Raw genomic sequence first — 72,089 nt, 5'->3', positions numbered from 1 at the left:
CAATAATACACTAGCAACCCCTAACACTGCCCAGATACAGCCTGACCTTTTCCAGAGGCCAAGGGCCAATGGGAACTCTTCCTGCAAATTTAACTCTGAGGGGAGACTAGAAACCCCGTTGCCGCAATCCCATGAGGCAAGGGGGGGTTAAAACTGTTTTGTCCCCTTTTCCTTGCATGGGATAGCAGATTTGACACAATAAAAACACTAATTCCTTTGGTTGGAAAATATTTGGCCGCGGCCTTTATTATTGGCTTTAATAAATAAATATTAAAAGTTAAACTTCAGAACACGTAAAAACAGCTCAGCCACTATGGCTCAAGCTGTATAATCAAAATAAAGGGGAATCTCCCAAAACACAGTTGGTAAACCACCTGTCACCCACACCCTAAAACTGCAGCCCTTTCAATGCAAGTGCTGAGACCAGTATGTCGAAACCTATTTCCGTCAAATGAACTCCATCCGTCTATACAAACCTGGAATCCTACCTTCTAACTCTGTGTGCCTATAGGAAGATCCCCCTAGAGAACCTTAAAAACTTCTGTACTGCCCGGTTAACCCTCTTTCTCACTTTTTCTAAGGGGCGTAATAACTCCGAATTTAACCACCTCAACCTAGGGATCATTTCTGAAAAAAACAGAATCGTCCCTGGGAATGAAAAATTAAACCTTAATAGGTCATCATCCCTGATTGTGAATATTAAATCAAGGGTCTTCACTTTCCCCAAGTCGTTACATGCATGATTAAAATATCGGGAGCAGGCCACTTTAAATATAAAATACGTAACTCACTAAATAAATCTGACCAAACCATTCCACGCTTTCCATGCCACATTACTTTAAAATCTTTTTGGTCTAAACCCAAGTTCTTATGCCCTGTACACACTATCGGACATTGATCGGACATTCCGACAACAAAATCGATCAGATTTTTTCCGATGGATTTTGGGCCAAACTTGTCTTGCATACCTCAAGTTTGCACACGGCCGCACAAAGTTGTCGGAAAATCTGATCGTTCTGAACGCAGTGACGTAAAACACGTACGTCGGGACTAAAAACGGGGCAGTAGCCAATAGCTTTCGTCTCTTAATTTATTCTGAGCATGCGTGGAACTTTGTGCATCGGATTTGTGTACACATGATCGGAATTTAAATGATAGGATTTTGTTGTTGGAAAATTTTATATCCTGCTCTCAAACTTTGTGTGTCGGAAATTCCGAAGGAAAAAGTCCGATGGAGCCCACACACGATCGGAATTTCCGACAACACAATCCGATCGCACTTTTTCCATCCGAAAATCCGACCGTGTGTACAGGGCATTAGAGTATACTCTCTCATCCGCTCTCTTGCTGGCCCAATGTATGAATGAATGCCCGAACTTCCAGACTATTTTCTGAGGACCTGAAAGTATTTAAACGAAAGAGTTAGGATGCACATATAACAAGAAACTATCCGATTTCCATCTACCTAAACTCTTGATCAACCCTTCACTGAGACCTAGTCTAGCTGCTTCCATGGTTGCTCCTATTCTAAAGGTATGGGATGTCATATGGGCATTGTCCAGACCTAAAATATGTTTACACTTTTTGAACACCTGTAAAAATTGAAATTTGCTCAAAGGAGAGCTGTCACTGTGTATACAAAACTGCCCTTTAACCGCTGGTCTATGCCTAACGTAATCCTTAAACAATGCCACTGGGCAAAGCAGTGAATTGCTACAAACATGCAAAACTAACCAAGCTCCCTTTGGTCTTGGGTGTGGGCTTGTCTCGGGTGTGGGCTCAATTACTGAGCGGGCCAGTAAACTGGTCGATAAATATCTTCGCCCTCATGTTATCACATTGCCCTCTTATATAAAGGATACTACTGATCTGCTTAAAAGTCTTGACGGTCTTATTATTCCATCAGATTGCCTCCTTGTCGCTATTGACATTGAGGCTCTATACTCCTCTATTCCACACAATCTTGGCTTGGAGACTATTTCCAAGTTCCTAGATGAGTGCGCTCCCAAGTTTTCTGGCATGAACCATTTCATATTGCAGCTTCTATCACATATCCTTACGAGAAATTTATTTTCTTTTGACGAGTCCGACTTCCTCCAGGTACAAGGGGTTGCCATGGGCACATGTTGCGCCCCCTCTTATGCCAATTTGTACCTGGGGGGGTGGGAATGAGAGCTTTTTTCTAACGACGATCACACCAACCTTCTCTCCCATATTCTCTTATGGCGTCGATTTATAGACGATGTCTTTATGATTTGGGGTGGGTCTTCCACTTTGCATAAACGCTTTATGCAAATGCTTGCTGAGAATAAATACAACTTGAAATTTACAATGGATTTTCATGAGAGCAGGATCTCCTTTCTGGACATTACCATCTCCATTGAAGCTGATGGCACCATTACTACATCACTTTACCACAAACCTTACTCGGGCAATACTATATTGCATGCCTCTAGTGCACATCCTGATGCACGTGTTCGCAGCATCCCCTTTAACCAATACTTACGCCTCAGGAGGAACTGCTCTAATGATATCAAATTCAAACAGGAGGCTGATTTGTTGTATAAACACCTATTGACCAGGGGATATACAAAAACCTGTTTAAAGAAGGCTTACAAAAAAGCGTGCAGTCGTTCCAGACATGATATCCTTTTCTCAGAACCTAAACGCAGCAGTTCGGAAGTATTGAGATTTATTACCACCTTTTCCAATCAGCACCAGTTGATACGTTCTGTTCTCAACAAACATTGGCACATTCTATTGGCCGATCCAACACTTTCTAAGTACTTGGGACCACATCCTCAGATAACATACAGACATCCGAGATCTATTAAGGACTTTCTTGTACATAGCCACTACCACAAATCTCGGGATACACAACAAGAACCACCTGGCTTATTCCGCTGTGGTAGTTGTGATTTTTGCCACCTTTTGCTGGAGGGATCTTCCTTTACCTTGCCCAATGGTCAATTACATAATTTAAAGCACCATGTTACATGTCTAACTAAAGGGGTCATTTATATAATTTTGTGCCGATGTGGAGCATTCTACATCGGTAAAATTATTAGACCTTTATGGAAAAGAGTGAAAGATCATGTCTACTATGCCACCAATGGCATACTGAACAAGGCCATTGGATACCATGTGGCATTTAGGCATAACTACGATCCACATACGTTAAAAGTTGCCATTCTGGATCGTATTTATGACGACCCCAGAGGCGGCAACTTTGATCAAAGGGTACTCCAAAGGGAGACCCAATGGGTATATAATTTACATGCTACTTCATACCCTGGTCAACAGGAGTTGAGAACCACTGGAGTAGCTGATGATCCATGGGAAGGTTTGCCATCCATTTCAAAGAAAGTTCCTTTACGATTCTGGATACATTTGGAGTTTTGTCGCCATCCAGTTGGGAGGTCCTTCCTTTTAATTGCCTGCTGGTGATACAAGCTATATTGACTCATTGAACGTATGTTCCTATGAGTTCAATCCCTCTGGTAAGCCTTCACTTTTTCTATGTGGAGGGTCCATCACACCTAATTCTTTGCATGTGTTATCCACGTGGTGATTAAGGAATTATATACCCTTTGGACTAACAACAGTCCTTTGTATTTGAAGAGACACCTGAAGAGTACCAGAGACTTAATTTTTTAATTTTTTGTATATTGTGGATTGACATAGACTTTTCTTTTTCATATTTTTATACAAGTTATATCATAAGCTTCTAAAAATCTATAGCGCTACACTTGTCTGTGCACTTATTTTTGACAAAATCCTTATTTGTTGTGTGAGCTGCTGTTTTGTTGGGTAAGCGCAGGGTTAAACTTTTTTCTCCTTCGCGGTGATATCTCACATGCATGGTGCAATTACTGTTTACATTTGACGCCAGACCGACGCTTGCGTTCGCCTTTGCGTGAGAGCAGGGGGGGACAGGGGTGCTTTTTTTTTTTTTTCTTTATTATTTTTTTGCTTTTTTATCTTATTTTTAAACTGTTCCTTTCATTTTTATTTTTTTAATCATTTTTATTTTTATCTCAGGGAATGTAAATATCCCCTATGATAGCAATAGGTAGTGACAGGTACTCTTTTTTGAAAAAACTGGGGTCTATTAGACCCTAGATCTCTCCTCTGCCCTCAAAGCATCTGACCACACCAAGATCGGTGTCTATATTGAGAGGGCAGGGACAGTTACCCCTTAGCACCACATCCCTAACTATTGAATATAGAGGTAAAGGGAATGGGGTAAAATTGCCCCAGGGACTTTAAAGGTGCTTGCAATATCAGGTGGACACAGGTAAATTAATGTATGCAACATCTAAACTACATAAAATAATCTTTTATTCAAAAATTTATTTTTTATACAAAAATACAAAAAAGGTTAAAAACAACCAATCTCTCAATCTCTATAATTAAATTGTAACAGAGAAGTTGACAAAAACCACTCAGTGAATACCACTCGACATGTTTCGCTCAATTCTTGAGCTTCATCAGGAGTTTTGGTACATATTGGGTATACTGGAGATAAGAGAAACAAATACAAATCAGGTGATAGGGAAACACATACAATAACATATGCTTCTAAAATTAGAAAGCACAAAAGAATACTTGTTGCATATCTAAAGGAATGATCCAATCATTAAATTTAAACAAATGTCTATAATAAAATTTAATTTACCAAAAATAAATGACTTAATTGCAGTAGTCCTGTTATATATGTGCCCACGTAGTGAACAAATTATCACTATTGGGCCAATGCAGTAAGGAGTTAGATCATCAATAAGACTCAACTTACCAAGCCAATCGAGAATTGAAGAGGGGTAATATACAAATTGTAGATATGAAAAACCCAGTGGTTCACATTCAAGAATAACTGGATAAGTCTCAACCGCCTAGGACCTCCCGAACGTTATGGCCAACAGAGGGGCTATATGTGAAAAATGATAACCAAAGGCTAAATATTGAATGGACAATGTTTTTGATATATTGCATCAAAAATAGAGAATGAAGCACATTGGGATAACTATCATAAAGGGTTTAAAATCAAATTTACCTTGTGTTGAATCAAAAGTATATTATTGGAGGCTAATAAAGCCTTATAACAAAATTCAAACAGAGCACAGCTGCTCCAGAGTCTCCAATTGGTGACACTCCAGCAGATAGCCCTTAGATTTCAAAACGAAAGGTCCATGATCAAACAGCCCCAATGTGCTGGAACAAAGATAAACAATGTGTGTAAAGCAGGGTAAATAAGCATCCATCACCACCAGTAAAAATGACTGAAGCGGTGAATAGACTTGATTACCTTGACTTGAGTGATGAAGTGGATGCACAAGGAAGGGGAGAATGGCATAAAACCTCCCCCTGGAACCGCAGAGCCAATGTCAGAGGGTAGCAGCTAGCAAGCCGCACTATATAGTCCCCTCCATCCCGGCGGCGTCTGACGTCACCGCCGGGATGTGGACGTATAGTGAGGCATTCCCATAGGTGCACGTGATCATCTGCGAACGGTGGTGTGACGTTACCTGCGTCCTATCTTCCACCATTGCGCAGACGCATTGGATCCTGGCACGCATAGCGCGGACGGAACCACCGCGCATGTGCCGAAACATGCAAAATTCAACACAGGCGAGTGTCGCTCCAACTCGGAAGTCCTAACGGACATCTTGGTCAAGGGAAAAGTCTGCAAGGATATCCCTTAACCCACCTTGGATACCGTAAGGGGCTGGTCTTGCCCAAAACAATCAATTAAGTGAGCATCTTCTTATTTTGGGGATATGAAAATAAAAAAGAACATTTGTTTACAGTAGATTGGTGATGAGGAAAAATAAGGAACTGGTGATCCAAGACCAGTTCGCCAGTGCATGACATACATCAAAATGGGAATCAACGCCTCTAGGGCCCCTAAGGGCAAGTGTTTGATTACTCACTAAGCCCGTAGGTGCCCCTAGCGTCTGTGTGGGCCAAGAGGGGAAGGGAAAACCCGGCAGGAGAGACAGTTTTTTGGGCAAGACCAGTCCCTTACGGTATCCAAGGTGGGTTAAGGGATATCCTTGCAGACTTTTCCCTTGACCACTCGCCTGTGTTGAATTTTGCATGTTTCGGCGCATGCGCGGTGGTTCCGTCCGCGCTATGCGTGCCAGGATCCAATGCGCCTGCGCAATGGTGGAAGATAGGACGCAGGTAACGTCACACCACCGTTCGCCGATGATCACGTGCACTTATGGGAATGCCTCACCATACGTCCACATCCTGGCGGTGACGTCAGACGCCGCCGGGATGGAGGGGACTATATAGTGCGGCTTGCTAGCTGCTACCCTCTGACATTGGCTCTGCGGTTCCAGGGGGAGGTTTTATGCCATTCTCCCCTTCCTTGTGCATCCACTTCATCACTCAGGTAATCAAGTCTATTCACCGCTTCAGTCATTTTTACTGGTGGTGATGGATGCTTATTTACCCTGCTTTACACACATTGTTTATCTTTGTTCCAGCACATTGGGGCTGTTTGATCATGGACCTTTCGTTTTGAAATCTAAGGGCTATCTGCTGGAGTGTCACCAATTGGAGACTCTGGAGCAGCTGTGCTCTGTTTGAATTTTGTTATAAGGCTTTATTAGCCTCCAATAATATACTTTTGATTCAACACAAGGTAAATTTGATTTTAAACCCTTTATGATAGTTATCCCAATGGGCTTCATTCTCTACTTTTGATGCAATATATCAAAAACATTGTCCATTCAATATTTAGCCTTTGGTTATCATTTTTCACATATAGCCCCTCTGTTGGCCATAACGTTCGGGAGGTCCTAGGCGGTTGAGACTTATCCAGTTATTCTTGAATGTGAACCACTGGGTTTTTCATATCTACAATTTGTATATTACCCCTCTTCAATTCTCGATTGGCTTGGTAAGTTGAGTCTTATTGATGATCTAACTCCTTACTGCATTGGCCCAATAGTGATAATTTGTTCACTACGTGGGCACATATACTGTATAACAGGACTACTGCAATTAAGTCATTTATTTTTGGTAAATTAAATTTTATTATAGACATTTGTTTAAATTTAATGATTGGATCGTTCCTTTAGATATGCAACAAGTATTCTTTTGTGCTTTCTAATTTTAGAAGCATATGTTATTGTATGTGTTTCCCTATCACCTGATTTGTATTTGTTTCTCTTATCTCCAGTATGCCCAATATGTACCAAAACTCCTGATATAGCTCAAGAATTGAGCGAAACATGTCAAGTGGTATTCACTGAGTGGTTTTTGTCAACTTCTCTGTTACAATTAAATATAGAGATTGAGAGATTGGTTGTTTTTAACCTTTTTTGTATTTTTCTATAAAAAATAAATTTTTGAATAAAAGATTATTTTATGTAGTTTAGATGTTGCATACATTAATTTACCTGTGTCCACCTGATATTGCAAGCACCTTTAAAGTCCCTGGGGCAATTTTACCCCATTCCCTTTACCTCTATAACCAAGATCGGTGTGATAAAATGCTTTCCCAATTTCCCAATGGCGCTGTTTACATCCGGCGAAATCTAAGTCCTGAAATGCTCGTAGCTTCCGGTTTCTTAGGCCATAGAGATGTTTGGAGCCACTCTGGTCTCTGATCAGCTCTATGGTTAGCTGGCTGAATCACCGGCTGCATTCTCAGGTTCCCTGTTGGGACAGGAGAGCCAGAGAAAAACATGGAAGACGGTGGGGGGGGGATTCCCTCCCACTGCTTGTAAAAGCAGTCTAGAGGCTAATTAGCTTCTAGGATTGCTTTTACATGAAAGCCGACCGCTGGCTGAAAAGAATGATACCAAGATGATACCTAAAACTGCAGGCATCATTCTGGTATAACCACTCAAAGTCCAGCAACATACCAGTACGTTGCTGGTCCTTGTTGGGCATATATTGTAAACTTTTTTTTCATGCAGCCTGTGGGCAGAACGAAAAAAAGAGGTTGATCGGTGGGTATGCCCACCATTAGAATACCTCCCTTCATCCACCCACTTCTAATGATGGGCATACATGCACTGTATATATATGCCGAAGCATGGGGGCATCCTCCCGCAAAAGTTAGGAGCAAATCGCTCCTCTGCCCTCTGCTGCCCCCACGCTTCGGCATATATGCTGAAGTATGTAACTGTGGTGGTGAAATCACCTCCGACAGCGCTGGAGTCACGGCTTTATATATCGTGGGAGCAAACGCTGTTGCTGTCAAGATACATAAATCCGCGCTGCAACTGAATGGCGTACCTGCTAAGCAAATGATGGTTAACAATAAAACAAAGTAACATTACAGTATAACAGTAAGACTTACCATACCTGCAAAGCAAATACAAAAAAAACATAGTAAAAAATAAAACATTTAACGCAACCTGTGCCTAAAATATATATATGCCGAAGCATGGGGGCATCCTCCCACAAAAGGCAGGAGCAAATCGCTCCTCCACCCACTTCTGCCCCCACGCTTCGGCATATATGCTGAAGTATGTAACTGTGGTGGTGAAATCACCTCCGACAGCGCTGGAGTCACGGCTTTATGTATCGTGGGAGCAAACGCTGTTGCTGTCAAGATACATAAATCCACGCTGCAACTGAATGGCGTACCTGCTAAGCAAATGATGGTTAACAATAAAACAAAGTAACATTACAGTATAACAGTAAGACTTACCATACCTGCAAAGCAAATACAAAAAAAACATAGTAAAAAATAAAACATTTAACGCAACCTGTGCCTAAAATATATATATGCCGAAGCATGGGGGCATCCTCCCACAAAAGGCAGGAGTAAATCGCTCCTCCACCCACTTCTGCCCCCACGCTTCGGCATATATGCTGAAGTATGTAACTGTGGTGGTGAAATCACCTCCGACAGCGCTGGAGTCACGGCTTTATGTATCGTGGGAGCAAACGCTGTTGCTGTCAAGATAAATAAATCCGCTCTGCAGCTGAATTGCGTACCTGAAAACAAAAAAGTGGTTACCAACAAAACACCGTAAACAGTAAAGTATAAAAAAATTGCATATCTGAAAAGCAAACATGGTAAAACATAATAACAATAAAACATTGCAGAATAGAATACAGGAAAAAAGAGCAGAACAATAGAGAGAGAATAGAGAGAGAGAGAACAATAAAACGACAACTATTTTTGGTTTTTTTATTTTATATTTTTTTGTGTTTTTATTTTTTTAATTTTTTATTTTTTTTTTTACACTTTTTTTTAGTAACTTTAACTTTTGTAACTGGTACCAGGTTTGGGTCTCTCAAAATCCGATGGCATGTTGGGAGACCCTGTGAAAGTGTGTCCTAGTCTGTGCAATGCTGTACCCTACGCTAAAACTCAACTAGTGTATGGTAACGTCCAAAACATTCACCAATGCATAGACCAGGATTGTCAGGACAGGAGGCACAATAATACCGGGTGTCGCGCCTAAATCCACGCTTGCTACAGACACGACATCTTCTTTGGGGGACTCGTTGGGTAGGGGTACTCAAGAGGACATAAGGAAAATGCCTCTCATGCAGCCGGCTTACTGCATTTGGTTGGGGAAGGTGAGGTGGAGCACCGTCTGGAAACAGAAGGGCTCTGACGATCTCTTCCTGGAATTTAAGGAAGGATCCAGTCCGTCCTGAAGCTCTGTATAGCACATGAGCGTTCAGCAAAGCCAATTGAAATAAATAAACAGACACTTTTTTGTACCAGCGTCTGGCCTTACGGGCAACTAGGTACGGAACCAACAACTGGTCGTGGAGGTCCACCCCTCCCATATTTTGGTTATATTCGTGGACACAGAGGGGTTTCTCCATAACACCAGTCGCCGTAGTAATTTGGACCGTCGTGTCTGCATGAAGGGAGGTGAGAACGAAAACATTCTTATTATCCCTCCACTTCATAGGGAGCAAGTTATTACACTGCAAGCAGGCTCTCTCCCCCAGCCTAAGACGGGAATCTACAAGCCGCTGGGGAAAGCCCCGGCGATTAGGTCGCACGGTGCCACATGCTCCAATCTGTTGATCAAAAAGGTGACTAAAAAGTGGCACGCTCGTGTAATAATTGTCCACGTACAAGTGGTACCCCTTTCCGAATAAGGGTGACATCAAGTCCCACACTATCTTGCCAGCGCTTCCTATGTAGTCAGGGCAGTTTGTCGGCTCTACGTGACTATCTTTGCCCTCATAAACCATAAATCTACATGTATAGCCTGTGGCCCTGTCACAGAGCTTATACATCTTGACCCCGTATCTGGCACGCTTGCTGGGAAGGTACTGTTTGAATGACAAGCGGCCAGAAAATTTAATCAGGGACTCATCAACGCAGACAACTTGATGGGGAGTAAACAAGTCTGCAAAACGCTGGTTGAAGTGGTTTACGAAGTAGTTTACGAGGGCCCGAATTTTTTAGATCTGATTATATCCAGGGTCTCCACGAGGACAACAGAGTTCATTCTCGTTGAAGTGCATGAACCGCAAAATCTGCTCGTATCGTGCCCTGGCCATGGAAGCAGAGAACACGGGCATATGGTGAATTGGGTCAGTGGACCAATATGACCGCAACTCACTCTTTTTGGTTATGCCCATGAGGAGGGAAAGGCCCAGAAAGATCTTAAATTCGGAGACCGTAATTGGTCTCCAATCTCTGGCAAGGGAGGACTGGGGAATAGTGGCGATGTGTTGACCAGCGTATAAATTGCTTTGGTCAATAGATCTATAGAGATCTTCGGTGAAAAACAGCGAATAAAAATCCAGTGGCGTAAAATCAACTGTTTCCACCTGAATTCTGGGTTGGCCAGGGAATGGGGGAAGTACGGGTGCTGCAGAAGTGGTGGGTTCCCAATTCGGATTGGCGAATGCAGCAGGAAGGGCACTATGGGCACGCCGGGCTTGTGTTCGTCTTCTTGGTGGCAACGGGACACTACTAGTGCTTGCCACCTCGCCAGCTTGAACTGCACTTATGGGACTCGCCACGTCACCACGTGATACTGAAGTGCTGGATGTACGACCAGGGTGTACTAGGCCGCTGATGCTTGCCAGTTCACCAGAAGGAATAGCGGCGCTAGTACTGCTCTGCTCCATACGAGGGACCTGCGGTTCTTGCACTTCAAGGACAGAAGAAGAAGATTGGGGTCTGGTACACCCTGACCTTAGCAGGGACCACAACTCCGTCGTCAGAGCTATCTGTCATGGAGCCGCTGTCCTCTACAGGTTCGTATTCTGAGCCTGAACCTGACAGATGAGTGACTTCCTCTTCACTATCTGTCATGCTCAGAAACGTGTAGGCCTCTTCACTAGTGTACCTTCGATTTGCCATTTTGCGCTCTAAATTTAGGGGTACACTAGTGAGACTCACAGGCAAAAAAGCTCCTGACTGTTAGCGACTGATTCAAAGCGCTACCAAAAAATTGTTAGCAATCGCAGGGATCAGGCCTGACTCTGCGAACGCTGCGGTTATGTGTGCTTAGTGTTTTATAAGTGTCAGTGATCGATCGATACTTCACTTGGGTGGGCTGGGCAGGGCTGGGCCGAGGGGCAAAACGCAGGTGCTAGCAGGTATTTGGGCTGATCCCGCTAACACTGTGTTTATGGGAACCCTAAACTGCTGGGGATGCTAGTATAGATCTGATCGGATCAGATATTGATCCATTCAGATACTATAGCACTAAGGGAGGTGTATGCTGCGTGCGTGGGTGTTAGTGGTACTGGCGCTAACCTGACGCTGCCCGGGGCGACACAGACTTTATCTGACCCTAAAAATGTAACTTATATCACCGCCGGGCAATTAGGGAGTTAAACCTTTATAAAGTAATAAACGGCGGGTGCCCTAAAACTATAATAAACTATAAAAAACAAACTAACTAACCAACGTCACCCGTAACACTTATACGGTGATCGCTGGTGAAAGGGTTAACTAGGGGGCAATCAGGGGGTTAAAACCTTTAGTAGGTAGTATATGGGGGTCCCTGTCGCTATAAAACACTGACGGCGAACCTATATACTTACCTCCCTAACTAGCGTCACCCGTGTCACTAATACAACGATCAGAAAAATGATCGCTTAGTGACACTGGCGACGGGGGGTGATCAAGGGGTTAACCTTTATTGGGAGGGGTTAGGGGGGTACCCTGGACCTAAAGGGGGGTACCCCAGACCTAAAGGGGGCTAACCCTAACTGCCCTAACACTTATAACTGTCACAAACTGACACCAATGCAAAAAAAAAACTGCTATTGGTGTCAGTGTGACAGGGGGTACAGAGGGGTTATCAGGGGGTGATCGGGGGGTGACTGGGGGGTGAAAAGTGTGCCTGGCGTGTTCTACTGGAAGTGTAGTGTTGGTGCACTTACTTGATGTCTTCTCTCCTCGGCGCCGGAGCGAAAAAGACCGGCTCGAGGAGAGATGACATCACTTCCTCTGCCTCTGTTTACATTACAGAGGCAGAGGAAGATTCTCATTGGCTGGGAGCAATCGTGAGGGGGGGGGACCACGAATGGATGGCCTCCCCCTCACGTCTGATCGCTGCCAGACAGAAGCCGACCGCCTCGGGCACCGGGGGTGGGTCCGATTGGACTCCCCGCCCACGGGAGGCAGATCACGTACAGGTACGTGATTCTGCCTGCCCGTGCCATTCTGCCGACGTACATCATCGTGAGGCGGTCGGCAAGTGGTTAACGCTCCCTCCCACCCCCCCCCAGAATGACAATGGTGCTGTCTGCTGTGCATCCTCTGCTCCTTATTACAGAGTTGTGTCTCACTAATACGGGAGGTCACCAGGTGATAACAGAAGGGAACAAATCCTCAAAAAAGGAGAAAAAATGCAACCACATCTAAAGATTGGTAAGCTGCAATATATTACATTTTTGGTTTGGGGTTTAACCACTTCAGGCCCGGAAGATTTTCCCCCCTTCATGACCAGGCCTTTTTTTGCATTACAGCACTGCTTTACTTTAACTGACAATTGCACGGTCATGCGACGCTATACCCAAATAAAATTCATGTCCTTTTTTCTCACAAATAGAGCTTTCCTATGGTGCTATTTGATCACGTCTGTGTTTTTTAAATTTTTGCACTATATACAAAAAAAGGCCGACAATTTTGGAAAAAAAACAATATTTTTTTTCTTTCTGCTATAAATCTTATCCAATAAAAAAAAAATTAAAAATCTAATTCTTCATCAAAATTAAGCCAATATGTATACTGATACATATTTTTGTTTAAAAAATTCCAATACATGTATATTGATGACACTGGCAGGGAAGGGGTTAACATCAGGGGCTTTCAAAGGGTTAAATGTATGCCTAAGTTGTACTTACTAACTGTGGGGTAGGGGCTTTGACTGGGGGAATGTAAAGCTCTGTGTTGCTGCTTAGCAGCAACACAGGATCAGCACATTCCCCTCTCACAGAGCCTTGTAAAGAAGGCACACCGCCGCTCTGCATTTATCCCTGAACGATCGCGTCCGCCGGACCTGCTGATTGGGTCCCGCTGTGTCCAATCACAGTGGGAGTAGGTCGCCGGCGGAGCATACACCCCAGACCTGGAAGTGTCAGATCATGTACTAGGTATGTGATCTGGCACAGAGCGGCCGCCCTGCTGCAGTATATCTGTGTGGGGCGGTCGCTGATCGGTTACTACCGCTGCAATGCTACTGACAGCCTGTATCTTGTATGCCAGTTTTTATTTTGTCTACAGTCACACTTTTCTAAATCCTCCCGATAACAGAACAAATCTCTGCTTTTAAATTCCCTTCTATCTAATGTTCAAGTTGATGGAGAAATGCCCCCCTACCCCTCCTTATATACTATATGAAAATCCATCATTATAATACACACCTGCTTCTTCTGATCTTCTCCTCTTCATCACATGACTCATTCTTTCTCTTCATCAGATTTCCTCTCCTTTACTCTCTGTTTTGCAGAACTCTGCACTGCCCTTTTTCTTTTCATCACAGGACTCTCACATTCAGTCTCTTCATCAGATTTCCTCTCCGTTGTGCAGAGCTCTGCGCTGCCCTTCTCCTCTTCATCACAGGACTCTCACATTCTTTCTCTTCATCAGATTTCCTCTCCTTTCCTCTCTGTTGTGCAGAGCTCTGCGCTGCCCTTCTCCTCTTCATCACAGGACTCTCACATTCTTTCTCTTCATCAGATTTCCTCTCCTTTCCTCTCTGTTGTGCAGAGCTCTGCGCTGCCCTTCTCCTCTTCATCACAGGACTCTCACATTCTTTCTCTTCATCAGATTTCCTCTCCTTTCCTCTCTGTTGTGCAGAGCTCTGCGCTGCCCTTCTCCTCTTCATCACAGGACTCTCACATTCTTTCTCTTCATCAGATTTCCTCTCCTTTCCTCTCTGTTGTGCAGAGCTCTGCGCTGCCCTTCTCCTCTTCATCACAGGACTCTCACATTCTTTCTCTTCATCAGATTTCCTCTCCTTTCCTCTCTGTTGTGCAGAGCTCTGCGCTGCCCTTCTCCTCTTCATCACAGGACTCTCACATTCTTTCTCTTCATCAGATTTCCTCTCCTTTCCTCTCTGTTGTGCAGAGCTCTGCGCTGCCCTTCTCCTCTTCATCACAGGACTCTCACATTCTTTCTCTTCATCAGATTTCCTCTTCTTTCCTTTCTGTTCTGCAGAGCTCTGTCCTGTCTCTGTAGCGTTGTCATATCTGCTCTGCTTCCTCAGAGTTGCACCAGTCTCCTCTACATAGCTCTGTACTGTCTCTCTGGTGCTATCCAATTATTCCTCTCTGCTCCGCTTTCTGGGATTCATCTTTGATATGTCAGTTGTTAGACAGGAGATGTTCCCAACTACGCAGGCATATTTCTTCCTAGGTAGTCCCAGGAAGAGTGGAGTAAGCCTGTACTTACCTCCTTCTAGAAGAGCTGACGCGTTTCACACTATCAAACAGTGCTCAATCATAGCTGATTAAGCACTGTTTGATAGTGTGAAACACGTCAGCTCTTCTGTCTGTTCTGCTGTGGCATGTATTTTTGATTTTTCTTGACAAATAAAGGCTAAATTTTGGAGTGCGGCTGTCCAGAATTTTTCTCAATTTCATTGCTACATGCATTGCCAGCACCTGTGGCCTTCAAACTAGAAGTTCATTCCTATTTGATCTGTCTGGAGCAGTGATATCCTTTTCACCTATGTTACCCCGGCAACCTGTTAACCAATGAAATGGCTGCATTTCTTCAGGTGCAAGGAATGCTGGGATTTATAGCATATTGGAGAATGGCCAGTATCAGGTTTCCTTCTTGTATAGGTCAGGAAGTAATAAATGTCTTCTCATGAGGTTTCACAGAATATTTGATTTATTTTGATACCAGAGCCTGAATTCATGACTGCATAAAGGTCTGTCATAGTCTGTTGCATTGTATAATCGTACTCTAATGCCGCGTACACACGATCGGACATGCTGACAACAAAATCCTGGATTTATTGCCGACGGCTGTTGGCACAAACTTGTCTTGCATACACTCAGTCGCACAAATGTTGTCAGCACAGTGGCGCAGTGGGTAGCACTCTCACCTAGCAGTAAGAAGGGTCGCTGGTTCGAATCCCGACCACGACACTACCTGCCTGGAGTTTGCATGTTCTCCCTGTGTCTGCGTGGGTTTCCTCCGGGTACTCCGGTTTCCTCCCACACTCCAAAGACATGCTGGTAGGTTAATTGGATCCTGTCTAAATCGGCACTAGTATAGGTATGAATGTGAGTTAGGGACCTTAGATTGTAAGCTCCTTGAGGGTATAGGGACTGATGTGAATGTATAATATATATATGTAAAGCGCTGCGTAAATTGACGGCGCTATATAAGTACCTGAAATAAATAAAATAAATAAATAAAATTCCGAACGTCAAGAACATGGTGACGTACAACACGTACGATGAGCTGAGAAAAATGAAGTTCAATAGCCAGTGCGGCTCTTCTGCTTGATTCCGAGCATGCGTTGAATTTTGTGCGTCGGAATTGTGTACACACGATCGGAATTTCCGATGGATTTTGTTGTCGGAAAATTTGAGAACCAGCTCTCTAATTTTTGTTGTCGGAAATTCTGACAACAAATGTCTGATGGAGCCTACACACGGTCGGAATTTCCGACAACAAGCTCACATCGAACATTTGTTGTTGGAAATTCTGACCGTGTGTACGTGGCATAAGGCTCCATGCACACTGGACACTAAAATAATGTTATAAAAACACCAGTAGCTTTGCAGTGAGCCTTTCAACTTCTTTAATGTTTTTGCAATAGCGTTTATTAGCGATTTTTAGCGTTTTTCCGCGTTAGCGTTATTTTTTATTTTATTTTTTCAATGGATCAAAAACTTTAAAAAAAAACGCTGGTGAGCCATGTTTTTGAGCGTTTATCTACGTTTTTCAGTGTTTATGAGCGTTTGGCATTTTTTGTGGTCAGAAAAATGACTCCTGAACGAGATTTTATGGCGTTCAGAAAACAGCCAATAAACTCCACTGCTGATAAACATCCAAAACCGTCCATGTGTGCATGGACACATAGGATAACAAACTCTAAAAAACGGCCGTTTATGAGCTCCAGTGTGCATGGAGCCTTTATGTTGTATGAGTACATGGCTTCAACATAACCCTAAAAACTAAAACTAAACAAAAAAAAAATAGTTTTTTTTTAGTTACATTTTATACCTCTGATACATACACTTGTAAAACTGAGATATATAAAATTTCTGAAATTAAATATTTAGGAGACTGTAAGGTGCAATTATGTACGATAATATTGAGTGAATGCATCAAGAGTTGCTTTTATAACTTTTATTTTATTCATAGTATGAGGCACTGTGGCACTTGTAGTCTGTTTTGCCTACCTATACAATGGTTGTCAAAGTGACCATCGCCCATAGTCACAACCACGCTGACCGGCAGCGGAGGGATAATGGCATTCTGAGGGTGGGATCACCCGATGCAGGACACCAGAACTCCAAGTCACGTGATCCTGGACAGCTGTTCTTTTACCCCAACTGTGGACAGAAGGCTTCAATCATCAATGGGGGGCATACCACCCTTACGACCTCAGTATATACCTGAGTGGAGACTGGATCTGGAGCACTGTATGTATATGGAGGCTGCATCTATAGCCGTGTGTGTGTAGCATTACAGTATTAGACAAGTTCATCTCTTGGGGAAAATATTATTATTATTTTTTTCCCTAAGGAACCTGGAAAGCATTGCACCCATGATCAGTGGATCGGGGGGGGGGGGGGGGGGGCAATGCCAGACTCCTGCAGACAACCCATGCAGCTTTCAGCCCGTACTTCCAAACTGGCGGACTGTTTACAAGCTGCAAAGCTTGTGAATAAACTACGAGGCCACTTATCAGGGACCCCACAGTCAATTCAGAACTACAAGCCGTCAGCTACAATGGATGATGGTAGTTGTAGTTTGTGCATTTTTTCATTTTTTTTCTTATCTTTTTTTTTTTGTCATAAACAGACAAAAGTAAAATAGATATACTTACCTAAATTTCTGTATTTCTTTCGCAACACTCCATCACACATTCCCAGGGCTTTCTTCATGCGTCTTGAGGGGATCCTGATTTCCTTTATTTGGGCTGGGAAGCCAACCAGAGTGGCAAAACGGATCCTATACCTTCCCCTTTCGGGAGGAGGATTGGTGCTCCCTAACTTCCTACTGTACTAATGGGCGGCAGTCCTGGTTACGGTGTGCTGGTGGTTCTCCCAGCCCAAACAAAACCCAGCCGTTACACTGGAGGCAGCCATTCTGGGGTCCTATGCGGCTCTGAGCAATCTGGTGTTCAGGGGGTTAAAGCTCACCGTTCCCTGACCACCCCCATGAGGACCACAATAATGGACCCGTACGCACGGTCGGATTTTCCGATGGAAAATGTGTGATAGGACCTTGTTGTCAGAAATTCCGACCGTGTGTGGGCTCCATCACACATTTTCCATCGGATTTTCCGACACACAAAGTTTGAGAGCAGGATATAAAATTTTCCAACAACAAAATCCGTTGTCGGAAATTCCGATCGTGTGTACACAAATCCGACGGACAAAGTGCCACACATGCTCAGAATAAATAAAGAGATGAAAGCTATTGGCCACTGCCCCGTTTATAGTCCCGAGATCTATAAATCTGACTGTTACTGGCCACCACAATTATTTTTCTTGATTTCTTTTAGTGTTTCTTAAAGCCAGAAAGTTGCCATTTGAAATGCCTTTAGTTTTTGGCCATGTCTGTAATCTGCTTTTTTTCTACAACAATAAACAACTGAAGGAACATCCCCAGGGACTGGTGATTCCATAATTTTTGCCAGGGGTTGTATATACTGCACATAGACTCCCCTTGCCCTAGGCACAGTGCCACCTACAGGACAGAAGGATGCCTGCACCTTCCCATACACTATATATACTGTACATAGACCCCCCTTGCCCTGTAGCATTAGCACAGTGCCACCTACAGGACAGAAGGATGCCTGCACGTCTATGGATGGAAAGTGACAGGAAATTGCACCCTGTACTGTTGTCACCAGAACAGGAAAAGAGGTAGTTTTAACCCTTTCCAAACTACAACTCCACCCAAAACTAAAACAAGTAGCTTTCAGTGTGTGATAGAGCAGGGAAGGATTAGAAGCCCTGTCTGGTTGAATGGCTCATGCTGATTGTCCTGGTGAAGATGGCAATGGGCACAGGAAATATCTCATAGGGGTCCTCCCCAGGAGGAAAGGTGCTGGTCAGGGTTCCAATAGGGATTCCTGTTGAGTTCCAGGAACAGGAAGTAATTACAAATCTCCCCAAATAAAAACCTGGCAGGGGGGGTTCTCACGCTTTACCCCTAAGCCTGGTGCTGCATACACAACTATAATGGCCATCCAGTGAGTCGTGCGAGTCCTAGAGAGCCCAATCCGGGCACCAGCTAGAGGTGACTGAGAGTACTGCAGCATCCACACGCACACACACACAGTCACGTGGTAAAGAGCCACTGATACCCTGAGGGGAGGGGCGACCGCGGCGGAGACTGCAGGTGAGGAAGGGCGCACAGCGCGAATGGGCGGAGCTTGCGGTGGGCGGAGTGTGAGAGAGCAGGCGGCGCGCTCCCGCTCCAGACAGCCGTGTTGGTCGCCGTGCCCGCAGACACAAAGCTCCGTCCGCCGGTGTATATCCGCTCCTAGAGCCCTCCCCCTGCTCCCCCGGGCCCTCCCCCACTCCGGAGCCGCCATCTATTCCCAATGTTAGCTGCAAAGAAGCCAGAGTCCAGCGGGGGCGGCGGAGGAGAGAACGGAGCCGAGTCTCAACCCCCTATGCCTATATCTGTCTCCTCCTCCTCATCATCATCTTCATCCTCGTCTTCTTCCTCCTCCGGGATCATGGCGTCCCCGGACACCGGGACCTCCCTAGAGAGAACCCCTAGGAAGAAAGAGAGGACCTCCCCCGGGCCGCCCACTGTACCCGGGATCATGGCGGGTGGGGGAGGGGGAGACAGAGAACATGGGGGACAACCGGAGACCCCTGAGGGCCGAAGGACCAGCCGGAGGAAGAGGGCCAAGGTGAGAGCACACATACTGACCGATCTCATCTCTATTCACCACACACACTGACCGATCTCATCGGCCGATCTCCTTTCTATTCACTACACGCTGCCTGATCTCATCTCTATTCACCACACACTGTACAATCTGATTGGACGACCCCTTCATATTCACTACACACTGTACAATCTGATTGGATGATCCCCTTCATATTCACCACACACTGTACAATCTGATTGGATGATCCCCTTCATATTCACCACACACTGTACAATCTGATTGGATGATCCCCTTCATATTCACTACACACTGTACAATCTGATTGGATGATCCCCTTCATATTCACTACACACTGTACAATCTGATTGGATGATCCCCTTCATATTCACCACACACTGTACAATCTGATTGGATGATCCCCTTCATATTCACTACACACTGTACAATCTGATTGGATGATCCCCTTCATATTCACCACACACTGTACAATCTGATTGGATGATCCCCTTCATATTCACCACACACTGTACAATCTGATTGGATGATCCCCTTCATATTCACTACACACTGTACAATCTGATTGGATGATCCCCTTCATATTCACCACACACTGTACAATCTGATTGGATGATCCCCTTCATATTCACCACACACTGTACAACCTGATCTCTCTCCTTCATATTCACCACGCACTGTACAATCTGATTGGACGATCCTCTTCATATTGGCCACACACTGGGCAATCTGATTGGATCATCCCCTTTGTATTCGAGACACTATATAGTTTGGTTGTATGTTTTTATGATGGTCATACTCTGTACAATCTGGATAATCCCCTTTGTATTACCCACACACTGTGCAATCTGATTGGGTGATCCTTTTTATATTGGACACAGACTAAACAATCAGATTATATAGAGCATAAAAATAATATACAATCCGATAGTACAGTGTGTGGCCGTTATGACAGAGATGCTACAATCAGATTGTATAGTGTGTGTTACCATCATAAGAGGCTGTGCAATCTGATCATACACTATACAATCAGTTGGACAATCGCTTTATATTGGCCACATACTGTAAAATCTGATTGGACCATCTCCTTTATGTTGGACATGCACTGTACAATCTGATTGGACAATCCCCTTTATATTGGACACATGCTGTACAATCAGATTGTACAGAGTATGAGCAGCATAAAAATATTATCCAATAGTACAGTGTGTGGCCATTATAAAGGGTATGGTATGTGTCCATCATAAAGGAGATAATCAGATTGTATAGTGTGAGGCTGTGCAATCTGATCATATATAATTTTTCTGCTGATCATACACTGTCCAATGTCCTTTATGTTGACTGTACAATCTGTATGGTGGTTTTGTGCTGATCATACACTGTGTCCATTCCTCTCTATGACGGTCATACACCCTTGGTTCCTTTCCTGGGGGATAATAATAATGAATTTCTATCTGTCAGCCCATGTGATGGGTACTCCACACACACAGAAGTGGGTTTTGCTCCCATTATAATTTCAGTCGGTATGTTATCGATGGCGTCTGTTTTCACCATGTAATCTCATGATCTGATATCCAGTCGTATTCATGAGCAAAGGATCTCCATTCTGCTGATTGGTGGAAATCGTTAATATTCCACACTGGGTGATTGCGTCAATGTAAAGCCATCGGGAGGGAGGTTGGGGCTATTTGATGATGTGATGGAATCACGTCTCAATCACATAATGAAACAGAAGCCTGTGTGAGCACCATTTGGTTGGCCATACACCATACAATCTGATGATTGTAGATCTAAAGGGGGTGGTACAAGGGCCTGTCTGATTGGATAATATTTGAATCTATTAGTTTGGGGTTGTCCTTGTGTAGTTTTGGTAACTCTTATGGTGATCATACATGTAATGATCTGATTTGAACGATTGTTTTGGAGTCTATGTATTACTGAACAGGCACACACCATGCAATCGATTGGTTGTGTTCTATTTAATTGTATTTGGCCTGAACATATAACCTGTTTGTAGTAAAGTAGATGGATCAGTCGATGTGATGACTTTGCACTATGACACATAAAATGGTTGTGTGGATCATCCAATCGTATTTTCCTGTTGGACAGTAAACATAACCGTGCAATTCTATATATAATGGTTGTGTGTGGCCACCATCAATCAGATTGTATGGTGTATGACCAACTTCCAGGAGATGGGTGGTTGTGTTTGTAGGTCAGGCTGCTGATTGGCTGTTCCTCCCAGCCCTTGTAGGTCATGTGTCCTTGTATGTGTCGTGCTGCAGATGGGCCATGTGATAGCACTGCAGTAGCCGTGGTGCTGTTCACTTCCTGGCTTTGTACACCATCTGCTCCAGGGAACAATGGGCCCATTAGAAGGAGAGGAGATCATACAAAGGGCCGGGCCTGAACACAGCTCCCAGCTTTTGTTATCTGAGGGGCCCATTCTCCCAATGGAAGGGGGCCCTCTACATCCTATAGTGACTGGAGGCTTTTCTATGGCACCACCACTGGATTGATCAGCGCCCCCCGCTGGTCACATAATACAAGCCATTGTGGCCCAGTCAGTGCTGACTGGAAGAGGATTATGATGTCGTGCTGGTTATGACAATACAACAATAAAAAGGAAAGGCACACAGGAGGGCCAAAACCAGCCGCAGAGCCTTAAGCCTCATACACATTACTGACAGCTCCAGTCAGAGCCGCTTTACTAACAATCCAATGTTAGTACAGCAATCTCCCCTGCTGAGCTACTGTGTTATGACGGGGGGAACATTCCATACCACCACCCCCCCCCCCCCACCACCACCACCACCACCAGAACATACCGGGCAGCAGACCATTTTCAGTCAAACGAAGCCAGCCGAACCGTCCGATCGACTCCAGTACATGGGACAAATGTTGGTGTCAGTGGGGAGGAATGGCGCCCTGTCGTGGGTGTCAGTGGGGAGGAATGGCGCCCTGTCGTGGGTGTCGGTGGGGGAGGAATGGCGCCCTGTCGTGGGTGTCAGTGGGGGGGGGAATGGCGCCCTGTCGTGGGTGTCGGTGGGGGGGGAATGGCGCCCTGTCGTGGGTGTCGGTGGGGGGGAATGGCGCCCTGTCGTGGGTGTCGGTGGGGGGGGAATGGCGCCCTGTCGTGGGTGTCGGTGGGGGAGGAATGGCGCCCTGTCGTGGGTGTCAGTGGGGGGGGGAATGGCGCCCTGTCGTGGGTGTCGGTGGGGGGGAATGGCGCCCTGTCGTGGGTGTCGGTGGGGGGGGAATGGCGCCCTGTCGTGGGTGTCGGTGGGGGAGGAATGGCGCCCTGTCGTGGGTGTCGGTGGGGGAGGAATGGCGCCCTGTCGTGGGTGTCGGTGGGGGGGGGAATGGCGCCCTGTCGTGGGTGTCGGTGGGGGGGGAATGGCACCCTGTCGTGGGTGTCGGTGGGGGGGAATGGCGCCCTGTCGTGGGTGTCGGTGGGGGAGGAATGGCGCCCTGTCGTGGGTGTCGGTGGGGGGGGAATGGCGCCCTGTCGTGGGTGTCGGTGGGGGAGGAATGGCGCCCTGTCGTGGGTGTCGGTGGGGGAGGAATGGCGCCCTGTCGTGGGTGTCGGTGGGGGAGGAATGGCGCCCTGTCGTGGGTGTCGGTGGGGGAGGAATGGCGCCCTGTCGTGGGTGTCGGTGGGGGGGGAATGGCGCCCTGTCGTGGGGGGGGAATGGCGCCCTGTCGTGGGTGTCGGTGGGGGGGGAATGGCGCCCTGTCGTGGGTGTCGGTGGGGGAGGAATGGCGCCCTGTCGTGGGTGTCGGTGGGGGAGGAATGGCGCCCTGTCGTGGGTGTCGGTGGGGGGGGAATGGCGCCCTGTCGTGGGTGTCGGTGGGGGGGAATGGCGCCCTGTCGTGGGTGTCGGTGGGGGGAGGAATGGCGCCCTGTCGTGGGTGTCGGTGGGGGAGGAATGGCGCCCTGTCGTGGGTGTCGGTGGGGGAGGAATGGCGCCCTGTCGTGGGTGTCGGTGGGGGAGGAATGGCGCCCTGTCGTGGGTGTCGGTGGGGGAGGAATGGCGCCCTGTCGTGGGTGTCGGTGGGGGAGGAATGGCGCCCTGTCGTGGGTGTCGGTGGGGGAGGAATGGCGCCCTGTCGTGGGTGTCGGTGGGGGAGGAATGGCGCCCTGTCGTGGGTGTCGGTGGGGGAGGAATGGCGCCCTGTCGTGGGTGTCGGTGGGGGAGGAATGGCGCCCTGTCGTGGGTGTCGGTGGGGGAGGAATGGCGCCCTGTCGTGGGTGTCGGTGGGGGAGGAATGGCGCCCTGTCGTGGGTGTCGGTGGGGGAGGAATGGCGCCCTGTCGTGGGTGTCGGTGGGGGAGGAATGGCGCCCTGTCGTGGGTGTCGGTGGGGGAGGAATGGCGCCCTGTCGTGGGTGTCGGTGGGGGAGGAATGGCGCCCTGTCGTGGGTGTCGGTGGGGGAGGAATGGCGCCCTGTCGTGGGTGTCGGTGGGGGAGGAATGGCGCCGTGTCAGGGGGAATGGTGCCCCATTGTCGGTGTCCCATTGTTGCTGATGGTGGGAGGAACAATACCCCAAGGGCTAGATGAAAGAAAGCAAAGGGCCGCAGTTTGGAGACCACTGATCTATAGTCCACAGTGCTGATCGAGTAGACACTTTCCAGAAGTGCAGTTGAATAAAAGGCGATCGGTAGATCATCTTCTGTTCAACCACAGTGGCCATATGTGGTTCAGAATTCATCTTGTTTCTGCTGAACTGGCCATATTTCAAACCATGTATGACTATCTTAAGGGTGGGTACAGACCATTTGAAATTTGTCCGGTTCCGCAGGGAGCAGCCAAATTTCGATCTGTGTAGCCATCCGTGTTTGACGGAAGTCATTCGTTAGACCAACCTCTGTAGAACAGACACATTTGAAAACTTTCATTGCTCAATGACTGCAGCTACTGATTAGTGTAATCTGATAAGAGGAGCCCCACTGTCAGAATACGTTACAGCAGGGAGGATTCTTACAGCTACCTCAGTTGTGCGGATGGAGGAATCCATTTGTTTTTTTTTTGTTTTTTTTCGTTCATCTTACCAGCTGAACAAAAAGAAAGCAAAGAATACGTACCCATCTTAAATCTGTATGAAAGATCTAAATGGAAATCTAGGAAATAGAGGGGGCACCTGTAAATGTCATTTAAAGCCCAACTCCCAGTAATTCAAAAAAAAAATTCCCACACTGCCAGGGTTAAAACACTTGTTAACTCCAATGCCCTGTACACACGGTCGGACATTGTTCGGACATTCCGACAACAAAATCCTAAGATTTTTTCTGACGGATGTTGGCTCAAACTTGTCTTGCATACACACGGTCACACAAAGTTGTCGGAAAATCCGATCGTTCTGAACGTGGTGACGTAAATCATGTACATCGGGACTGTAAACGGGGCAGTGGCCAATAGCTTTCGCCTCTTAATTTATTCTGAGCATGCGTGGCACTTTGTGCGTCGGATTTGTGTACACACGATCGGAATTTAAACAATTGGATTTTGTTGTTGGAAGATTTTATAGCAAGCTCTCAAACTTTGTCGGAAATTCCGACGGAAAAAGTCCGATGGAGCCCACACACGGATTGTGTTGTCGGAAATTCCGACAACACAATCCGATCGCACTTTTTCCATCGGAAAATCATATCTTACAAATGATCATGGATTTTTTTTTTTTTTTTTTTTTATCTGCATGCTTGTCTCATATTGAAAACCCAGAGGTTACGAAAAGTCTCGTACGACAGAATACAAATTTGAGAGTGATGTAATGTATTTCTTTTATTTCTGAGCATGCGTGGTCTTGGTCACACTTTTTTTTGTACAAATACTATACTAATAAATTACACAAAAATCGTTTGTTTTGTTATTGTACAAGAGAGTTTGCTGCTTTTCCCTTTGGATATTCTCACTTAAACGGTCGTGATCAGCTCTCGAAAGCTGTGCACTAACGATCAGATTATCGGATGATCGCTTCAAAAGCGGCATTTTTCCTCAGATTTTCTGATCATGTGTACTAGGCTTAACCCTACTCCACACTTTGTAAGCTTCTGATTGTGTAATAGGGATAACTAAGGGAATTTCCCTCACTTTGGAGAGATTTCCTCTGACATCCTTATGTTTAAAAGGCACAGGAAGCTCTAGGAAATCTCCCCAGTTGGACAAAAATAACCTTATCCTACATTAAATGACTATTATTATAAAAAAAATTTTTTACGTACTGTCACCAGTGCAGTGTGATCATATAATTGGTGTGGCAGTGATCAGGGATACTGATTTGCGACAGTCTAGAAAAAAATAAGTTTATTTATTTTTTCTTCTTTGCATCCACTCATCAGGGAGTTTTTTCTTGCTTATAACCATGATGATCACTGTTGTATGCAATAGTTTTTAGATGTCATGAATGGCTTTCATTAATGACACCTTGTAATCTGTGATTGGCTACAGTTAATTACAAGGTATAGGGTGCTATGATTGGGCCAGGTACCATGTGATAGCTGTGGGCTAATCACAGCATCACAATACTAGGCAAACCATTCATGACTGTTTGTTTACATTGGTCATAGTGATCACATGATTACCATCATAGTGATCACATGATACCCAGGTTCCTCACAGCAGCCGGGTACCGAGCGCCATGATCTCAGAATCACCCCACGGGGTGCGCTACTGCGCATATGCCAGGCAACTTATGTTGCCTGGTCTGGCTGTGCCGCCTGTCCACACTAAAACTGCGGTGGGTGGCAGGCAAGTGGTTAAAATTAAAAAAGATAAGGTTAAGCAGAACATGGCCCAATGATTTAATAGTTTCCCAAAACTTCTCAAGGCATGCCTTGAATATTTGTCACAGTTTTGTTCTGTGAAATCAAATGTCACACCATGAAATGCCTGGTGTCATAACTGATCACGTGCGGCACCGTGGTAACTGCAGATCAGAGGTCAAGATGGCGGCTTCCTTGGCTGTAAAGGATAGGAGGGTATAGTTCTACTTTAACCACTTCAGCCCCGGAAGGATTTAACCCCTTAATGACCAGGCCATTTTTTTGTGATACGGCACTGTCGCTTTAACTGACAATTGCAGGGTTGTGCTACGTTGTACTCAAACACAATTGATGACCTTTTTTTTTTCCCCACAAATAGAGCTTTCTTTTGGTGGTATTTGATCACCTCTGCGGTTTTTATTTTTTGCGCTATAAACAAAAAAGGACCGACAATTGTAAAAAAAAAAATAAAAATTTTTTACTTTCTGCATACATATCCAAAAAAATGTAAAAAACAAATTTATTCATCAGTTTAGGCCGATATGTATTCTACTTATTTTTGGTTAAAAAAAAAATCGCAATAAGCGTATATTGATTGGTTTGTGCAAAAGTTATTGCGTCTACAAAATAGGAAATAGATTTATGGCATCTTTTTTATTATTTTTAATTTTTTTTTTTTTTTTTTTTTTTTTACTAGTAAACGCGGTGATCTGCGTTTTTTTTTTTTTTTTTTTGTTTGTTTTGTTTTATTTCGGGACTGCGATATTGCGGCGGACAAATCGGACACTTTTGACACATTTTTGGGACCAGTGACATTTATACAGCGATCAGTGCTATAAAAATGCACTGATTACTGTATAAATGACACTGGCAGGTTAGGGGTTAACTAGGGGGGCGATCAAGGTGTTAACTGTGTTCCCTGGGTGTGTTCTAACTGTGGGGGGATGGGACTGACTAGGGGAGGAGAGAGATTGGTGTTCATACTCAGTATAGACACACGATCTGTCTCCTCTCCCCTGAGAGAACCAGGATTTGTGTGTTTACCCACACATACCCCTTTCTAGTTCTGTAACGAGCACTCGCATAGGCTCTGGGGACACACTTCGGGTGCGCACGTGTCTTAAAGAGCCGAATAACTGTGGCGGCTGGTCCAGACACGGTTAATGAGTGAAATAAGTATTTGATTCCCTATCAATCAGCAAGGTTTCTTGCTCCCAGGTGTCAATCAATCAGATTCCAATCTCTCCACCATGGCCAAGACCAAAGAGCTGTCCAAGGATGCCAGGGACAAGATCCAAGGCTGGAATGGGTTACAAGACCATCGCCAAGCAGCTTGATGAGAGGGTGATAACAGTAGGTGCAATTATTCGCAAATGGAAGAAACACAAAATAAATGGTCAATCTCCCTCGGTCTGGGGCTCCATGGAACATCTCACCTCGTGGAGTTTCAATGATCATGAGAACGGTGAGAAATCAGCCTAGAACTACACGGGAGAATCTTGTCAATGATCTCAAGGCAGCTGGGACCATAGTCACCAAGAAAACAATTGGTAACACACTACACGTGAAGTACTGAAATCCTGCAGCGCCTGCAAGTTCCCCCTGCTCAAGAAAGCACATGTACAGACCCGTCTGAAGTTTACTAATGAAAATCTGAATGATTCAGAGGAGAACTGGGTGAAAGTGTTGTGGTCAGATGAGACCGAAATCAAGCTCTTTGGCCTCAACTCGTCGTGTTTGGAGGAGGAGGAATGCTGCCTATGACTCACTGACAAACATGGAAGTGAAAACATTATGCTTTGGGGTGTTTTTCTGCTAAGGGGACAGAACAACTTCACCACATCAAAGGGGTGATATACTGGGCCATGTACCATCAAATCTTAGGTGAAAACTTCCTTCCCTCAGCCAGGGCATTGCAAATGGGTCTTGGATGGGTATTCCAGCATGATCATGACACAAAACACAACAAGGCAGCAAAGGAGTGGCTCAAGAAGAAGCACATTTAAGGTCCTGGAGTAGCCTAGCCAGTCTCCAGACTTTAATCCCATAGAAAATATGTGGAGGGAGCCGAAGGTTTGAGTTACCAAACGTCAGCCTCAAAACCTTTATTGACTTGGAGAGGATCTGCAAACGGGACAAAATCTCTCCTGAGGTGTGCAAACCTGGTGGCCAACTACAAGAAACGTCTGACCTCTGATTGCCAACAAGGGTTTTGCCACCAAGTTGTGTTTTGCGAAGGGGTCAAATACTTATTTCTATCAATTAAATGCAAATCGGTTTAACTTTTTTCAATTGCATTTTACTGGATATTTTTGTTATTCTGTCTCTCACTGTTAAAATAAACCTACCATTAAAATTATAGACTGATCATTTCTTTGTCCAGTGGGCAAACGTACAAAATCAGCAGGGGATCAAATACTTTTTTCCCTCACTGTAGAGGAGAGTTCAGGGGCTGCTGAAAAAAAAAAAACACCCAACTGCTCCTAAACGTCCGTTTACCAGCAGCAGTGTACATGAGGCCTAAGTGACACTTTCTGATGACCAGTGACACCAATGCAGTGATCAATGTATAAATGACACTGGCAGGGAAGGGGTTAACACTAGGGGCAATCAAAGGGTTAACTGTGTTCCCTCTGTGTGTGTTTGAACTGTGTGGGGATGGACTCACTGAGACAACACAGGGATTGCTGTTCCTGATTACTAGGAACAGCTGATCTCTGTGTTGTCCTCTTTCAGAACAGGGATCTGCCTTGTTTACGTAGGCAGATCCCTGTTCTGCCTTTCTGTGGAGCAATTGTGGGTGGCCGGTGGACATCGAGCCCGCCAGACCCGTGTGTGCGCCCACAGTATCTCATGCATGAAACAACGTACAGGTACGTAGTTCCACGCAGCCTGGCCGCCCTGCCACAGTACATGGGTGGTCCGGAAATGGTTAAAGCGGAACTAAACCCTTCTATCATTTTCAGCCAAGGAAGCTGCCATCTTGGCTTCTGTTTAATCTTCAACTGCCATGGTGCTGCACATGTGATCAGTTATGACACTAGCCATTTCATGCCCTGATAGTTGGGTTAAGAGTGTGCCACTGTATTTAGTTCCACAAGAGACTTGAAGGATGTAACTATAACTTCTCTATGCTACCTTGTTTACTGTTTGAAACATCCTGTGCTAAGGATTTCCTTTTCCATTCATACTGTAATAAGTAGCTTTCCTTGTGCTGATGTTAGAATATGAGTGCTTACAAAATTTGAAGGGAAATCCTAAATCGACCTCTAGTGGGGTAAAAGTCAGTTATTTGAATATTTGTCATGCATGATATAAGGAAGGGTTGAAAACCTTTCTTTTCCTGTAACATTGTCAGTGCTACATCTGTGTACTAGAGGGATGATGTCAATGACTGCTCAGGTGGAGGTGCTGACTGGGTGACTCCGCATGAACATTCCCCTGATGTACAGCTGTGGCCAAAAATGTTGACATTGACACACATATATTACTTTTCACAAAGTCTGCTGCTTCAATGTTTTGAGATGGCTTTTGCCAGAAACTCCTATAGTATACTAAAGTATAATTACAAGCATTTCATAAGTGTCAAAGGCTTTAATTGACAATTACATGAAGTTTATGCAAAGAGTCAATATTTGCAGTGTTGATCCTTCTTCTTTTTGCAAGACCTCTGCAATTCACCCTGGCATACCGTCAATCAACTTCTGGGCCACATTCCGTCTGATGGCAGGCCATTCTTACGTAATCAGTGCTTGGAGCTTGTCAGAATTTGTGGGGTTTTTTTTTTTTTTTTTATTGTTCACCAGCCTCTTGAGGACTGACAACAATGGGATTAAGGTCTGGGGAGTTTCCTGGCCATGGACCCAAAAATGTTGCTATTTTGTTCCCCAAGCCACTTAGTTATCATATTTGCCTTATGACAAGGTGCTCCATCATGCTGGAAAAGGCATGGTTCGTCATTAAACGGTTCTTGGATGGTTTGGAGAAGTTGCTCTCGGAGGATGTTTTTGTACCATTCTTTATTCATGACTGTGTTCTTAGGCAATATTGTGAGTGAGCCCACTCCCTTGGCTGAGAAGCAATCCCACATATGGTCTCAGGATGCTTTACTGTTGGCATGACCCATGACTGATGGTAGCGCTTACCTTTTCTTCTCCGGACAAAGTTTTTTTTTTTCTGGATGCCCCAGATAATCAGAAAGGGGATTCGTCAGAGAAAATGACTTTACCCTAGTCCTCGGCAGTCCAGATCCTGTAATTTTTGCAGAATATCAGTCTGTCTCTGTTTTTCCTGGAGAGAAGTGGCTTCTTTGCTGCCTTTCTTGACACCAGGCCAGCCTCCAAAGGACTTCTCCTCACTGTGTATGCAGATGCGCTTACACCTGACTGCTGCCATCCCTAAGCAAGCTCTGCACTGGTGGTGCCCCGATCCCGCGGCTGAATAAACTATAGGAGGTGTTCCTGGCGCTTGCTGGACTTTCTTGGGCGCCCTGAAGTCGTCTTCACAAATGCAGTGGAAATGTTTTTTTGGGATTAGTTGCAATTCATCTGATCAGTCTTCATGTCTTTCTGGAGTATATGCAAATTGTCACCATAAAAACTGAGGCAGCAGACTTTGAAAATGATTATTTGTGTCATTCTCAAAACTTTTGGCCATGGCTGTACAGTGCATCCGGAAAATATCACAGCACCTCACTTTTTTCCCCTTTTTGTTACGTTACAGCCTTATTCTAAAATGGATACAATTTTATTATTTTCTATAAACAATACCCGATAATGACAGCGTGAAAGAAGTTTGTTTGAAATCTTTGCAAATTCATTAAAAATAAACAAACAAAAAAATCACATGTACATAAGTATTCACAGCCTTTGCTCAATACTTTGTTGAAGCACCTTTGGCACCAATTACAGCCTCAAGTCTTTTTGAGTATGATGTTACAAGCTTGGCACTCACATTTTTGGGAAGTTTCTCCTATTTCTTCTTTGCAGAACCTCTCAAGCTCCATCAGGTTGGATGGGGAATGTCGGTGCACAGACGTTTTCAGATCTTTCCAGAGATGTTCAATCGGGTTCAAGTCTGGGCCACTTCTTTGTTATCTTGTCTGAGTGCTTAGGGTCATTGTCCTGTTGGAAGATGAACCTTCATCCCAGTCTGAGGTCCAGAGCGCTCTGGAACAGGTTTTCATCAATGTCTCTGTACATTGCTGCATTCATCTTTCCCTCGATCCTGACTAGTCTCCCAGTTCCTGCCTCTGAAAAACATCTCCACAGCATGATCCCGCCGCCACCATGCTTCACTGTAGGGATGATATTGGCCAGGTGATGAGCAGTTCCTGGTTTCCTCCAGACATTACCATTCAGGCCAAAGAGTTCAATCTTTGTTTCATCAGACCACAATTTTGTTTCTCCTGGTTTTAATTTGCATATACTCCATAATGTTATGAAGAGTGATCCCCCTCCTCCAGTCACAGAGACCTTTGCATTCTCTGAAAAAATATATAAAAATTGGTGCCGAATGAGCGTTCTTCTGTTGCTTCTGCAATATCTGTTCTGGAACCACAAGTCTCTGCCAGACATTCATTGCTTACTATAATGTTGGGGTAAACCTAAAAGTTTTAGGCCCTTTTTCACATGGGCTGGATCTGTTTTCCTCAGCTGGGGTCTGTCCGCTGATCCCCTGCTGAGCTGAGCAGGTGGATGACAGGTCCATGTCTGCTCCGTTTATGCTCAGTGGACACGGACACAGCCCGCTCTGCTCTATGGGCAGTTGGATGTAAATGGACTGCCTGTCTGTGTTCACCTGACTGCCCTTTGATCCAGTCTGGCCAGATGAAGGGGATCCGGTCCTCTATATTTCTGCTAAATTGATGGTAGGCGGGTGTAAACAGAATCAAGTCCGTTTACATCCACCGCTCCACACAGTAGGATGGAGGATCTGATCTGGTCCGCTGCCTGAAAAACAGACAGGCGGACCCAATCGGGCTGCTCGTGTGAATAGAGCCTTAGAAGAACGCTGCAGCCGATGTGCAGCACACACTTCATCAGTGTTAATTTGATTTTTACAGTGCACATGTCCAAATAATATTGTGGCCAGAGTTCAGCTTTAATTCTTCTTCCTTTCTTTTTTTTTTTTTTCCATTTCAGACCTTCGTCACCTGAATGGACAGGTCCCTAAATGCTGGTACCTCTCTATACAGCGCTCAGCCTCATCCAGCTGCAGCCTGCCATAGACTGACAGACTGCATGCAGCGGAGCTGAACACTGTACCTCTCCCTCCAAGGAAGCTGGTATGCACTGCAGCTGGATGGCCCCCTGTGCAAGGGGCCCAATGGGTTAATCTTTCTAAGGGCTTGTTCACACCAGCCTGCATACTAAAACAATCTTTATTTTGGCATGCGTGCTAGTGTCTGATGTGTAGCGACCGTGCTTTGCATTGTTGAATGCAAGGTACTGTTTACCATTTTTTAAAGTGGAACAAACAGTAAGCAGGTAGGATTTTATTGCAGGAGAGACATGCAGTGTCTCTTCTGCAATAAAATATACCCGCCTGCTTGCTGAGCACTGGCCAGTCTCTGTGTGTCAGAACGAATGGATGCGTTTTCAATGCATTTCAACAGGGAGGTGCGTTTTTGGTGTGTTTTCTTTTTTTTTTTTTTTTTCTATTATTATTTATTTTTTTAACTGGCCAGCAAATGCAGCAAGATTTTTTTACACAACGGACCAGTGTGAAGACATACATAGAATTTAAAGGGATGCATTTTTCTTGAACTAAAGTTGCCAAAAAGTCATAATCATTTAAATTCATATTAATTAAAAAGTTGAAATATACATTTTTCCTTTTTTTTAATTTTTTTTTATTTTACTGTCATTCTTGGTTTCAGCCAAGTGCATCCTGAAGTTTTAGTACCAAAAATTCCATTTGATGCACCTCCCCTAGTTTTTTTTTTTTTTTTTGTTTGTTTGTTGTCCTTTCTCACATTGATTCGGAATGGGAGAGTCCTTCTAAAGGGAAATGCATAATCATAATACTTAGTATAATAAATTATAACCACCTTAGCACAATCAGTGTTGTAATGTAAAAAGCTGCAGTATCTGCATCCCTTTAGAAGTACTGTGTGTGTGTGTGTGTGTGTGTGTGTTTGTGTGTGTGTGTTTGTGTGTGTGTGTGTGTGTACACCTACCTTTTTATTGTAGGTTGTGCCTAAAACTTGACTTGTATCTCAGACTTTTGGGAAAAAAAAAAAAAAATAGCCCTGAACCAAACCGAGGCAGTAGTTAGATTTATTGTGGTGTTGGTGTAAAGAATGCTGTCAGAAATGACATTTGACAATTTTGCAATTGCAGATTGGACTGAAGGGTGGTTTTATATCAACATTAAACGTCAAAATGGTTTGGCAGTTTTACAAAGGTTATGTCGGTATGTTGTGTGTGTGTGTGTGTGTGGGTTTTTTTTTTTTTTTTTTTTTTTTTTTTTTTTTTTTTTTTTTTTGTTAGTGGTTTTTTTCTTACATTTACCTCATTGTACCTTTTTGAGAGCATGGATCCATTTGGCTCCTAGTCCTGGCGTCTGGCTGCTGATAACTGGGACTAGTCACAGAAGAAAAAGGAATGCCATTTCATTAAATGACAGTATTACAGTTTGATGCATCATTTTTGCAGGTCGAGTACAGAGAGATGGACGAGAGTCTTGCCAATCTCTCAGAAGATGAGTATTATTCAGAAGAGGAGAGGAATGCAAAGGCTGAGAGGGAGAAAAAGGTCCCCCCACCTCCTCCCCAAGCTCCTCCAGAGGAAGAGCCTGAAAGTGAGCCCGAAGAGCCCTCAGGTAATCCTTAACTGTATTTTATTTCTTCTTAGTGACAAATACCCTTTACTGTTTATCAGAATGTCTACTATATAACGGGTTAAAGTGGTATAAAAGTCAACTTTATTTCCTAAACAAGAAAAAAAATAACAAGTGCTTTTATTTTCCCCTTCAGTGTTTTCATTTTCAGTTGTCTTTTGGGCTGCTATGTTCTGCTTTTTTTTTTTTTTTTTTTTTTTTTTTGTTTTTTTTTTTTTGTTTCTGTACACCCGAGAGCGTTGGAGTCGTGTGAGGCCCAGCAATGTGCGCACTCCCGCTCTGTACTACAACACTATGTGCAGCTGTTCCCAGCACAAGAGAGACATAGAACAAAAGCCACTTCTACTCCTCGACAGCAGTGATTGTCAGTGGCTCCGTGCCCCTCTCGTGTTCGTTGTGTGTGTGTGTGTGTGGCCACCATAATTTAGGGTTATAAACCCTTTAAAAATAAGTCTCTGTTCACACCGGTGTGACTTGTCATGTGATTTGATAGTGCCAAATCACACAACAAGTCGCACCCTATTTGTGTCTATGAAACCATTCTAATCGGGCAACTCTGACTGGCACCAATTTGAAAAAGGTTCCTGCACTATTAGTTGTATTATGGGATGCTACTTGAGACCATACAGTATATGCTTAATCTTCCTGAAGACCTAGCTACATTTTTTTTCTCCATGGAATCAGCTTCACACCCTCCCCCCCCCCCCCCCCCCCCTCCCCCCCATCTAGGCCAAATTAGAAGATGAAAGCAAGATTGAACATGTTTCCCCCTTACATAGACTCCTCATACATGGGGATCATGATAGAGTTGTTCTGTAAAGCTACATGTTGTTTTTTGCAGACATATTGTCATAAAAACCATATTAGTAATGTTCATGGTCCATTCTTTTAACGTTACAGAAATGTCAGATTTCTGATGGGACATTATTTAACCCTTTGACGCCGGCCGCACACATATATGCGTGCTTTCTACACGCTCCCAGCACGGTAGCCAGCAAGTACTAGAAAACCCCTGATGCATACTTGCGATCGGGAGCTTTCTGATCATGTGACAGCCAATCGTAGCAGTCGCATGATCCGAATGTCCGCCCCCTGGCTTTTAGAACTCTTAAAGGGCCTGGAGGCAGTGGGCGTGAAGAGGTTAACGTAAATGTGTAATCTTTGTTGTTTTTTTTAGAAATATGTATTTAGGGATCAGCTTAATTTTGAAAGAGAAGTATGGACTTTTGTTTATTGTAGAATCATACTTGCCTAGGTGGATGCAGCATTGGTCTCCTACTCTAACACAGAGAACTGAGCGATCAAACACCACCGATCACTTGCTTCTCAGGGGTCCCTGAGCAGGGAACTGCCGACTGTCAGTCACAGCTCTCTGCTCCACCCCCTCTTCACTCCCTGGAGCTCTGGGCTGTGGAGGGGGTGGGAGTGGCCGGCTCAGGCTTTCAGCGGCTCGTTGAGAGGCTGAGCCGGGTGCCAGTCCAGGGCTGTGGGCAGATCCCAACTTCATTGTCGTGATGTTGCTTGAGCCTGGATCGGCTCTGTGACATCAGCCAACAGTGGACTTGCTGAAAATGGGTCACAGGAGTGCAGAAAGAACTGCACTCCTGTGATCCACAGGATAAGTACAGCCAAATGAGCTTTGGCTGTACTTCTCCTTTTTAAAATCTTATCAGGTTGTTTTTGATGGTTTTAAGAACCTTGTTTCTGTATATAGTTTGTATATATAATATAATATGTACTTAGGGCAGCCATATTTTTTTTTCTTTTGGATTTTTCTGAATCTGCATCCAGCATTGCAGAACTACACAGTAGTTGTGCTTTACTGTGCCTTCTGATAAGTCGGCTTACTCATACACATTGCACTACGCCCTTTTTTGTTGCTGCTCTATTAGAGAATGAATTACTAAGGCTTCTTTCAGACAGGCAGCATTGCTTACTGCCCTCTAAAAAGTGATTCTCTGATCCCTTTTCAGAGGGTGGTGTAGCAGTGGTTGGGAGGCATTCACGAGGCATTGGGGTGTCTTCCATTGAACTGGGAAATGCTTGATTTTGACAAGGCGGTGCTCCAGTTTACAATGCCATCACTGCAAGGCAAAGCAGCATGGCCTGTGGGCGGACCTGATATGGATGGTCTGATCAGGCGGACCTGATCAGACCATCCATAGCTCTCTGTGGAGCAGCAGATGTCAGCAGACTTGTGTTCGCTGACATCCGATCCTGTCTGCTAAACACAGCGGATCTGATCAGATGACAGTCAGATGGAAATGGATTGCCTGTTTGATTCCATCCGACAGCCCCATTGAGAACAGCAGAGGCAGTGTCCGTGTCTGCTCTGCATAGCGGAGTGGACATGGACCTGTCATCCGGCTGCTCAGTGGGTAGATCCCCTGCTGAGCAGGTGGATGCGCCTTATGGAGAACGCCCATGTAAAACCAGCCTTAAGAAGTTGAAAATCTTCACTGAATAAATTAGGGGACTATTCACTTCAGTCCAGTCACTTGAAAAGCAGCTTCCTGTTTATTTTATCTGCACATGATTGGGTATATAAAGTGAAGCACATTTTCAGTTTGCTTTCTTTTGGCTGATTTAATAAAGTGACTTTTTACTCAATCTGTATATAATCATTTTTACATAACTACTGAATAAATAACTCTAAGGCCTGGTTCACACCTATGTGTTTTTAGTGCCTTTTGCAGAAACGCATTACAGTCCATTTAACATGGCTTCCTATGCGACACGTTCGCACCTATGCTTTTTTCAGCCTCTGCATTTTTGGAAAGGGCCAGGGACCTTTTTAAATGCAAAACTGTTCAATTTTTGGTTTAATAGACTTTAATGGAGTAGCTGTAGAAAAGCATGTAATGCGTTTTTGCCATAATTTGCGTTTTGTGTGTTTTTAATCTGCCCAACAACAAATTGGCCAAAAAAAAAAAAAAAAAGCATAAAAAATGCAAAACATCAAAAAACATGTGAATAACGCAGTGCAAAAAGCACTGCAGAAACGGATCAAAAGCAAACTGCATATGTGTGAACCGGGTCTAAATGTGTGTGTACTGATAAACATGCTTTCCCACGGGTTTTGACAGATTTGCTTTATGCAGACTAAACTCATTTAGTATATTCAGGTGTAGAGGGTGCAGCTTTTCAGAGCAGACTTCCACATGACAGGATGACATCTCAAGAGGCTGCATGCTTCCCAGATATCATCAGCGGCCCACAACCAACTCAAAAGGTCTTCCTTTACATCCGGAATCGCACAGTAAGTGGAACAAAAGTTTTCATCTGTATATGCTGTAAGGGTTTTTTTTTTTTTTTTAATTGTAATACAGTGAGGGGAAAAAAAGTATTTGATCCCCTGCTGATTTTGTACGTTTGCCCACTGACAAAGAAGTTACCAGTCTAGAATTTTAATGGTAGGTTTATTCTAACAGCGAGAGACAGAATAACAACAAACAAATCCAGAAAAACGTAGTACAAAAAAGTTATAAATTGATTTGCATTTTAATGAGTGAAATAAGTATTTGACCCCTTTGCAAAACATGATTTAGTACTTGGTGGCAAAACCCTTGTTGGCAATTAGAGGTCAGACGTTTCTTGTAGTTGGCTGAGGGAAGGAGGTTCTTACCTAAGATTTGACGGTACATGGCCCCGTCCATAATCCTTTTGATGCGGTGAAGTTGTTCTGTCCCCTTGGCAGAAAAAAATCCCTAAAGCATAATGTTTCCACCTCCACGTTTGACGGTGGGGATGGTGTTCTTGGGGGTCATAGGCAGCATTCCTCTTCCTCCAAACACGGCGAGTTAACTTGATACCAAAGAGCTCGATTTTGACCACAACACTTTCACCCAGTTCTCTGAATCATTCAGATGTTCGTTAGTACACTTCAGATGGGCCTGTACATGTGCTTTCTTGAGCAGGGGGAACTTGCGGGCGCTGCAAGATTTCAGTCCTTCGCGGCGTAGTGTGTTACCAATTGTTTTCTTGGTGACTATGGTTTCAGCTGCCTTGAGATCATTGACAAGATTCTCCCGTTTAGTTCTAGGTTGATCCTCACCATTCTCATGATTGAAACTCCACGAGGTGAGATCCTGAATGAAGCCCCAGACCGAGGGAGATTAACAGTTATTTTGTTTCTTCCATTTGCAAGTAATCGCACCAACTATTGTCACCCTCTCACCAAGCTACTTGTTGGCGATAGTCTTGTAACCCATTCCAGCCTTGTTTATGTCCTACAGTCTTGTCCCTGACATCCTTGGACAGCTCTTTGGTCTTGGCCATGGTGGAGAGATTGGAATCTGAATGATTGCTTCTGTGGACAGGTGTCTTTTTTTTTTTTTTTTTTTAATACCGGTAACAAGCTGAGATTAGGAGCACTGCCTTTTAAGAGTGCTCCTAATCTCAGCTTGTTACCTGTATAGAAGACACCTGGGAGCCAGAAATCTTGCTGATTGATCGATTTATTTCACTCATTAAAATGCAAATTAATTTATAACTTTTTTGAAATGCATTTTTCTGGATATTTTTGTTGTTGTTTTGCCTCTCGCTGTTGAAATAAACCTACCATTGAAATTATAGACATTTCTTTGTCAGTGGGCAAACGTTCAAAATCAGCAGGGGATCAAATACTTTTTTTCCTCACTGTAAATGCAGAAGTGGACTTATTTCTCACTTCCATTCCATTTGTCTTCTCTTTCATTAAAGTTGCAGTTGTGGTTAGACAATCCAAAAGTTCAGCTAACGTTTGAGGCAACCCTTCAACAGCTGGAAGCTCCTTATAATAGTAAGTTGCATTTCACCCATTTTGGAAATGGCAGTGCACATGTTTGCAATAGACTGCTAACAAGGTTGTGTTATTATTTAGGTGACTCTGTGCTGGTTCACAGAATACACTGCTATCTGGAAAGGCATGGATTAATCAACTTTGGTATTTACAAAAGACTGAAACCTTTGCCTGGTAAGTAGTCAAAATGATCAGTCGTCAGACTTACTCTCATTTTGTCTTTCCATTTCTTATGTCTCTGTATTTGGCAATAGGAAAATGTTAATGAGCTCTTTTTTCAGAACACCACAGTCGCCATGGTATGTTTACAATCTAATTTATGCTACCTGAATGCTGTAGAGTCCAGCACTGTGTTTGGCCGCAGGTTTTCTCGCCCCAATTTCTCTTTTCACCGACTTTATTGAGAACAGCGGGAGCCGTTGGCTCCTGTTGCTGTAAGTTAGGAGGAAGGGAGCAGAGAGCGTGGCTGAGTCGCGCTATGTGCGTCTATGGATGCATACAGCCTGGCTTGGAAGAGTGCCCCCATAGCACAGGGCTTGCTTTAGGGGCACTAGGAGAAGAGGAGTAGTGGACAGTGCTTGTGGGGGACTCCAGAACAGCCTTTTCTGTGCAATATCCTTGCACAGAGCAGGTAAGTATGCAAACCTCTTAATTTTTTTTTCCCCCTAAAATAAAAAAATTAATAGAGTCAGTATATATGCAGTAGGTGGTCCGGAAGTGGTTAATATCCCTTTTAAAGGTCTATAAAAGAGCTTGTAGAATAAATATATTTGTAAAGAGACCCCAAGCTCCCTAATGTTATTGCCATTTTATTTTAATATCAAAATGCATTAACCATTTACATTAACAAGGAAAGGTTATTTATTTTTATTATTAATTTTTTTTAGATAAAGGATAAGTTCACCTTTTTGTTACATGTTGCATCCGTATTCAGGGTATAACCTGTTACAGATGCAGCAGCCCCTGATCCTCTGTTTTGACAGCAAGCGGGGGATCTTCTCCCCCTTCTTGCTGTCACAATTTAGAAAAAACTTGGCCATGTGGGGCTCTGCCCACCCGGCCGCATCATTTCTGTGAATGTGAAAATTACCATTTGCGGCTGTTGGCTTGTAGTTCTCAATGGACTAACAGGGTGCTGTTGAGCACTCTAGGTAATTCATTGAGTCTTTTTCTGTCATTGTGTAACTGCCTGCCAGTACTAGCAGACAGCTTACACAGCATATCTGCAGAAGTCCTGCATTGCACCCATGATCTGCAGACTCCTAGTAAAAAAAAAAAAAGAATGAATGCACTTAATTTTTTTGCAGGAAATTAAAAAAAAAAAGGAGGTGAACTTATCCTTTTTAAAGTAATCTTTTTTTTGTAATTTTTGTCAGTCTGTTTTTAATGGTGCGTAATGATTTGTTTAGTCAGGGCAGCTGTGCATTAAATGGGCATTGCATCCTGCATTACTGCTACCTCTCACAATGCAAATCCGAGGTGACTGACTCGACAAAAACAATGCCCTCCCATTCAGCTGATATCTTAGCGGGGAGGTCTATTGATGGTATCGGTAAATCTGGTCTCCCTTTAGCGGCTAACTTATACACTTTTTTACATTTAATACAATAATTACAGAATAGAAGAGCAAGCCTGTGATTGTCACTTTACAAAAAAACTAAATATATGGAGAGCATGTTTGCTAACTGAAAGTACACGGTACATTTGCTTTAAAGGATAAGTTTACCTTTGGGGAAAAAATAATAAATGCACATATCTTTTGCAGGGAAAAAAATACTCAATTTTTTTTTTCCCCCTGCAAAGCAGCTTGGAAAGCATTGCACCTGTAATCAGTGGATCAGGAGTGCAATAATGCCAGACTCTTGTAATTTTGTATTCCCACCCTGGCCTGCTCACACTAGAATGAAACGCAAGTATGGTTTGCCAGAAGAAATTACTCTGTACACCATGTTGTCAACGTAATGTTTTATAGCTGATGGGTACAGGTACATTTTTCGGGTGGTTTAGTACCCAATTGCACATTGCCGGAGCAAGTAGACAAGTGTTTAAAAGCATTATAGCTCTCAAGTGCTCCTTGTCAAACTTGGGACATATTCACACTGGTCTGTTTTATTACAAGAAACCACTTGCATTTTGCTGTATAAAAATGCATGTAGATTAGAAATCCCATGCTTTCCCAAGGGGCTGGTTGACATCTGCAGTATGTGCTGCAGTTTAGTGTAAAAGGGCAACTATACAGGCCCATTGACGCCTGTTAGCACACACGCTGCATCGTACATAGAACAGTGTGTATCCAGTCTGAGCCAAGTTCTTAAAAGTTCTTGATAATGCGACATTGCTTCTTGTAATACCAACTATATTTGTGATGTTTGACTGCTGTTTTCTTATAACCATTAGTCAAGAAAACAGGGAAAGTCATCATCATTGGCTCCGGAGTGTCTGGATTGGCTGCAGCTCGCCAGTTGCAAAGTTTTGGCATGGATGTTACTGTTTTAGAGTCAAGGGTAAGTAGTAAATATTTTTTGCATGTGAAGTATAATTCTTTACACTAGAAATAAGGTCTAAAACTGATTTTTAATCTTGTTTATGCTGAATGCTATAGAAGTTTACCTCTGCCTTGGATCTTTTAATAGGGACTTTCGCTTTACTGTGCAAGCATAAAGTGTCCCTCACAAGCTACAGTGGGACTCCTTTTCTGCTTTCGTTGTGGGCTGACAGACGTTTGATTGGTCATGCATAGTGTTGTACTGTTGTATTCAAATACATGTGTTTGGTCCAGCATGGTGAATTTACAGCTCATAAACATGGCCATATCAGTGTCCCTTCACAACCGTATGGAAATGGCAGCTCCTGTCCCCTAGCGTCCTCTATTGCCAAGACGTATACAGGACCTGCTGCATAAGGTGCTTAGTTGCCAGAAAGGGAAGCAGGCAGTCCATAATTGCTGTGCGCATGTAATTGTTGGCACAAACTTTTACATGCGTACATTAAACATGGTCAATATGCAGTCTGCGTGGATGTAGATAACTCTTTTGTTTGGTGTGTGTGTTTGTTTTTTGTAAAGCTGAACACAGTTCCAGGTTACAGAGCTGTGACCATGGGCCCATTGTTTTAACATACAGCTGTGTTCAGATCTGTAAGGAATGCACGTTACAAATCTGAACACAGTGTATATTAATCCTGTTACTGTATCACTTTTTTTAAATCAGAAGTTTGTATATTAGCTGACCTCTAGATTTGTACTGGAATTTTAAGGCTCGGTTCACATGTATGTGAATTGGATGCTTTTTGAACTGCATCCAGTTCACATGACAAGTGAACTGAACTGGCTTTCTATGGAGCCGGTTCACATCTGTCCGGGCCAGCCACAGTCAATTTTTAAAGAGTCCTGTATGTTTTTCAATCCGGTTCAGGTGTGATTTCAAGTAAAAATTTGCACCTGAATCGCAGCTTAACAGGTGAATGAATGTCTACCTCTACGATTCCTTATGCTATATCTGTATTGTATGAGATGCTCAGTCGTTGGAGAGCAGGGGCAAACCTATCTACATAAGGGAGTGGGAGAGAGACCTTCAGCAGGTCTTTTACCTAAACACAGTTGGACCATCTCTAACGTCTCACACATACGAGTTCGGTGGACACGAAAATGTGGGAAAATAGTTTTAAGACACTCACCTGGTGGTATAGGGTTCCCTCTAAGCTTGCTAGGATGTTCCTATCTGTACCTGACACTTGCTGGAGGGAATGTGGCCTCAGGGGCTCATTCCTCCACATTTGGTGGGAGTTCCCTAAGATACAACCCTACTGGCAAGGTATACAATCTCAAATCAGGACTATTCTGGACATTGGGATTCCCGACTCCCCGTTGGAGTCACTGCTGCACGTCCCCACCATTCCTCTCAGCCATTACCGCAAGTCCATATTGCCTCACCTACTTAATACGGCCAGACGGTTAATTCTGATATATTGGTAGAGACAACAAATTCTTACACGAGGTGAATGGATCCTCTTGGTGAATAATATATTGGCTGCGGAGGAGTGGATGGCGACATGTAAAGACCGCTGTGAGAAGTTCTATAGTATATGGGCCACTTGGATATACTACACTGGCAAGGCCACACTGAGCTCTCAGGGGATTTCACCCATTGCAACCCCTCTCCCTGATGGGATTGGGGTGGCTCCAGGTCATTGGCCAATGTACCCGGTACCGATCTGATTATGTCATTGAGTGTTGTTTTGTTATTTCCCTCTTATCCCTCTTCTCCTTATCCCTCCCTAGTTTCTCATCCACGTTACGGGGTCTGTTACCTTTTTAGGCTCGGTTCACACTGCAGCGATGCGGAAACCCTGGGAATCTACTGCGTGTTCCTGCATCGCATGTCTCCTGGTGGCAGTTCACACTGCCCTATGCAAACTGTTGGGAGTGTCAAATAATAAAAGTTAATGACGCCCCCAAATCCGTTCCTATATCGCAGTGCGATTTGCAAATTTGGACAGGAATAAGATTCTGCTGCAGACCAAAAAAAGGGTCCTGTGCGAGTTTTGGTTCGAATGCGATTCAAATTCAACCATACTACGTGTATGGCTGAAATCGCATCGCACAGAGATCGCATGTGATTTGCAATGTATTGCGGTGCGAATCACATCTGATGTCGGACATCGCACCAGTGAAAACCGGCCCTTAGTCTCATGCAGGGATGGGTTATTTGAGGTGATACATTCATGATTGCGTTCATCAGATAAAGTATGGATATGATGCTCTACTTGCCTCATTCCCCCATTCTAGTCATTATATTGAGCACCATGAATGACACTAATGTGGACCTGTTTGTATGCTTTTATTCTTTTCTATGGTGCTTTTGTTTTATGTCTTTTGTATGTTATATAATGTTAAAATAAAGATTACATAAAAAAAAAAAAAAAAAAAAAAAAGTTAACGAAACCGCACCAGACTCCTTTTGAAAAACGCACTGAAACTGTGGCTGGACATATGTGAACCCCGAGCCTAAAGAGTAAGGACTTGCAGTGTTAGCATACTGTACTGTTACAATCCATTCACACCTACACATTTTGTAAAAACACACAAATTTGTGCGCTTTTTAAAATGCTCTAAACCCACATATTGAGTTTACAGTGCTATTCGTTGTTCATGACACCCTAAACATGGCAAGCACACGTCATGCGTAAAAACGCAGTAGATCATAGCAAAAAGCTCCATAAGCTACTTTTACCGCATGTAAGGTGGCCCGTGAAATCGATGGGGTGCCCTATGCGTATAGTGCAAAATAAATGCATGCATGTTTATGATAAGCTAGGTGTGGAAGTGGCCTTATTGTAAAGCTAACCGAAGAAGCCTAAGTGGGAGAGCTATCAGCGTGGGTCCTGGCAGAGTGAAGAGGGTTTCTGTCAAAGACTTGAAATAACATAACATGATGGTAGAGCCTCAGGGGAGTCTGTGAGTAACCACTTCCCGCCCACCCACCATCATATGACGTCCTGGGCTTTGAGCAGGTATATCTGAATGATGCCTGTAGTTACAGACATCATTCCCCCCCCCCCCCCCGGCCGCCCTTCGGTGCTTGGTCCGACTCACCGTTACGATCGGTGAGGAGGAGAGCGGATCCGCCGGCGCCGGATGTAGATCATAGAGATTTTCGGCGGACCAGATGGTCACCGGAGTCTCTCTGATCATCGGAGGCGGGGCGCGATGTTATGATGTCACGCCTGGCCTCTCCATTCAAAAAAACGGCGCCGCTTTGGCTGGGAAGCGGTGATCGTTTTTTTTTTATTTATTTATTTATTTTTTTTTTTTTTTAATTTCAGGCTTCCCAGCCTAGTGGTGAGATGTGGGGTCTTATTGACCCCATATCTTACTAGGAATATGACATGACAGGTCCTCTTAATATTACAAGGGATGTTTACATTCCTTGTAATAAGAATAAAAGTGATCAAATTATTATTTTTTTCAAGAGTGTCAAAATAAAAAAAAAAAGAAAATTATAATTAACAAAAAAAAAAAAAAAATTTTTAAAAAGCCGCTGTCCCCGTGTGCTCGCACGCAGAAGCAAACGCATACGTAAGTCCCGCCCACATATAAAAACGGTGTTCAAACCATACATGTGAGGTATCGCCGCGAACATTGGAGCGAGAGCAATCATTTTGTCCCTAGACCTCCTCTGTAACTCAAAACATGTAACCAGTAAAAAAATTTCAAGCGTTGCCTATGGGGATTTTTAAGTACCGAACATTGGCGCCATTCCACGAGCGTGTACAATTTTGAAGCGTGACATGTTAGGTATCTGTTTACTCAGCGTAATTTCATCTTTCACAATATGCAAAAACATTGGGCTAACTTTTACTGTTTTTTGTTTTTTTTTTTTTTAAACACAAAACTGTTTTTTTTCCCAAAAACGCGTTCAAAAAATTCCTGCGCAAATACTGTATGAGATAAAAAGTTGCAACAACCGCCATTGAATTCTATAGGGTCTTTTCTAAAAAAAAAAAACATATATAATGTTTTGGGGGTTCTATGTAATTTTCTAGCAAAAAAATGACGACTTTTACATGTAGGAGAGAAATGTCAGAATTGGCCTGGTAGGGAAGTGGTTAAAGACTTTTCATTCTTCCTAGACTATGATTTGTGTGGTCCCCGTACTTTGACAGCTCATCCAAGCTGACAGGATGAGTTCTAAGGTTTAGGTTACACTACAGAGTTGTGATGAGGGCTGGTGTGACCTTTGGCAGGTCAGTACTACACATCATTTTTGCAAGTAGTAACATTATAGCTTTCTGTTACATAGGACCGTGTTGGAGGGAGAGTTGCCACATTCCGCAAGGGAAGTTATGTTGCTGATTTAGGTGCAATGGTGGTCACAGGACTTGGTAAGTTTTTTTTTTTTTTTTTTTTTTTTTTTTTTTTTTTTTTTTTACCTGCGTCATTAATGCATACTATATATAGTATACTTGGCCCACTGACAGAATCTTAGCAGTTGGGAATGTCATGTAAACATGTCAAAGCATAGCTCAATCTGGCTAGGACAACCCTTTTTTTTTAAAAAAAGGTAAGAGTATAGTAACAAACCACTTTTCAAGATGAACTCCAGATATAAACAGACAACTGAGCATCAGGTATTCCCTTGGTTTGTACTGTGATGATGATTCTTGTAAATAATTTAAAAAGTAAAAAAGGATAAACTGACATAGCTCTGTATTCATGTGTGCATGTGTGTACTGTGTAGCAGACCCCAGACTGGTGGAGCAAGCAGCAGCACAAAGCCAGTCAGTTGTGCTTGAGTGCAAGGAGCATTCTGAAGGGAGGAGAGCACAGAGTCAGTCAAGCTCATCAGCCTGCTGCTTATGTTTACTGTTCAGTCACAGGGAGATTCAAAATTCAGATTCAGAATACTTTATTAATCCCAAACGGGAAATTATTGCAACACACAACAAGGACAACACAAGATCTTAACAATGAACAGAACAAATGCAAAGACATAACAAAATTTCGAATAACAGCCATTCGCATCAAACAAATTAAAACTACAATCTAATAAACCATCCATACAATTAAAATACAACATAGAATAAATAAAACAGATTAAAAAAATAAGAGAACATTAAACTACCAAAATGCAAATAATACACCACTTTCTCTAGCATTATACCAAATAATAATTAACATAATACCAACATACTAGAAAAACGACCTAAAAAATCCAGATCGGAAACCATATTTAAATCTTCACCTCCAGCCCTTACAGGGAAGAATTGTAGAGGAAGGATCTGTAAGTGCTATTGAACTGCAGCAGAGAAAAATCTGATCTTCCGTCTTGCCAGATATGATTGTGCTATATGGCAAAGATGTCTTAGGCTACTTTCACATGCACGGGGGCGTTAGCGGTAAAGCGGCACTTGATTGCTGTTATAGCAGCGCTTTTCAGCCACTAGTGGGGCGCTTTTAAAGGAAAGGGTAAAAAGCGCCGCTGCCGAAGTGCACTTCAGAAGCGCTGACCATTGATGTCAATGGCAGGGGCGGCATATACATCGCTCCCGCACAGCCCCAAAGATGCTGCTTGCAGGACTTTTTTTCCTGTCCTACAAGTGCACTGCACCAGTGTGAAAGCACTCGGACTCTCACACTGGGGTGGCTTGAGAGGAGCTTTACAGGCGCTATTCTTAGCGCAAAAACGCCTGAAAACTGCCCCATTGTGAAATGGTTCTTGGGATTAGATAGACAAATACAAGTTCATTGTATTTAGTGGTTTACCTGGCGTTCAGCTTTCAGAGCACACCTTTTTTGCCTGCTAACCTAATCTTTTCAAAGCATACTTTGAAATACATATACTCCTACCACTGCAGTCAATGGAATATCCCTACAAGGGTTCATTTGGATGGCTATTTATTTTCCTTATAACTGAAATTTCACTAAAGGTTTTTATCCAATAAACTCGTACATTAGGCAATTTAAATATTGCATGATTTTAAAGTGGGAGTAAACTGCATCAAATAAAAAAAAATTTGGGCCTTGGGCAATTTAAGTCATAATGTGCTAGTAGGCATCGCCTACTAGCACATTATGACAGACTTACCTGAAAACAAAGCTCTCCGGTGGCACGCTGTCACCACTGAAGGCGCTTCCATCTTCACCCGTTCTTTTTCCGGGGTTGTAGGCTTTGGCGATCTGAATGGCTGAGCCGGCAAAGACGTCTTGCACGTGGGAATTGCTGTTAAGGTCATGGCTCTGAAGGAATGGAGCGGGTATGCCGTTCCTTCAAAGCGCATACGCCGGTGACTTCACCGGCTGCATCTAAAGTAAAAATCTCCTACAAGGTGCACATTTAGGAAATATTTTACTGTACCCGTAGGTAAGCCTTATTATACATGGGTGTTCTCCCACTTTAAAGTGCCATTGTAAAAGTAGCTAACCAGTATGGTAAAAACATTTTAAAGACCTTTTTAAATAATATGAATTAGATGAATTAATTAGTGTAAGTAAACTATCAAATTTCATGAGGATGGTGTTGTAGCTCTTTTTGAGGTTGATACCTTGAGTCACTACACTCTACAGAACTCTTCACAATTCTGCTGTGGTGTCACATGGTAGTTTTGCATAATGTTGTTCCAGAAATTTACTTAAAGCGGAGTTCCACCCAAAAGAGGGACTTTAAGCACTCCTCGCCCCCTTTTGGGGGGGGGGGGGGTACCTTCTTTTGAGAGGGACTTCCTGTCCCACTTCCTGCTTCCGTTACTTGGCCGCCTAGGCGACTCCTCTTCTCCACCTAGGTTGCCCCTCCCTCCCTGCAATCTTCTGGAACATGTCACAGGTCCCAGAAGATTGCCTGGCAAATAGTAGAGCGCAGCACGACTCACGCATGTGCAGTGAATGCCCGGCCATGAAGCTGCAAGCTGTCATGGCCGGGTGCCCACAGTTGCTATGACGATGCCGCGGAGAGGATGGGGAGAGGAGCGAGGCTTCAGGTGTCCGCATTGCTGGACCGTGGGACAGGTAAGTGTCTGTTTATTAAAAGTCAGCAGCTACACTTTTTGTAGCTGCTGACTTTCAGTAGACTAAAAAACGGGTGGAACTCCGCTTTAAGGTGTTAATTGTAAATATTGTAAACATGAAAACTGTGTGCAGTGGTTATATGCCTCGGGTATAAACAAATTGCATGAAATAATTTAGTTGATGTCCACCACATGGTATACAACTTCATACCCTGGTATTAAGAAGATCACTTTTTAAAGCGGGGGTCCACCTATCTATCGTTTTTTGAGTTCATTCACAAACTTTTCTTCTCAGCATTACATACTCACATATTGTGTGTAATATGTCCGCCTGTGTCAGATTTTGTCGGAAAGAATAACTTATATTATTCACTGCAGGCAGTTTCCATCTTCATTGTGGGCATTTGAAGCCCACAAGCATTTATTTCCTGGATGTGGTGAATGCTGTGCTCCCAGCATTCACCGCTTGTTCCCGCACATGCTCAGTGACATCCTGGGAAGCCTGAGACTAGCTCCCAGGAGTCTGGGAGAGGCTAGAAACACGCCTACTCCCACGGGAGGAGAACCAGGAAGTGCAAAGAAGAATAGAAAAATAAAAGGTAATTACGGCGATTTAAATTTTTTTAAACGGCATGTCAGCATCTAGGCAAGGAAGAGAATACATACAGATATTGTTCAAAATTTGGGTGGAACCCCGCTTTAATTCCTGTTAAAAAAAAAAAAAAAAAAAAAAACATCATCAGGTCTTTGGAGCAGATATGCCTATGTGTGATAGTGCAGCGATTTGATATCATGGGTACAAACACATATTTCTTCTTTGCTCGGCAGATCTCTTAAACTGATTGCATTGTTGGCTCGGCCAGTTGCACTGTTCCTAAGCTATATTCCACTAAATTAAAGCATTATATTAAAAACTGGTAGAAAAAAAGTGGGTGGGGGGGTATAATCATCTGCTCTGTGCAGTGTTATTGCACAGAGCAGCTCCGAGCCTTCTACTTTTATTATAAGTAGTTACTAAGTTATTGCTGAATTCAGTGTGCAGCTGATGCAGTTAAAATATAGGCTGCCGTGACAAGTGGCTTTTTCTAATTGTTCCTATTTCACAGAGAGCTAGTTTGTATCCAGCGTGTCTTCCAAAGTGATACTTTCTTACCCTTTTGTCTCCTGTACATTTTGGTTTAGGAGGCAATCCAATGGCTGTGATCAGCAAGCAAGTAAACATGGAGCTGGCAAAAATAAAGCAAAAATGCCCCCTTTATGAAGCGAATGGGCAAGCTGTAAGTTCCGTTGTTATAAAGTGCTTGGTTTAACGCATATGTGATCATTGTTTTACTCTAATCGTTCATATTTCTGGACTGGTTACATGAGATGAAGCTGTCTTTGAACATTCAGTCATGTACAGGAGAAGGTTCTGTGTTTCTAATTTCACAGTAAATCGCCTATCCGCCATTTTTTCTTGACTCTTCTGTGGTAACTTAGACCAGCATTGAGTATCGAGGTATACTTCAGCAATATTTATTCATTTTCTGGTCATCTTTGCTTTCAGGTTCCAAAAGAAAAAGATGAGATGGTGGAGCAAGAGTTTAACCGTTTGTTGGAGGCGACTTCCTACCTCAGCCATCAGCTAGACTTCAATGTTCTTAATAACAAACCTGTCTCGCTAGGTCAAGCATTGGAGGTGGTCATACAGTAAGTCGGGGTATAACAATATTCTTTAGCCAAGTCGCTGCCTTTTTAAGTACATATTATGGAACATAATTTTACATTTTATATGTGACGAGGGGGTAGAATTGTAAACGTGGGATGTATGTTTGGCAGCTTTCTTTATGTTTCATAGTAAATTTTTCTATTTTAGACTTCAAGAGAAACATGTGAAAGATGAACAGATCGAGCACTGGAAAAAAATAGTAAAAACTCAGGATGAATTAAAAGAATTGTTAAATAAGGTTTGTAATTGTTGAAGTGTAACGCCAACCCAAACTTAATTTTGGATGGTTTGTGGAAGGGTTTAATTGATGTTCTGAGGCCTTGTATGGGAGATATTATTTATTTATTTTTATTCATTTTCTGTTTAGTGATAAACGGGGACACAGACCTCAATACTAAGCTGGAGTACTAGCTTCCCCCACCCTTCTAAAAACAATGTTTTTACTGATGTCTGGTCTTTTCGAGATTTCTCCTTCTGCCCAATTGACACCACCGAGGATTGCAGGCGAGAGGAATATCTCTCCAGCACTAAGAAGTAACTTTGACAGGTTTTAACTCTCCTCCTCTCCATCCAAGGCTAAAAAAAAAAGTGTTCTACTTCCCACCTGTATGATGTCCTGGATTTGAAGGAGAGATATCTGGATGATTCTTGAAGTAACAGGCATCATCCAGATTACTTTTACAGGCAGCAGTAGGGGACGTCTTCTACCAACGCCCACTGGGGCCTCTGTGGGCTCTCATGTAATCGGAGAGCCCGGCATCTAATCTCGCAGTGGCGCCAGGTTACCACAGAGCTGGTTGTGGCCCTGGCTATCTCTATGATCCTGGGAGACTGGAAGCAACATCATGACGTAACTTCTGGCTCTTTCAGATGTAAACGCTGCCAATTTATTTATTTTTTCCCTGGAAAGCAGGGATCGCTGTGTTTTTTTTTTTTTTTGTTTTTTTGTTTTTCTCATGCTTTCCAGGGTAGAGAAGATATCTGGGGTCTTATAGACCCCATATGTCTCCATAAAGAGGACTTGTAATGCCTTATTTCGATCACAAGGAATGTTTACATCCTTTTGTGATTAGGAATAAAAGTGATCAAAAGAAAAAATTTAAGGAATGGTGTAAAAAAGTTTCATGCGCTCTGGGCCCCTCATGCTCGCACCACACATATGGGGTATTGTGAACGTTGTAGTGAAAGTAATAATTCTAGGACTAGACCTCCTCTGTAACTCTAAATTGGTAACCTGTAAAAATTTTACAGCGTCTCCTATGCAGATTTCTAAGTACTGTAGTTTGGCGGCATTCTACGAGTGTGCACAATTTTAAAGTGTGACATGCTGAGTATCTATTTACTTGGTGTAACATCATCTCTTATATTTTAATGAGTTCCACCCCAAAAAGAAAAAAAATAGTAAAGTGCTTAAAAAAATAAAAAAAAAAACATTTGGAGAATTTTTTTTTTTTTTTTTTTTTACTCACCTCTAAATGCTTGTTGCTTGGGGGTCCCTCGTAGTCTGCCTCCTTCGGTGCCTGGGCTCCTGACGTCACTTCCCTCGGCGCAGGAAGGGAGATCGCCTCTCCACCCTCCCTCTTGTTAATCATCTGGGACACGTGACCAGTCCCAGATGATTGCGGTGCCAGTGAGAGCGCGCGGCTCGTGCATGCGCAGTGGGTGCCCGGCTGTGAAGCCACAGCCGGGCGCCCACAGTTAAAATGCCGGCGCCGCCAAGCGGAGGGGGGGACAAGCGGGGCTTCGATCCCCCATATCGCTTGACCTTGGGACAGGTAAGTGTCCGATTTAAAAGTCAGCAGCTGCAGTATTTGTAGCTGCTGACTTTTAGTTTTGTTTTTTGTTTTTTTTTTAATGGGAACCCCGCTTTAACAAAAAAATTGGGTTTATATATTGTTTTTTTGCATTAAGATTCATTAACCACTTCCCGCCCGCACACATCATATGACGTCCTGGGCTTTGGGCGGGTATATCTGAATGATGCCTGTAGACATCATTCAGATATTGCCGGTTTCAGCCGGCGAATCTCTACACCATAGGAACGATCATAGCGGCCGTTCCATCGCTTGATTGTACCTATGGGAGGCGAGAGGGGACGTCCCCCCCCCCCCCCCCTCCCGCCGCACTGCGGTGCTTGTTCCGACTCACCGTTACGATCGGTGAGGCGGAGAGCGGATCCGTCGGGGCTGGATGTAGATCATAGAGATTTCCGGTGGACCAGATGGTCGCCGGAGTCTCTATGATCATCGGAGACCGGGCGCGATGTTATGACGTCACGCCCGGCCTCTCCATTTAAAAAAAAAACGGCGCCGCTTCGGCTGGGAAGCAGTGATCGTATTTATTTATTTATTTATTTTATTTCAGGCTTCCCAGCCTAGTGGTGAGATATGGGGTCTTATTGACCCCATATCTCACTATTAAGTGGGCCTGTCATGTTGTTTTCCTATTACAAGGGATGTTTACATTCCTTGTAATTGGAATAAAAGTGATCAAAAATGTTTTTTTTTTTTTTTTTCAAAAAAGTGTCAAAATAAAAAAAACAAAATATAATTGTCAATAAAAAAAAAAAAAAAAATTTTAAAGCGCCGCTGTCGCCGTGTGCTCGCACGCAGAAGCGAACGCATACGTAAGTCCCGCCCACATATGAAAACGGTGTTCAAACCATACATGCGAGGTATCGCCGCGAACGTTGGAGCGAGAGCGATCATTTTGTCACCAGACCACCTCTGTAACTCAAAACATGTAACCAGTAAAAAAACTTCAAGCGTCGCCTATGGGGATTTTTAAGTACCGAACATTGGCGCCATTCTACGAGCGTGTGCAATTTTGAAGCGTGACATGTTGGGTATATATTTACTCGGCGTAACTTCATCTTTCACAATATGCAAAAACATTGGGCTAACTTTACTGTTTTGTTTTTTTTTTTAAAACACAAAACTGTTTTTTTCCCAAAAAAAAAAACACGTTCGCAAAATTCCTGCGCAAATACCGTGTGAGATAAAAAGTTGTAACAACCGCCATTGTATTCTCTAGGGTCTTTGCTAAAAAAAACATATATAATGTTTGGGGGTTCTATGTAATTTTCTAGCAAAAAAATGATGATTTTTACATGTAGGAGAGAAATGTCAGAATTGGCCTGGTAAGGAAGTGGTTAAAGTTTAAAAAAAAAAAAAAAAAATTCTCTCGATATATATCTCACACGTTCACATTTATGAGGGCTTTGACTAATTTTGAAGTAAAAAAATGATTTTCACAGGAGAAAAATGTCAGCTCCTTTTTTTTTTTTTTTTTTTTTTTTTAATAGCACAAAAAATAAAAACCGCAGAGGTGATCAAACACCATGAAAAGAAAGCTCTATTTGTGGGTAAAGGATGGCAATTTTGTTTGGGTACAGCGTCGCACGACTGCGCAATTGTCAGTTAAAGCGATGAAGTGCTGTATTGCAAAAAATGGCCTGGTCATTAAGGGGGCAAATCCTTCCGGGGCTGAAGTGGTTAATGTGAATTAGGGCTCTCTTGAGTTGGTATGTTTAAAACATCTGTGCAGAATGTTGTGCTTTTATTGAATATTTATTTTCTGAGTTTCTATGGCATTGTTAGCAGGTTGAGGAACAGTTGGTTGCATTCTATACAGTGTTCCCTTGATAGATGGAGGGGGGGCACACAAATTGTTGGGCGTGTTTTGCATAGCCCAACTTTCCCCTGACCCTATCCCCATATCTTCTCAAGAGAAAACTGTGGCAGTAAAAGCTTTCCTCGTAAAAAAAAAAAAAAAATAGAACAACTATATCAAAACTTCAGAGAAACATACATAATTATGGGACCTCCATCACTTTTCAGATTGTAGTTGGGTCAGGGGTTTGCAGTGTTTTAGTAGTCCAGATACAAAATGGATGATACACTCTACATTTGTGTTTTAACAGATGGTGAATTTAAAAGAGAAAATAAAGGAGCTTCATCAGCAATATAAGGAGGCTTCTGAAGTAAAGCCTCCCAGAGACATCACTGCCGAGTTTTTAGTGAAAAGCAAGCACCGAGATCTGACAGCCCTCTGCAAGGTATAATTACATGTATACTTAGGTCTATTGCATTGTTTTCCTTGGGAGTGAATTGTCCAATGTATTATTTATTTATTTTTTAAACTAGGATTATGACCAGTTATCAGAGGCACAAGCAAAACTTGAAGAGAAATTGCAAGAACTTGAAGCAAACCCTCCAAGGTATTTCCTGGTGTATACATTTTCTGGACTAGAGTAGAGAGAGCCTTCTGTAAATCCTTTCGTTATGTGTTATCTTTTTTTTTTTTTTCTTCTTCTTCCAGCGACGTTTACTTGTCCTCCAGGGACAGACAGATACTTGACTGGCACTTTGCAAATTTAGAGTTTGCTAATGCAACACCTTTGTCTACACTTTCCCTAAAACATTGGGACCAGGTAAGTCATCCTGAAGATGTCTGCATTTTTTTTTCACCTGCTTTTGTTTTACTCTACCCTAACCAGTTGTGTGGGGGTGTGTTTGTTTTTTTTGTTTTTTTTTTACTAGGATGACGACTTTGAATTTACTGGCAGTCATTTAACTGTAAGGAACGGCTATTCCTGTGTTCCAGTGGCATTGGCAGAAGGACTGGATATTAAATTGAATACGGCTGTCCGACAAGTGCGATACACGGCTTCTGGTATGTACTGTTTGGCAGTATTTATGGACTCTACAATAAAAATGTTTATAATCTGAGTTATATCCGCTACTTGTTAATATTTAACCACCGCAATACTGGGCACTTTCACCCCCTTCCTACCCAGGCCAATTTTCAGCTTTCAGAGCTATCACCCTTTGAATGAGAATTACTCAATCATGCAACACTGTACCCAAATTAAATTTTTATCATTTTTTTCACACAAATGGAGCTTTCTTTTGGTGGTATTTAATCACCACTGGAGTGTTTTTTGGTTTTTTTTTTTTAGCGCTACAAATGAAAAAACACTGAAAATTTGGGGAAAAAAACATGCAATTTTTTTTAGTTTCGGTTTTAAAATTTTGCTAATAAGTAATTTTTCTTTATAAATTTTGACCAAAATTTATACTGCTACATGTCTTTGGTAAAAATAACTAAAATCAATGTATATTTGGTCTGTGTGAAGGTTAGAGTCTAAGCTATGGTACTGATAATTGAAAATTGATCACACCTGATGTACTGACGACCTGTCTCATTTCTTGAGACCCCAAGTGTCAAGACAGTACAAATACCCCTCAAATGACTCCTTTTTGGAAAGTAGGCAGTCCAAGGTATTTAGTAAGAGGCATGACAAGTTTCTTTTGAAGTTGTAATTTTTTTCCAACAATTCTTTGGAAAATAAGCAAATTAATTTTTTTTTTTTTTTTTTTTTTCCACAAAAAATGTCATGTTAAGTTATTTCTCTCACACGGCATAGGTATACTTGCAACTACACCCCAAAACACATTCTGCTACTCGTCCTGAGTATGGCAATGCCACATGTGTTAGAGTTTGTCACAGCCTTGCCACATAGAGAAGTGCAACATCCAAGGAACACCTTCAGGGATTATCCACTTTAAGACCAGCCGTCACGTGAACTGGAGGGCCAATTACAGCGCCCATATCCTGATCCCATCTTGGCTGTGTCCTGAGATCACAGCTATCACAGGATTGCACCGCGAGCGTGGTCCCCGTCTGAGGGATGTTCCTGAAAGGCCCACCCAGCCATTTATGTGCAGTGACCGGTTGGGAAGAAGTTAAAGTTTAAAATTGCTGTAAAGCCTGAAGTATGCAGCCCCCCTAATACTTACCTGAGCCCGATCCAGTGATGTGTATGAGTGCGGCTGCCCTCCACCTCCTCAATGGCTGGGACACAGCCACGGGAGCTATTGGCTCCTGCTGTTGCCAGTTACAGCCAGTGAGGAGGGAGCAACGGGCGGGGCCTAGCCCCCTTTTGTGTCTTATGGAAACAGAGTGGGGCTTGGGAGCAAGCATGCGTGAGTGCTCCCCTAGCAAGTGGCTTGCTATGGGGGCACTCTGCAAGGGGGTGGAGCCCAGAGCGCTTGTGGGGGACCTTTAGAAAAGGAGTATTGAGGCTGCTCTGTGCAAAATCATTGCAGGTAAGTATAACATGTTGTGTTAGTTTTATTTTATTTATTTATTTATTTTTTAGTTATAAAAAATTGAAAAAAGCCTTTATCACTTTCATTTAGAATCTGGGGTTTCTGAAAAAACAGAATCTCTATATTGCCTAGACTTTAGCTTATGTGAGTTCTCTAACTGATCACCAGTGCCCTAAAGAGACTTGGCTTTTTGTCAGATTGTTCATTTGGGACACTGGACAATGAAGCAGTATAACAGTCTGTTAGAAAGTTGGACACTAAAAAAAAACTCCTATACCTCTTCGCCAGCCACTGGCTATTCAGCTGTGGCCTGAATCTTGTAAGAGGTAGTATATTGGTCAATGGGAAGCACAGGAGATCTATGTTGTAGAAGCCTTTTTTGTTTGGAGGTTGTAATATTCTGTACATAAAACATGTGCAAGACAGTGATGAAAACTGTTGACTTTTGCACTAATTCCACCTGCATGAGAGCTTTAAGTAAAAGGCCTCGCTATTTGGAGCAAGATTACAGTTTGCCATTCAACATATAGGCAAAGACCAGACCTTTTAGAACAACGTGCTGAAGACTGATCATACGATAGTTGTTCAGTCACAGTATCGGTAGACTTTGCCACAAACCAAAGACAGTATTTCTGGAGAACAGCCTCATAACTACTTTAAAGAATGGCGGTGGAAATGTTATGGTTTGGGGTTGGTTTGCTGCTTCAGGGCCTGGGAAGCTTGGTCAGCTGTACATTCTGTATCATATCGGTGTGTGTGCTTGATGAGAATGTGAGGCCATCTGTCCAAAAGTTGAAGTTAAACTGGAGCCCTTTGACATAATCTGAAGGATGGAATGCCCCAGTTTGAAGCCTTGATTTTGATTTCCTCAAAATTGTTTTAGAGGATTTTCAAACTGACAGTTCATGCAAGAAAACCCACAAGCCCCTTGCATCTAAAGGAATTTTGCATGACATTTCAGTGTCGATGTCGGAGACTGGTGGGCAGTTCTACAAAATGCTTACCACAGGGGTCGGCGACCCGTCGATCGTGATTTACCTGTTGACCGCTGACGGGTAAATCGTGAACTGTCCCTACTTTGCTGACCCCCACTTGCATGCTGCTGAGCCAGCCCCCCCCCCTTGCTGTCATCCTCATGGCAGAGCAGAAGGCAGCATAGCTCAGGACGGAGGGCGGGGCTGGCCAAGTTAACTTTTTGTTAATATGGAGGGTGTGTGCCCTAGATAGAGCCGGAGCCAGGCAAGCAATTGCAAAGCGCCGGCTTACAGGAAATTAATGGGGCAGTATCGGCTTTTGATCCCAAAGGCAAATTTGTTCTTGTGTTCCTATGTGGATATATTCTCCTTATCTGTAGTCATTGTTTGAATAAAGATCTATTTGCCTGTTTTAAATATGTTGAAAAAGTAATTTCCACAGGGTGCACTTGAAGCTGAACAGAAAATTAAAAAATAGTTTAGTCTTATCCCTCTGATACATCTGCAAGAAAACTTGATCTTTTGGAAAAAAAAGCAAACACACTGGCCAGTTAACCAGGTGAAAATAGAGGAAAAAGAGCCTAAAAAAAAAAAAAAAAAAACAAACTAATACAGCTAATAACTGGTAAGCTGCAATATAATGTTTGATTTGGATTTAATACCACTTTAATTTTTAACATGACTGTATGCGGGCATGTATATGTGTGTAAATAATTTTATCTCATCCATGTGCTAACAAGTTTATCACTTGTAATGGGTGTCCACATTGGGAGAAATCCTGGTGGCAATCTTATCAGCAGGACCTTCTGCTCTGTGTTTGTGTTAGTTACATTCCCACAGAGTTTCTGAATCATGAATTTGTGCATATTACAATGAGACTTGTTTTTCAGGTTATAGGGCTAGTAAATAATAATTCTTGCTTTGCTCACTCTAGGATGCGAAGTAATAGCAGTGAACACACGCTCTACTAGTCAAACATTTATTTATAAGTGTGATGCTGTCCTTTGCACTCTGCCTCTTGGTGTATTGAAACAACAACCTCCTGCCGTTCAGTTTGTTCCTCCACTTCCGGAATGGAAGACCTCTGCTGTTCAAAGAATGGGTTTTGGAAATCTGAATAAGGTAGGCATTCAGTAGGCACACTGTTCTAATAAAGCTACTGTATCACATAGAACAAGTTCAGTTCTAAAATGCAGGTTATAATTATTTTTTTTTTCCTGTTTATTTTCAGGTGGTACTCTGTTTTGACAGAGTATTTTGGGACCCCACTGTGAATTTATTCGGTCATGTAGGCAGTACAACTGCCAGCAGAGGGGAGCTTTTTCTTTTCTGGAATCTTTATAAAGGTAAAAAAAATGTAAATGATATTTTAGGCTAAGGGTCTATCTCATACATACTTTTTTTTTTTTTTTTTTTTATTTATCACATGACAAATTCGGTGTTTTATGTTATGTTTGCCTGAAAGTAATTCTTGCTTTAACTTTTACATGCTTGTTGTTCAATTTTTCCTAAATTGTATTTATACAGCTTAGTAAATTCTACCTCTAGTTCATACCTGTATACCCAACTTGTAATTATTACCCTTGCTGAGCAACTGCTGAGATAAAACTGATTAATGTAGATAAGCTCTACGGCTCGGTTCACACTATGAACTACATGTGAATCGCACAGAAACCACACAGCATTCCTGTTCCATTCACATGCATTCATTTTTTGCTCAAATGGCACTGCATCACTCTAGAGATGCACTTGCAGCAATTTTGGAACCACACTGCAGTCCAATGGCATGATTGTCTTGTACTATACAATCCAGTGCCAGCAAACGCACTGCCTTTGCGACCTTCGTTTAGGGTGTCGTTAAGATTGCACTGACACCCGCTGCGGATCGCAAAACCAAATCGCATAAATCGCATAAAAATTTACCTCTTGCTGCTAATAAACAAAATGCTGTTCTTTGCCTTGCAGCCTTGGTCCACTTTAGCTCCGTCACTCTTTCATCATTCCAAATGTATTTGTTGAGCCATTTGTCAATAAGGTGTTCATTTACTGCTGTCCAAATCTTAAGTGTATTGAAGCTCTAATGTATCGGGCGTCGCTTGTAAAGCTGCTGCTATGCAGGCTTTTATTTTACGCTAGTGACAGGCACTGTAGAATATTATTAAACAAGGCGTTCAAACACACACACGGCTCAATAATACATTGAGATATGGCCGGGGCTAATGTTATTGATGAGTAACCATAGAAGAGAAATATGGGTGTTTTCTTTGTGTATTGCCTTCTAAAAATGCTATTTGCGTGGCTGTCAATTCTACCTGCTTGCCAGGTTGGTTACTAAGAAACCATGAGGCCATGAGAATTAGCATAACATCTGTTTAAAAAAAAAAAACACAGCAATAGGTGTGTATTTCTTTCTTATGCTTAAGGGACACAGAAATTCTTTAACTTTCAGGTTATTTTGCTGTCTACAGGATAATTGGATACTGGCAAACACAACTGTCTGTCAACCCAGGATAATCTGTTCCACTACTGGCATGCTTCAGTTTTTTTTGCTAGTGTCCTAGCAGAATGGGTGCCTTTTATTTATTTATTTATTTATTTATTTTTAGCAGCTCAGCTGTTTCCTTTTGCACTAGTTTTTTTTTTTTTTTTCCCCAACTATTTCTCTCAGGAGATAGAAGCATCCTGATAAACTGTATTCTCTCCACTGCTTATAAGCTTGTATCCATTTGGAGGATTTTATGCAGAAGTGTTATGTTCCCACTGTGGATCCAGTATATAAAAAAACACAGACCAGTAAAGTGTACTACAAGGTCCAGCCCAACAAAAGGCAGTCTATGGTATCAGCATGGTGAGGACAAAAATTTATTCTAATGCACAAGGATCCTGCGGGCTTGCCAGGTGAAGATCCAGGGAGCTCAAATCATAAAGAAATGGCAGTGCAAGATCCTCATTAGAATGATAAAGTAATTTTTTCCTCAAAAAAAAAAAAATGGCACACTTACATGTTAAAATCTTGGTGATCAGCATGGATGGAGGTGAGAACACCACAGGGTTGTCAGCAGTGTGATGGATGAAGAAACAACAAGGATGTCCGCATATGAACCTGTTCTATCCCTCTAGCCGGCATCAGAGATTGACAGGCTTTCTGACAGCTGTCATGATCTGATCTCCTTGATGCCGGCTAGATGAATAGGGCAGGTTCATATGCTGACAGCCTTGTAGTTTCTGCATCCATTCATCACACTCGACAACGCTGTGGTGTGTTCATCTTCCACCCATGCTGATCTGATCAACAAGATTTTGACATGCAAGTGTACTATTTGCTTTTATGGAATAAATGACTTTATCATTCTAATGAGCATCTTGCGCTGCCATTTTATTGAGCACTTTGGATCAGGTAGTGTCCCACCCTTAAGCAGAACTAACCCTCTTATCTTTTACAGTCAAATAAGCTGCCATCTTAGCTTCTGTTTGATCTGCAGTTGCCATAGTGCTGCAAATGTGATTGGTTACGATACCAGGCATTTGATGGCTTGATAGTTCGGTTTAGAGCTAACATATGCACACTAGAATCTGTGAGTTGTCATTCAAGGTACGCCTTGAATAGACCTTTTGCGCAACAGTTAGATTGGTGGGCTTCATTCGGCTTTAACAAGGCCCTCGCTATTCCGATAGAATGTGCGCATCTATTTAACCACTTCCGGACCGGCTCACGCCGATATACATGGGCACTTTGAAAGGGGATATCATTGTCATGTCAGCAGCTAGCTACCATAACCCCGGTATCCTCTTCTTCAGTGAGCGGTCCGGTTTCAGATAAAAGTGGTCTCTGCGGTAGATTTGCCGCAAGATCACTTTTATCGGCGGCAGGAGAGGGCCTCCTGCCGCTTGCTGAAGGCGATCGGGTCCTCTTTCTGGCTTGGTATGGAGACGAGTTAGGGGAAGATGGCCCCCACCCGTCTCCATGCCATTGCAGGGCGGAAGTGACGTTAAAACGTCACTTCCGCCCATAGCTCTTAAAGCAACATTTCTTTTTATTTTATTTTTTATTGCATTTTAGTGTAAATATGAGATCTGAGGTCTTTTTGACCCCAGATCTCATATTTAAGAGGTCCTGTCATGCTTTTTTTTTCTATTACAAGGGACTTGTAATAGGAATAAAAGTGACACAATTTTTTTTTTTTTTAAAAGAACAGTGTAAAAATTAAAAAAAATGTAAAATAAATAAGAAACATTTTTTTTAAAACGTTCCCCGTCCCTCAGAGCTCGCGTGCAGAAGCTAACGCATACGTGAGCAGCGCCCACATATGAAAACGATGTTCAAACCACGCATGTGAGGTATCGCCGCAATTGGTAGAGCAAGAGCAATAATTCTAGCCCTAGACTTCCTCTGTAACTCAAAACATGCAACCTGTAGAATTTTTTTAAACGTCACCTATAGAGATTTTTAAGGGTAAAAGTTTGTCGCCATTCCACGAGCGGGTGCAATTTTGAAGCGTGACGTTACTGTTTTATTTTTTAAGTCAAAAAATTAATTTTTTTTTCCAAAAAAAAAAAAGTGCGCTTGTAAGACCGCTGCGCAAATCCTTTTGGATTTGCATAAGAACAGGGTAATGCCCAGGACTTCCTTTTTGCCCAAGTTGTTTTCTACCCTTTTCATCTCATCCAGGACATCCTCATTCCATCCCTCTGTCTGCCTTAAGTTAACCAAAATTAAATTTACTTCTGTTGTCTAGTTCAGGTTTGGATGTGGTTCAGGTAGTGAGATTCTATGTCTAAGCGCTTGCTTATTTTCTTTTTTTTTTTTTTTTTTGTCTTTGAAGTGTGGGAGGAAACCGGAGTACCCGGAGGAAACCTACGCAGGCACAGGGAGAACGTGCAAACACCAGGCAGGTAGTGCCATGGTTGGGATTCAAACCAACAACCCTAGTGCTGCTAGGTGGAACCACTTGTGCTGCCCGTGCCACTGCTTATTTTCAGTTTGAGTTACCTTTTTGTAAAATCAGATGGACACCATAAATGTGCATTAGCTTCTCATTCCACCATCCTCTAAATTAGACAGACCATCACCCAAGCTTTTAGTGCAAATGATTGGGTTCCACCCTTTCCTGTAAAGGTAAACTACACTGTATTAGATCTGTAAGGGCTTTTTGGCATCAGGCAACAGTTTCCATGATTTGCAAGGCTACACTTTGTTTTTTAATAGATGGATACCACAATCTGTGTTTTTGATCATGCTCCTATACTGGTTTGCTAAAAAACTGAGGCATCCTGGTACGGTGAGGGGTTATTCTTGGTCGTCCGACAGTTGTTTTTTTTGCCGGTGTCCAATCCTCCAGTAGGCGCTGCTATTACACTCCTTTGGGTTTATTTACTAAACCTGGAGAGTGCTAAATCCGGCTCACTTCTACATAGAAACCAATCAGTGTCTAACCTGGTTTCTCTGCAGAAGTGAGCCTGATTTTGCACTTTCCGGCTTTAGTAACTAAACCTGCTTGTGTCCTTCAGTGGACAAGAAAATGATTTTATGGTGAAGTACAAAAGTCCTGTTGCTTTTTCTCATGGGATGCTTCTAAAAGTGTTCATTAACTCTTAATCTGTCCAATGCAAAAGCAGCTGTTTTTTTTTTTTTTTTTTTTTTCTTTGTCCTTAATAAATTTGTTTTGTTTGACAGCACCAATACTTCTGGCCTTAGTAGCGGGAGAAGCAGCTGGGATCATGGAAAATATCAGTGATGATGTTATAGTCGGACGTTGTTTAGCTATTCTTAAAGGAATATTTGGAAGTAGTGCAGTTCCACAGGTACATCTTCCACAGCCAAATATCTAGATTTAGCTTGTGGTATGTGTTAAAATATAACTAGAGCAAAACATGTTGTGGGTTTTGTTTGCTTTGGATAGAGTGGAGAGGGATTAGAACTCCTATTGGTTTTTATTGCTGTCTGTGCTCCCCTTAGGGGGATGTATCCTCTATTTTGTCCCGTTTACCATTATCAAGTAGTGAAATAAAATCAAAAATTTTGGGTTACCAGAATAGAGGGGAAATCTTCCGGTGGGAACATTAGTTTTTTTTTTTTTTTTTTTTTTTTTTTTTTTGTCTCTGGAGAAAACCAGGTGTTCCTTTACCTTGTAGGGATCCCCCCCACCCTCTTCCTATTTTTTTGATATAACAGGAAGGGAAGAGGAATCTCCCCAGTGGGATACAGATGTCAAACAAACCAAAACATTTGGGGTTATAACTCTCCCTTAATCTATCCATAATAAAACAGATGTTGCTTCACTTTTAGTTCAAATTTAAATTTTATAAAAGGTTATGTAAGCCATACCTTTCCTACCAAGCCCCCAAATGTACAAACCATGAAAACAAAAATGCAGCATTTGATTTTAACTGTTAGCCTGCAAATGTGAAAAATTACAGTATTGCAATATTACTAATGGCTGAAATGGTTCTGTTTAAAGCCAAAGTCCACTTTCTTTCATTTTAAATAATCTGGACCAAGCTGGCCCAAACAACCTATCCCTTTACTAATTGAAGCGGTAATTGTCAATGCTTTATAAACATTAAGTAGAATCCGCTATGTACAGTATACACTGCTGTGCTTCAGGAGGGGTACAGGGACTCCCTCTGCGCTGTAGGAAGAAAATCAAGTAGGGCTGAGTGCTGCTCAGCTATTTGCAGGAAGCCTTGTATTTTTATCAGTGAATACACACTTTCCTCTGATTGGCTGAGGTTGAGAGATGGGTTGATGACATCACTATATTCCCTTCAGCCAATCAGAGGAAGCCATGTATTCATTGATAAAAATGCAAGGAGGCTTGTGAATGGCTGAGCGCTGCTCACCCCTGACTCGACTCCGTTCTAGCAGCAGATCGGAATTCCCTTGTGCCGCTGCTGGAACACATTCCTGCATGCTGTTTGTAGCTGATGTTAAATACAATGCTGACCGTGTGTGCATGTATTAGTAAATAAAGTAGTTTTCACTATTCAAAGTGAAAGTAAACATGAAAATGGGCTTTAAATGATTAATCAAATCACTTTTTGCAAAAAATTGCTACTGTTTGCCAGTTCTAATAGCAGAGGTAATATAATCATCTCTCTGACAGCCTATGTCTTCTATCTTTCTTTTGTTGCAATGATGCAGCCTTTATAAAGTTGTTTGGCATTCAAAGCTTCTAGAAGTGTTTGAATGGCTTTGTCCCCTGGCTACGTACTGTGGCTCCATCCTCTGATCTGAGTCCTGTAGTAACGTAGGGTCCAGAGGATGGAACCACTGTGTGGCAGGGGAGAATTTGGGCTCTTATTTTATCCCTGCTATGGAATCTGAAGGCCCGTCCACATTAGGGCAACCCATGCATTATGAATGGGCTGCCAACGCATCCCAATGAATAACATTTTTTTTTTTAAAAGACACGACCCCCTAACCATGCAGAGCAACACAACTTTACTGTTTTTTACTCAGAATGAATGGTAATGCATGGCACATAGAGCAGGTGTGTGGCAGTGCATTGTGGCAACACACATTTTAGCACTGTCAAGCAGTTGACAGGCCAGCATTTCAAGACTTCATGTATCCAGTAGCCTCGACTTACTGGAAATTTGAAATAAAAGTAACTAACCCCAACTTGGAAAAATATTTTTTTTAATATTTAAAAATGGGGCGCTATAATTTAAAGACTGGTTGAGTTAAAATGGAACATTAACATTTAACTATTTTGATATAATTACGTCTAGCCAAAGGAAACTGTTGTGAGCCGGTGGCGTGCTGATCCATGGGCCCGTGGTTCTTACTCTTATGTAGCAGCTGGTTCTTCTGGCAATGATTATGATTTAATGGCTCAACCAATTACTCCAGGCCCTGCCATTCCTGGAGCACCTCAGGTGAGTTGGATAGCACAATGAAAGCTGCACTTTGTGTACTGTTTTTGTTTTAATCATGTACATCCCATACATTTATTGCATATAGAATTCATTACATGTTCAATCTCTGATGGTGTCTAGAAAAGTCATACAATTAATATGCTATACATCTGGCCTAGGTTGTTCATTTAAAACTTTTTTTCTGAATCAAACATCCCTCTTTCCTAGCAAAGCCACTTCCTCCTTTCTACACATCTTAATGTGCACAGGAATGAATTTTTAAATGGCTTGCCAAAGCCATGATCCACTGCTATTCTCGCTTGGCTGACAGTGACACATGCATAATACCACATCCCTCGCTTTTCTTCATAGAGCTGAAGGATCAGGTCCATTCAAGATCATTTCGCTCTGTGAGCACCACCAAAAATGAAAACAGGATTCATACTATTGTGGTGCGGTAAGGCAGCATATTCTGCCTAATGCATCAAAATGGTGTGTTTTTTGTTTTTTCTGTTATGCAACACACAGTAGCATTATTGTGCGTTGTAGTGCACTTAAATGAAACTGCATTGGTAAGGTACTTGTGGGCACGATTGAGAATGAATGGCACAACAGCACACCAAAGTGTGTAGCTGCAGTACAACAATGTGAACCTCTCCTAAAGGCACAACATATCCCCCTAGGGCCTAGGCTTAGCAAATCCTTGTCATTCGGGCAACAGGAAAATGCCCAGATCAGAGTGTATGTAACCGCGTTGTATATTTGGTTGTTGTGGCTGGACAAGTATAAGAGAACAATGTGCTGTAGATGAAAGATTTATTTTTAAGAGCTGGCCTAAAAGATTAGGTTAACCAAACTGTGCTGCATTTCTTGTTACTATGATTTAAGTGAATACCGATCTATCCTCTCAACTTAAATTTAGCTTGATCAGGCAGTGGAGGATTCGAGGAAATTACTTTACTATAAGACCTATTTAAAAAAAAATACTGATTTAAAATGGATATGGAAAAGCTGACCTAAATGTGATATGTTGATGCACTCCTGTATCTGGGCACCAAAATCACCATTTAACTACTTCAGCCCCAGAAGATTTGGCTGCTCAATGACCAGGCCATTTTTTGCGATACGGCACTGCGTCGCTTTAACTGACAATTGCACGGTCGTGCGACGCTGTACCCAAACAAAACTGACGTCCTTTTTTTCCCACAAATAGAGCTTTCTTTTGGTGGTATTTGATCATCTCTGCGGTTTTTATTTTTTGCGCTATAAACAAAAAAGAGCGTTGATTTTGAAAACAAAACACAATATTTTGTACTTTTTGCTATAATAAATATCCCCAATTTTTATGTTTTATTTTTTTTAAAAAAAGCAAATTTTTTCCTCAGTTTAGGACGATATGTATTCTTCTATATATTTTTGATAAAAAAAAATCACAACAAGCATATATTGGTTTGTGCAAAAGTTTTATAGCGTCTAGGGGAAAGATTTTTTTTTTTTTACTAGTAATGGTGGTGATCAGCACTTTTTATCGGGACTGTGACATTATGGCGGACAGATCGGACACTTTTGACACATTTTTGGGATCATTGACAATTATACAGCGATCAGTGCTATAAAAATGCACTGATTACTGTGTAAATGTCACTGGCAGGAAAGGGGTTAACTGTGTTCCCTAGTGTGTTTTCTAACTGTAGGGGGATGGGACTGACTATGATCGCGGCCACGCGCATTGGCACCCCGAAGTGCACCCCTCCCCCAAGTGCAGCAGGAGCCGACGTACAGCTACGACGGTTCGTGGGATTGTGCCGACCTGCCACAGTATGACGACGGTGGCTAGTCAGCAAGTGGTTAATTGATTTTTAATTTTCAAAGTAAACTCCCCCATCCATCTATGTCTCCAAGGTTTATTTTGTGGATAAATCACTTTGTAAAATGATCCCCTAGCTGCCTAGCATTTATGGCGGTAGCCATCTTGAGTAAGGGCAGATGACTTGTGTAGCATTTACTTCCTGGAATTCATCTGGCCTTAACAAGAACATGCATGGAATGTGTGCTTGGCTGAGAAATCCCTCCTTCTCTCCTGAAGACTCCTGGGATGTATGACATAATTTGCCTAGGCAAGAAACCAGGAAGTAACTGAAGAAATGTAAAAAAAAAAAAAAAGTTTAAAACAAGTAATGAACTGTCAGGCCACAGTATACCTGATGATAATGTGATTTTTTTTTTTTTTTTTTTTTTTTTTCCTTTTTCCCCTCTAGCCTATCCCTCGCTTGTTCTTTGCTGGTGAGCACACCATCAGGAATTATCCAGCTACTGTTCATGGGGCGCTCCTAAGTGGTTTGAGAGAGGCAGGACGTATTGCTGATCAGTTCCTTGGTGTCATGTACAATATACCTCGTCAACCCACTGCTGGGGGTCCTGCACCAACCATGTAGTTTATTATAGGACATTGGATTGATTTGATTTTGGACTGGATTTCTCCATTTGAACACATCTATTTATGGCTGCTGAAGTATTTCAAACCAAGCTGATCATCAAAGTATTAATGGATTTGTTACTTCAAACTGTTTTGTACACTAACATCAAATTCTGATGTTAATTTTGTCAGATCATGATTGCTATTTTCTGGCACTACTAGTAGCTACATTTGCATCCAGAATTATGCCCCTTAATGTTTAAACAAACATTTTGGCATTGATTATTACTGTTTTTTTTCTTTGTCTTGGGTCTGTCCTTTTTTTTTTTGTAGTAAATTTGTGTAGTAACTGTCTGATCAAGTATTTTTATATTAAAGCTCTTTATAAAAAAAATAAATAAAAGGTATAAAAATGCAAAAACAATCCATTTTCAGTGGGTTTATAATTTATCAGCACACAATATCAGCACTTCAGGAAATTACTGTACAGGGTTTATATGCCATAAGTTTGTGCAGTGTTTATAAGCAGAAGGTTGGTACATTATGTGATTACAGGTACTGCAAGTGTGCACTAGTTGTTCAAAGCGCATGCAGTAGATTGGACAATGGAACAGAGTTTCTGGGTATGCAAAATGTGGTCACTTTTTGGTACTTTGTAGTGGTCTAACAAAACATAGGTAGATGGCTGGCTGTGCCCTTTACAGAGATTTCTCCCATGGTGAAAAACAAGTCACCTGGAGATGCCTGCACACAACTGCAGCAGCATCTCAAATTTTCCAGCAAAAGCCACCACACTATATTTTGTCCTGACCCTACCTGCCTTGTGTACATTCCTATTGACCATTAAGACAGCTGATGGTAGTGATGAGTCATTGGGAATTTGCGGGGGCAGGGCTAGCAGTAAGCTCTGAAACTCTCTGGGAGTGTATGAGCCTTGCCTTTTGGAAAGTCTGGCATTTGGCTACAATAGGAGGGTTTAAGCGGGAACTCAAGTTGCCTATGCTTCATAAATGCTTTTATTTATTTTTTTTTTTTTTTCATTTTTTTTTATTTCCCCCAAGATAGTCCCTAAACTGTAGGCACAAGGTTGTAACTGAGTTGACAAATGTTTTGTATTTAAAACTTTGAACAGCCATGTAAAAAAAAAATTGCAAGCAACAGAAGACTGTAAAGGAAATCATGAGAGAAATAGGGGGTCATCACTTTTTTATTTGTAGATACTTTTTAATAAGTTTTAATAACATACATACAACTTCAGCCGCAGTGTGGGCAACAGTCACCGGGTGGCGTAAAATTTCCGGTGCGTAACAGTAACCTAAACACACAAAAAAAAAAGTAACTATAATCAAAAACAATACAACACTTGCCCAGACAGATATACACAGTCCAAACCTCCCATCCAAGGAAAGGGCATAGTGATTTAAGGCATGGTATCCTTTTGTACTCCTACCGGACAATACCTACATTTTGGCTCCCCAGCCCAACCCCCCCCCCCCCCCCCCCCCATGAGAAGTTCTAGGGACTTTAAAAGCCAAAGCAATCCTTACTGCCACCTGAATTCACTTGTATCTGCCCAGCCCATAAGTTTACTCCGTGAACTTGGCCATAGCCCCCCTATGCATGTATGTTGCTTTGTAAAAAAGGTTCTGTTTTATTGATTAGGGATTTCCAGGATGCTAGAGTTGGGGCAGAAGAGCTCTTCCATGACAATATAATCAGCTTTTTGACATAAAACCAGGAGGGTGAGAAGAGTCCGTATATAGCCCTAGTAGTGACCAGCGGTTCCACCAAATGCAACAAGCACACTTCAATTAATAGGAGAGATGGAAGTGACCAATTTAATACATTGCGCTACAACTTGCCAGTAGGGTTTAATCTGGGCACAATCCCAAAATATATGTACAAAATTTGCAAGGGGTACCGAGCATCTCTCAACAGATTGTTGATTCCAAAACATCCTTGCCAACCTGGCTGGGGTAAGGTATATTCTATGCAGGAATTTTAGTGGATAAGATGATCCCTAGTAGAAACTAGGCACTGAAATGCAGTCTCGTCCCGTCCCATCCCCCCCCATCACATGTCTTCCCAGTCATCTCTGTCTAGCCCCAGGGCCATTGTCACCCAGACCAGTCTGCAGGTTTCCATCAATACAGTCGTCTCCTGAAAGAGTTCTTTTATATAAACTAGATTGTGGTTTAGTCAAGGAGTCACTGTGACAGTAGCTCCAGATCACTGGTCTCGAGAACAAGAGATTCCCAGTTTTAATTCACCGAATGTCATTAGAACACCATTCTGCAAAATATAGTATAAAGTCTTTATACCGTGTTTGGTCCACACCACCAGGTCTAGGTAGTTAAAGAAATGTGGGAAATTGTGATTTCTCCACAGCGGTAGATTGGGAGAAAACCAATTTGGACCTGATTGACACAACTCCTGGGTCACAGACCATGCCCTAATCACCGACCATGTAGAAGCAGTAAGTGTATAGGGAGATCTCAAGCCTCTATAGGCAGCCTCCAGGGACACAGAGGAGTTGTCTGGAGGAGTAGTCAGCCAGCGGTGGGCAACTGTCAGTTGGCCCGCTAGAAAGTATTTATAGAAACTTGGTACCGCTAGGCACCTGTCTATATAAGACCTTACAGCTCACAGTGCATGTCAGAACAAATGAGAATCATGAGGTCAAAGGAACTGCCTGAGGAGCTCAGAGACAGAATTGTGGCAAGACACAGATCTGGCAAAGGTTACAAAAAAAATTGTGCTGCACTTAAGGTTCCTAAGAGCACAGTGGCCTCCATAATCCTTAAATGGAAGACGTTTGGGACAATCAGAACCCTTCCTAGAGCTGGCCGTCCTGCCAAACTGAGCTATCGGGGGAGAAGAGCCTTGGTGAGAAAGGTAAAGAAGAACCCAAAGATCACTGTGGCTGAGCTCCAGAGATGCGGTCCGGAGATGGGAGAAAGTTGTAGAAAGTCAACCATCACTGCAGCCCTCCACCAGACGGGGCTTTATGGTGGAGTGGCCCGACGGAAGCCTCTCAGTGCAAGACACATGAAAGCCTGCATGGAGTTTGCTAAAAAAAAAAACACCCCAAGGACTCCAAGATGGTGAGAAATAAGATTCTCTGGTCTGATGAGACCAAGATAGAACTTTTTGGCCTTAATTCTAAGTGGTATGTGTGGCATAAACCAGGCACTGCTCATCACCTGTCCAATACAGTCCCAACAGTGAAGCATGGTGGTGGCAGCATCATGCTGTGGGGGTGTTTTTCAGCTGCAGGGACAGGACGACTGGATGCAATCGAGGGAAAGATGAATGCGGCCAAGTACAGGGATATCCTGGACGAAAACCTCCAGAGTGCTCAGTACCTCAGACTGGGCCGAAGGTTTACCTTCCAACAAGACAATGACCCTAAGCACACAGCTAAAATAACGAAGGAGTGGCTTCACAACAACTCCGTGACTGTTCTTGAATGGCCCAGCCAGAGCCCTGACTTAAACCCAATTGATCATCTCTGGAGAGACCTAAAAATGGCTGTCCACCAACGTTTACCATCCAACCTGACAGAACTGGAGAGGATCTGCAAGGAGGAATGGCAGAGGATCCCCAAATCCAGGTGTGAAAAACTTGTTGCATCTTTCCCAAAAAGACTCATGGCTGTATTAGATCAAAAGGGTGCTTCTACTAAATACTGAGCAAAGGGTCTGAATACTTAGGACCATGTGATATTTCAGTTTTTCTTTTTAAATAAATCTGCAAAAATGTCAACAGTTCTGTGTTTTTCTGTCAATATGGGGTGTTGTGTGTACAGTAATGAGGAAAAAAAATGAACTTAAATGATTTTAGCAAATGTCTGCAATATAACGGAGTGAAAAATTTAAGGGGGTCTAAATACTTTTCGTCCCCACTGTATAACAGTAGAGGCAGGATTTTCTATTTTCCCAATGAGGGAAGGTTTTGCCAGGCGTGGAACTTCTTAGAATGACACAGAATTTGTAAAGAAAAGCCCCAAATACTTAATTTCTTTATTGTACATCATGGGACACAGAGCCTTAAGTAATTAATGGGTTATAGACACCTTCAGGTGTTGACACTGGTATACCCAATCAGTTTTTTTTGCCAGTGTCTAAGGTGTTGGTCACGAGTGAAGATGTGCTCTGAGGAGCTCCAGGAGGGATCCATGCTGGATTTAAAAAAACCTCCACAACCAGATCCATCCATGCCACTGCGGCCACAGGATGGTACCCGAGCCTCGCTTAGAAGACCAAGGTTTTGCCTGTAACTCTTCGAGGGCTGGACCCTAGGAACCAGGACTCTTTTTGGTCTTTGGTCTTGCTACATCACCTAAAGTTGTCCTGAGGGATGCTATACAGGTCCAAAGAAGTGGAACCCCTATTAAAAGGGACCCGGTCTTTGAAGGTTTAACTATGCTGCCCGCCGTGATGGGTGAAATTTGGATCTGTCTGTTTACAGCTGTATCCTGCAGCGGGGAAAAGGTAAGAGAAAAGCTTAGGAACTGCAAAGTCCACCTATGACTTTTTCTTTCATATTATATTGTGCCTTAAAATCTCATCTAGAGGGAGTAAGAATACACATGCACCCGAGGAGTGCAGGGTGGCTT

At 42.9% G+C, this 72,089-nt stretch overlaps 1 protein-coding gene across 4 annotated transcripts; it reads left to right on the top strand.

Moving 5' to 3' along the window:
• The first annotated feature begins 19,003 nt into the window (after positions 1 to 19,003).
• Positions 19,004 to 67,895, top strand: KDM1A (lysine demethylase 1A). 4 transcript variants are annotated; one of them, XM_073615448.1, is made up of 20 exons: positions 19,004 to 19,520; positions 33,939 to 34,104; positions 37,248 to 37,381; positions 38,824 to 38,902; positions 38,984 to 39,076; positions 41,300 to 41,406; positions 45,703 to 45,784; positions 49,586 to 49,680; positions 49,950 to 50,092; positions 50,259 to 50,349; positions 54,034 to 54,168; positions 54,257 to 54,330; positions 54,432 to 54,543; positions 54,653 to 54,785; positions 58,133 to 58,320; positions 58,430 to 58,544; positions 62,022 to 62,087; positions 62,873 to 63,000; positions 64,930 to 65,076; positions 67,314 to 67,895. In XM_073615448.1, exons 1-20 carry the CDS (start codon positions 19,203 to 19,205, stop codon positions 67,488 to 67,490), a joined length of 2,583 nt encoding a protein of 860 aa, XP_073471549.1. In that variant the 5' UTR covers positions 19,004 to 19,202; the 3' UTR covers positions 67,491 to 67,895. The 4 variants fall into 4 exon arrangements, with proteins under 4 accessions (XP_073471549.1, XP_073471548.1, XP_073471551.1 ...); XM_073615447.1 differs by having other exon boundaries at positions 37,239 to 37,381; XM_073615450.1 differs by lacking the exon at positions 62,022 to 62,087 and having other exon boundaries at positions 19,005 to 19,520.
• The last annotated feature ends 4,194 nt before the right edge of the window (positions 67,896 to 72,089 follow it).

This window comes from Aquarana catesbeiana, linkage group LG02, assembly GCF_042186555.1.
Source record: "Aquarana catesbeiana isolate 2022-GZ linkage group LG02, ASM4218655v1, whole genome shotgun sequence".
Lineage (NCBI taxonomy): Eukaryota > Metazoa > Chordata > Amphibia > Anura > Ranidae > Aquarana > Aquarana catesbeiana.
Note: the sequence above shows the minus strand (reverse complement) of the source record. Positions and strands in the feature narration are given on the sequence as shown.

Bases quoted from the DNA above. Each gene is read 5' to 3' on its own strand.
- KDM1A (XM_073615447.1), top strand. From the start codon at position 19,203: ATGTTAGCTGCAAAGAAGCCAGAGTCCAGCGGGGGCGGCGGAGGAGAG. The intron at 58,321-58,429 runs GTAGGCATTCAG...GTTTATTTTCAG, and splicing joins GTTTTGGAAATCTGAATAAG to GTGGTACTCTGTTTTGACAG. The intron at 62,088-62,872 runs GCAGGTAGTGCC...TTTGTTTGACAG, and splicing joins GGAGAACGTGCAAACACCAG to CACCAATACTTCTGGCCTTA.